This window comes from Ruditapes philippinarum, unplaced genomic scaffold, assembly GCF_026571515.1.
Source record: "Ruditapes philippinarum isolate M1 unplaced genomic scaffold, ASM2657151v2 ctg3770_1_1_1_1, whole genome shotgun sequence".
Taxonomy (NCBI): Eukaryota; Metazoa; Mollusca; class Bivalvia; order Venerida; family Veneridae; genus Ruditapes; species Ruditapes philippinarum.
In genome coordinates, this window is record NW_026858656.1 from 1 (window position 1) to 52,770 (window position 52,770).

The 52,770-nt window shown below is 32.4% G+C and overlaps 4 protein-coding genes across 5 annotated transcripts; 3 read left to right on the forward strand and 1 right to left on the reverse strand.

Moving 5' to 3' along the window:
- Window positions 1–3,053: 3,053 nt before the first annotated feature.
- On the forward strand, window positions 3,054–8,754 carry LOC132753857 (baculoviral IAP repeat-containing protein 3-like; the record flags this gene model as incomplete). The annotated part of the gene is given in 8 exon segments (XM_060744395.1): window positions 3,054–3,359; window positions 4,416–4,567; window positions 4,922–4,973; window positions 5,208–5,351; window positions 6,420–6,589; window positions 6,870–7,047; window positions 7,317–7,412; window positions 7,740–8,754. Coding segments are annotated over 8 exon segments (1,289 nt in total), but the record flags the coding sequence as incomplete, so codon positions are not given.
- Window positions 8,755–25,525: 16,771 nt separating this feature from the next.
- LOC132753859 (glutamine amidotransferase-like class 1 domain-containing protein 1) lies at window positions 25,526–50,608 on the forward strand. 2 transcript variants are annotated; one of them, XM_060744398.1, is made up of 8 exons: window positions 25,526–25,628; window positions 33,850–33,926; window positions 34,809–35,022; window positions 35,290–35,384; window positions 37,767–37,860; window positions 38,531–38,645; window positions 43,127–43,154; window positions 48,956–50,608. In XM_060744398.1, the coding sequence occupies exons 1-7, from the start codon at window positions 25,577–25,579 to the stop codon at window positions 43,143–43,145; spliced, it is 666 nt and encodes a 221-aa protein (XP_060600381.1). In that variant the 5' UTR covers window positions 25,526–25,576; the 3' UTR covers window positions 43,146–43,154; window positions 48,956–50,608. The 2 variants fall into 2 exon arrangements, with proteins under 2 accessions (XP_060600381.1, XP_060600380.1); XM_060744397.1 differs by lacking the exon at window positions 43,127–43,154.
- LOC132753860 (THAP domain-containing protein 1 A-like) lies at window positions 25,958–27,308 on the forward strand. The gene is made up of 2 exons (XM_060744399.1): window positions 25,958–26,301; window positions 26,738–27,308. Exons 1-2 carry the CDS (start codon window positions 26,109–26,111, stop codon window positions 27,166–27,168), a joined length of 624 nt encoding a protein of 207 aa, XP_060600382.1. The 5' UTR covers window positions 25,958–26,108; the 3' UTR covers window positions 27,169–27,308.
- LOC132753858 (uncharacterized) lies at window positions 27,974–31,702 on the reverse strand. Its single transcript, XM_060744396.1, has 3 exons — window positions 31,358–31,702; window positions 30,224–30,455; window positions 27,974–29,769 (listed from the first exon to the last, which is right to left on the reverse strand). Exons 1-3 carry the CDS (start codon window positions 31,689–31,691, stop codon window positions 28,422–28,424), a joined length of 1,914 nt encoding a protein of 637 aa, XP_060600379.1. The 5' UTR covers window positions 31,692–31,702; the 3' UTR covers window positions 27,974–28,421.
- Window positions 50,609–52,770: the final 2,162 nt, after the last annotated feature.

Consider the following 52,770-nt stretch of genomic DNA (forward strand, 5'->3'; position numbering starts at 1 on the left):
TATATGGTTTTTGGTGTATGGTATTATATGAAATTAGGTGTCAAAGCCCTAATTATTTAATAACAAGCATAAAATTTTCAATACATAAACCAGATCTTTCTTAGACTTCGTAAATGAGTAAATGCAGGTATTTTGTACCGTTAAGTAGAGACGAATGAACTGGTTATGTCCAAGCTATCATCGAAGTGTTCAGAGTGTTCCGGATATCTCGTCCGGTACTTCTGTTAATCTCTTAATATAGAGTTATTGATTTTGCGTTATTTAAACGTTATGATTCATTTAAATGTACTGTAACTTTAATGCTAATTATGATTATTTCGATTCTGCCTTTTTACATACCTTGAATATTAAACTTACGGGAAAATAAAACATTTTGAAGAAAATGTCACATGAAACTCACCTGCTAAGAAATATGTGTTTGTTATAGAATTTAAAAAATGTCTCATTCGCACGAAAACATATCTGAACATAGCAGTGTTAAAACATTCATTCAATCAATGTTTGGGCTACATCCAAACTTGGGACATAAATATGGAATCTAAGGAAGGCAGATATGCTACTTTCGCGATTACTTTTAATTGCGTTATGAACACCTCATATTGTATAAAGTATCTTAAATTTTTCATTGAAAAGAGGTACGGTGCTAACATGCAACCTAGACTACTTGTAAACATAAACGTAAATAATGATCTGTATATATATATAACATTTGGCGTTTTGTCAAGGTACAGTTTTTATCTATGTATGTCAGTGTTTTGTTTAACCATAATCGTTAAAATTTACGAATCGAATAAAGGACTTAGTGATCATCTAGTTTGACAGGTTTTTAACTATCGAAATAAACACATTTTATGTATTCGACAGTAGAGGTTTATAATAACAATGAAATGATTTTGACTATCGTATTTTTTCTGTGGTTTCTAATACATGTTTTACTTATATTGTGTGTCTTATCAAAATTGAAGGAATTTTTACAAATAACGCACTGTTTTTGTGTTTGTCAACCAAAGAAATTCTGAAGGAAATAACTATAAATAATTTTTAATAGTTAGTGTAAATAAACAGACAATGTTCTAATTGTTGCTAACATAAAATTTTGTTCAGTCTGAACTGAAGCAGCACTGACAGAGGTAAGGTTTAAAATACATAGATTTAAATCAAACGAAATGTTAAATGTAACTTTATCCTAGTGTTTAAAGTAGTTTTGTACACAACTTCTGCCATAAGCGGTTCCGACATTTTCTGTTAGCAGTAATCCTGACTTCACAAAACTTCAATTGGAATATTATTAGTCATTATATCACTACGGCTGTTTGTGGCTCTAAGTATATGATATCATATGCATGTAATTTATTTGAATACATGAGAATATGATATGCTCAAAACATTTTACAAAGTTGCCACCAAATTCTTCATTTTCTGGCCGAATTCCAATCTTGTTAACAGATATGATATACTACATGTTATATGGGAGTCCTTCAAAAACATTTAAAAGAAACAACATGAAATGTTTTTATTGATTAGTCTCTATTGGACTAAAGCCAAAAAGTCTATTGAAAGCCGTATTGAATAGTTTCTGCTTATAGATTATGTCACGCAAGCTTAACTACGCATAAATAAGTCAAACAAGGATAAAAGGTGCTTTGAAAGAATATGTCATTATAATTACTGTAAATTCCTGATTTAATCATAACAAGCACAACCAGTAATAAAATATTAAACATAATTACGTATTTGGCCGATTCATACAAAACAAAACATCGATGCTATCGTGTAAAACTTATCACACTAACGATTAGTTTCGTTGTTGGAATTTTCTTGTGATTGTTAAGGGGTTTTAGTGGTATTTGTTTATCTGTATACATGTACTTTTGTTGCTTTGTTATAATTCTTCGGTTCCATTTTATCGTCGTGGGTCGTTTATATATATATGCGAATGGTGTAGCCTTCGTTTATTAGATTAACTTAACATATTTTAACATTTTATTCATATGTCTTAGATAATTACTTCTTGCTGAACCGGGATGGAAATAGTTGAAAGCTTAAGCTAAGCTGAACAATAGTATTTGTAGAGTTACAAAGACAGTGAAGAGAACGAAGCTGGATTATACAATGATAAAAAGATCTCCTATGATAAACACGCTTGAATTAACAAAAAGTTATGTGATCAATTTATTGATATTGACGGGAATTGACAGGTGTATTCCAGGTTAGACATAATAATTTGTGTGTATAGGTGATAATTTAATAAAAAGATTATCGAAATCATAACAATATAATTATGTCGGAGACAGGTTCACAGTTTCAAAAGACCAATACAAAGTCTTGTTTAGAACCTACTAAAATAAAAACAGCCCGTAAAGGTAATACAGGTCAGCAAATAAATAAGAATGTGAAGACGATATTAACAGAGACAGTTATTGCTGATAATGACAATGCCGATGATGATATTGATTTTGTGAAGATAACGAGAGGAGACAATGATGTATCAAGTGCACTAATGGATATTGGAGTTATCTTGTGCTGTTTTAACAACTGCCCGATCTTCTATCATTTGGGAGATATATATATTCACATTAAGCATGATAAATCAAAGTATGCTGACGTGATTTCAAATGCTCATACAAAAACGGTCGCTTTAAAAGGACTAACTGATATGTCAAATAGTATTCATACATTTGTTATAGTCGGGTTAGGAAGAGACAAAGTACATGTTTTACCTAAAAACGCTATGACATATTCTCTGTTTGATAAGTTAGGCATAGAAAAGAAAAGTATCCGTTCAAAATTTTCAGTTGCATTTGAAGACTTAATACCGATTTATTACAAGACAAAGTCTCGACAAAGAAAAAATAGTTCTGGCTATTTAAATAAAGTCCTGAGAAAAACCGGGCATTGGCCGCCTGAAACAGTTTACAATCATAGAATAATTTCTATCAGAAAGAAACGACATTCAAATACATATTATACACATAGATATAGACGTAAAGTTCTTTGCCCACACCTTACCAGTTACCATAACAGACGAGTGAGAAAATTCGACCACTTTCCTGTTGAAGATGAACTACTTAAATTCCCTATACAGGTGGAATCTGATGATTTGGGAAATGAGCTGGTAGAACAGGTTCCCTCTGCATTTACACCGTCGTTGCATTTTAGCGATAACCTGTCTTTAGTTTCTTCTGCTGTAAATATTGCCAATAATGCGTTGTTGTCGTCTACTGCATCGAGACGGCCAACAGTTCCACCTAGATACAGAGAATATGCAAACTGTCAGGAGAGGATTGCTTCATTTCAAAGATGGCCGCATCAATTGCCTACCTCAACGCAGCTAAGTGAAGCGGGGTTCTTTTCAACAAGTGAGACTTTTATTTTTATTTCGTAAACCAGAAACTATATGTTTAATATGTTTAATGCTTGTTATTTGTTTAGGATATGAGTTCCAACGTTTATATATTGAATACTTATTGTATGAATGTGGTGGATAGAAAATGAAGCAGAATTGAAAAAATGTAGCAAATATTTCACTTGCGATAGTGTTCCATAAATGCATTTGGTTCACATACATATTTCTGTATTATTAATGTTTAGTCATGATTTTAACTAGTGAAGTGCTGTTTGATATTGATTCAAAAATGAGCCCTGAAAACGCTAATCGTTTATCTTTTAACAGTTAAATACAATCTCTAATTATGTTATCAGTTGTTAAACTAAACATTCAAGTGTACACTTACATGCTTAAAGGTTATGAACGTGACGTCAACTAATTCATATTAATCTTCGGATGTAAATATATGATTAGATAAGCATATGACAAGGCCAGTCATGCAATTTGATGTAATAATAGAATATGACACTTTGACAAAATAGAGAAAAACAGAATCTCTAAAGAACGCCCAAAACCGAAAAATTGAAAATTGGACAGGCTCTGTTTAAATGATCCTGTTCATAGACGGTACTTGAAAATGCTAGCTACTGTCCATGCCCCCTAGCACTAACTTAAGCAGTACATTGTATTCAACATTAAACATGTAATGGCAAAATTTTGAAATTAGAAACATCCGCAGATGTGTTTATTTGCGGTTAATATCATGGAACCTCTATGTCACGCATTTGTGCCATACGCTGAAAAGCAACCTTTTGTGCCCTTAACAAGAAAACAATGGGCGGAACAAAAAAGGACTTTTTAAAAGGAATCACAGGTTATGAAGCCTAAAAGTCACCGATGAGACGTCAAAAGAAACATTTAAATAGCGGATAATTTACAGCATTTTAGTCAGAATACTGGAATCACCAAATCAGAAAAAAGTATAATAGAAGAAACTAAAATACCACAAACACGTCCATAATAAGCCACGTATGCTTATTCATATGACAACTAAAATTATCAAATAATCCTCATTTAATTTCTTTAGACGACGGTGACCTTGTCCGCTGTTTTCAGTGCGGCATTGGACTTAAAGATTTTTCACAAAATGATGATCCATTACTTGAACATGTCAGACATTCGGGGAAGTGTCCTTTTTTACCTCAACTCCTTGGCGAAGAAAGGCTAGCATCAATTAAGGTATCATTTTTAATTAAAAACCTACAACTTAAAATTTGCAATAATATTGTCAGCCTTTTGTAAAAATATATATATATGTTTTTACATTTACGATGCATGATAGTTTTTATAATAGACCAGAATCAAAATTCTAAGTACGTATTGTTTTGTATATGTTTAAACATGAATAACTAAACTTATGTTTTATATATAATGAGAGGAAAATCGCTACATTGTTTTTTACCAATACATCTATAAAAGTATCTTTTATATGCCTGAAATTGTTCACATTTTCTTTGGGTTTATTTCGTTTGATTTCCTTTGCTTGTTTATTGGGGTTCCTGTTTTTGTTTTAATTTTTTAAACTTGTTTTAGAGACACCTTCGACAAACAGACCCCGAATTTAATCGTCGGATGCAATTAAATGGTAAGTTCAGGAGAGTTACGAATTATTTTTAATTAAATTGCAAAACATTTCATCCACTATACCAAGATCAAGGAACAAACATAGAATTGATTGTTCTTGTTCATGTTAGAAAGATTTTATTTTTACATTTTATAGTTAAAACAAGGAAGTGAAGTTTTAATATACGCACTTACAATATACTGTATTGTTGTTTACTTAAATCTACATTGTTATAAGATTCCGATAATTTGACAGGTGAGTTGCCTCCTGGTGAATTAGTAGGCTATCGACACCCTGAATATCGAACAATGGAAGCTCGTCTTTTAACGTTTACAAACTGGCCTCGACACATGATACAAACGCCTCAGCGTTTGGCTGAGGCCGGCTTGTATTATATTGGTATGTTTTTGTTGTTTGTTTGTTGTTTTTTGTTGTTTTTTGTGTTTTTGTTGTTTTTTTTCATTTTATTGTTGTTTTTTTCTTTTATTTATTTATTTGACTGATTGATTGATTGATTGTTTGATTGATTGATTGATTGATTGATTGATTGTTGGGTTTTACGTCTCAACAACACAGTATATGTCAAAGGGCGACTTTCCAACTTTACTGGTGGAGGAAGACCTAAAGTGCACTTCTGTGCATTAACTAATTCAGCCATGAGCGGTCACTTGAGTAGACCCACCGACGTTCACTTAGCTAGTTAGATAGCATCGTCACATGAAAGAATCCAAAGTTCCTGTCGGGATTCGAACCCACAGCGGAGAGAGGAAATGTTTTCAAGTAAGCGACCTTAATCATTCCGCCACGGACGACCACATATAATGGTATGTATGAACTATATGAACTTGGGGTTGCTTGTAATATATTGCAATGTACATTAAAACTAGATTAACTGAGGCTGGTTTGTATTAACTTTGCCGATATATCCGTATTTGTTAAGCGACTTGATTTACTATATATATTTCATATTCAGATATAAATCTTTAGTCCTAAAATTTTAATCTAAATGTGAAACACGTGCAGGTTAAATTGAGATTAATGTTCATGGGACGTAGAACCACAGTATCATGTCGTACAGCTTACCGAGGAGGAGCAAAAACGTAGTGCGGCATACAACAGGAGAAGAGGGCAGTAAATGAGAAAACGTCATTTATCAAAGTATGTGTGGGGTGATTTCGGCCTGCAATATATATTCATGTATATGAGCGATACAACGTGAATATAAAATGTGGAATAAATAATTTGTTTGACTGCAAACAAAAATTAATAATATGCGATAATATCTCAATTTATATTGATCATTTTGCTTTATGTAGTATTGAAGCTACATGCATTTACAACATTTTTCACTCCAGTGAAGATTATGAAGATATTGTTGGAAGAAATACAATAAAATCCCAATTAATACTAATGTATATGAACCAACTGTGATTTTATACATTTCCAATGTGTCTCTATGCATCTTAGGCATTGATGACCATGTGCGTTGTTTTGCTTGTGACGGAGGACTACGACGTTGGGACCCTGAAGATGATCCTTGGACAGAGCATTGCCGCTGGTTCCCCGCTTGTCCGTTTGCTGTGGAACAAAAGGGCGAACAATTTATAGCTCTCATTCAAGCGTCTGTTGAAAACGAGGTTCATAAAAATTATAGAAGATATCGTATAAAGATTCACTTTACATTTAATTTTATATCTTTAATAAAAATAGTAAACTCATAAACACTTCTCTTCGTGTCAGTAGATCTTGTCTTGAGTTTCTTTAACAGGTATGCGTGTTAATATATGAAATAAAAAAGTAATAATAAAGCCCATAAAGTATGTCAATAAAGGTTTATTATAAAAGTTATTAATATTTTATAATCGGAGATGTAATTGTCTGTACATCAATACTTACATCTTGGTTTGTTCCTACCAGAGGTTTGAAGCGAGTGGTGGGGGAGGTGAGAATGACGCAATGGTCAATGCTATGGAGAGACTCCGGATACGGGAGTCTGAAACTGAAAATGTCATAAAAAAGCATGGACCTATCTGTCGCGATATGGGTTTTGAAGAGATGGATTTAAAGGAAGCCGTACTTGAACTTAATGAAAGAGGTTCGTCAAATATCCTCATAATTTTATTCGTCCAATCTTAATATAAAGAATATCTGAAAATGATTTTGAAAGTTTTTTCTGTTATAATCTTATAAAAGCATCATTTACAAAGTATATTATTTACTTTTTTGAACATTAATGATAAGATGTTCCGATTAATTTCAATATATGGTTTACTACCTAAATGTTGAATACTTCAGTATAAGTCACAGCAAAATGGCGACTTTTATTTTGGATTAGTTTTCGTACATACGAAGTTATCATTTCAGGTAACACAGATCCTTCAATTGAAGACATTGTTGACGTTATTGGAGTAATAATAGACAGGAAAGATGCCAGTTCGAACATTGTACCTAATGTTGAAGGTATTAAATTCTTGCATTCATTACAAAAGAAAAAAGACTTATGTAAAATGAATATTTAAATAAGGGAAACGTGAACAGAATCTGTTTGTCATTATAATGCAAATTCTGTTCGTGCGTATAATTGTTTAATCCTATTATTGTATTTTAATTTATAGTCGGTCTATATTCAATGACTACCTTATATTTGTCAATTCTAAACACATCATCAATATACCTGTATGTGAACGTTTTTTTGAAAAGGTAAAAATGTTTAGGTTTCAATACAAAGGATAGTTTAACCAACAAAGGATAATGATATATATAGCTTTACATATATTTTCTTTTCAGAGTCACCTTTTGAGGAAAATAAACGTCTGAAAAATCATGTATTTTGTATGAAATGTAAGAAAAATAACATTAATGCATTGTTCTTGCCGTGCACCCACCATAGGCTTTGCATGTCATGTGCCGAGTCATTGCAAACATGCCCTGTTTGTCGGCGGCATATCAAAGAAAAGATCAGAACTTACATGCTATAAAGCTAGTGGGGTGTGATTACGTATAGACTATATATTGACAAATACGAATGCTTGCACGGTATGCATACTATGCGCGTGATAGTTGGTGTGCCTTCTTACTAGAACTTAAACATGTTCAAGTTTATTTCAACATTATCCTTGTTCCAAGTTCATTTTTACGAATTATTTGTTTGTCTATTTGATGTTATTAATGTTTTTGTTGTGGTTGTTTTTGTTGTTGTTGTTTTTGTTGTTTGTCTTTTTTTTCAAATTTGTATTGTTATTTTTACTCAGCAATATAATCTTATTACGGGTATTGAATTACACACGTTGTTTTTTATTTATATTTTTATTTAATTCTTTGAATAATACTTAATGTAGAATCTTACATACATCATCTTGTGAAAATGTAAATATTCATTTGTTTGTTTGATGGTTGATTTACTGGTGAAGGAAACTCCGACGACCCTCATAGCATTATTTTAGGCACGAACGAGCACCTTAGCAGCACAACCGACGTTCCGTAAGGTCCCTCATGTAAATAATGTATAGTCCTTTACAGAATTTCAACCTACAGCGGCGGTGATGGGCAAGTGGTTTGAAGTCAACGACCTTACCCACTCAGCCCAGAACTCCGCTTATGTTCAATTATTAATAATGTATAATTATTTAATATTATACGTGTATTATATTTTTAAATAACGCTATTATTTTTTATATAAACATGTATTTAAGTAGCATTTTGATTCGTTGTTATTTGTCTTTTCTCTGTGAGAAATAAGAAAATGAAAATTTATATGACTTGTTTTAAGTCTAATCCTGTTAATCAATAAGTATATATAATTTCGGGAATAAAAATTATAAAACAATGATAGTTCTGTGGCTTTTATATTCTGCAATTGAACTAAAATTGTTTCTTTTTTCTCTCTATTTGGCGTCAAGATAAAGGTAAGATAACATTCAACATAATAATATGCTTTTGGATATGGAAACATACAAGTAAATCAATAGTCTTCGTACAACTCTGCACATCAGCAAGTAAAATTGCTTCAATTTGGAACAATTGTCAATACGGGATACATGATAACTTTATTAATAATGCACTATTGATATTAAAACCGACTGAACCGTTCTACATTTTTGCCCGTTGCGACGTTGATTGTAGGGGTTTTGGCATTTCCTCACGTCAATCATTCAGTCCGCATTTGTCATAACTTTCCCTTTAGAAATAACTATTGAATCAAAAACGTCAGGTATAAACAAAGTCAGTGTTTATTCAGCTAAAACTTAACAATAATTGAACTTTCAGCTAGTTGCTACCGCTCCTTTTTCTAAATTGTGAACTTTTTTTCATACACACTATTTCCTAAAAGGTCAAATTTAAGATATTTTGACAGCTGTTAATAAATTCATTATCATAGGAATCATTATTGCCTTAAATACCAGTCGGATATTCTGCATTTAGAAATAAGACAGTTGTTTATTGTTTGATTAACCCTTTCACTGCCATAGGGACGGCTTATGCCGTCCCTGTTATTTTCGGCGTATTTGCCATATGGACGGCTTTTGCCGTTTCTATAATAATAATCATAATAATAATAATAAAAATTAATGATAATAATAATAATAATAATAATAATAATAAATATAAAGAAAATTATACCATCGACAATGATTATTATTATACTTGCATATTTGGAAACATATATACTGATATATGCCTATACTGGACTATTGCTCATCAGTATGGGGCTTTAAGAAATATCAAGCAACAGACAATGTCCAAAACAGAGCCATGCGGTACTTCCTTGGTGTCCATCGCTTCACGCCTATTCTTGCGATGGTTGGTGACACTGGGTGGATACCTAGTGTTCACAGACGATGGGGAAATATTCTGCGACTGTGGAATAGATTAATATTGATGGACGATTCGAGAATTACAAAGAAAGTGTTCAATACTGACTACGCTAAATGCAACAATAATTGGTCTTCCGACATAAAACATGTTATGACTACACTTGGATTAAACTCAAATTACGACAATAGAACAGTTATTAACTTATCACATGCTAACGGTTTAATAGTGACCAAATATTCCAATATTTGGTCAGAAGATGTCCAAACAGTGCTAAAACTAAGAACTTACCGAATATTTAAAGACAGCTTTAAATGCGAAGACTATGTATTGTTGAACTTAAACAAGAACGAAAGATCGATACTGTGTCAATTTAGAACTGGTACTCTACCGTTAAGAATTGAAACAGGACGTTACATTGGAGAACAGCCTGATCAGAGATTATGTAGACTTTGTACCTCGAATCGTGTAGAAGACGAGAAATACTTCCTTTTTCAGTGTGAACAGTATAAACACTTGCGTGAAAATACGTTCAGAACTCTTTTTGATTTCGTTAACGATCCTCCCATGGACATGAATCAGAGATTATCTCATATTGTTTCAAACTACCCTAGAAAACTTGCAAAATTTCTTATATCCGCTTACCTTAAAAGAAGAAGTGTCTTGCTCTCATAGTAATCAATTAACCTTGATAACTTATTTTGACTTAAACCATTATATACATATAGTCTTGTATATGTAATTAAAATGAACCCATTTTGCAATGAATGTGTGTATAATATAATTATGTAATATTGTAATTCAAAGTTTTCTTTGTTTCACTATATGTCTGTGTCCGTACTATTATTGAAACCATACCTCTTATATATACATATACACGATATATTTAACGCAAGTTCAGTAACGTAATATTGTTGTTATTCGAATATTAAATAGTGTGATCACTCTTTCACCAGTTCAGTAACACATTCTAAGTGATATAAACTTTCAAAAGTAAATTGTTTTCCAAATCCCAATCTTCTCAGTAACGAGTGTTGTATATGAAATTTAAATGTATATAATGCTATGTACTTGAATAATGTATATATATGTATTATGATAATTACAATATTTGTAATATGTCGCCTAAATTATATATGTATAATAATAAGCACAATAATTGTAATATGTCGCTCAAAGTACCTTTACATAGTAACTAATTAGTTGTTGATATTTGATAACGTAAGAAAATATATTACCAGTATTTTGTACATGTACTTCAGATCATCCTATGTATAAAAGAAGTAACTTTGTTGAATTATGTAAATAATGACATCATTGATTTCCCGGTGACATATAGGCCCAAAGGGCCGGGTGCCTTTTCTTTCATCTGTATATTATGTATCTATGTCATTTATGCACATGTCACGATAATAAACTATATCTTATCTTATCTTATCTTATATAATTATTATAATACTAATAACAAATAATAATAATAATTATTTTAATTAATAATATAGTAATTTCTTTGAAAACCCTCTGGCAAATAGGTGATCAATAAAACAATAACCCTCTGGCAGCGAAAGGGTTAAGTGTGATTTTATCACAAGAACATCGTTGCATTTAGCTACCTAACTTGCCTTTTCTCTTTTTGCGTTTGGAAATATTAATTGAATACAAACATAGCAAAAATGTAGTTTTTTTGACATATATTTTCCACTCCCACTATAAATGGATGGGCAAAATGTCACTTCATGTGGACAAAGTATGGATTTGTGTTGATATATACATCTGTAAAATATGCATATACCATGGTACCTTGAAGCTGTTATCAAACCAGTTGATGTTATACATGTGTCATCATGTGTCACCATGCTAATATATATGTATATGGAAAATCTAATTTCAGAAGACTTTGTAAATGTATGCATCAGGATAGCAATGTAGCCGGCCGGCGTGTGATATGGTATACATAAGATAAGAATTCCATGGGAAAAATTGGCCTGTGTGTTTGACGTCATAAAGCCAAAAACAAAATGATCTTGAGGTTCTGGTAACGTGCTGAAAAATAATAGGGTAGGTAGGTCGGAAAAAAACATTTTTTTAATTAGTATTTTATTAAAATATAACTGTAGGATACTCCATTTTTGCAATAAAATGTTCAAGATTAGGTGCGGAAATACAGGGTCGGTCAAGTTACTGGAACCACAAGATCATATTGTTTTGGTCTAATTTCACGTAAATGAGTCTCGCGAGAATTGTCTTTTTTAACATGAACGAATATCAGTATATAATTAATGTTATAATAAAATACGTGATGAAATAATTCAAAATGAAAAAGAAATGCTTTTATTTAGACACGTGACTAAAGTTCTAGCTAAAGAAAAACAACATCCAATGAAAATGCGTTATTTACACCACGTGGTTTACACACGTATCGGGGTTTGCCTAAAATACGAAAGTGACTTTTTGACGAAAATGAGCGAAAGTGACTTTAACAATATGATGATTTATACCCCATTTATTTGCATTATATTTATATTCAAGTTCAGCGATTTTCCTTTCGCTCACACTGAAAAATACGAAAGTGACTTATAAAATATTTAATATATTATTTTAATTGAAATTTATAATAATTTTGCAGTTATAGACGTATTTTTCATAAATGATGGATACTTTTCTTTCCAAAATAATGATTATGATTATATATCAAATTATTTGCATAATTTCTATACTGTATACAAGTTCAGAGATCTTCCTTTCGCTCACAGAGAACAATAGAAAGTGGTTTATCCGGACGACTGTGAGCGACAGGAAATGAAAGTAAAAATATTAAATGTAGCGTTTAAATTGAATTTGCAGTTTGTAAACGTATATAATGAAAACTAAATTTGTTTGGTTAATTTTTTTAAATCATTAAGATGATTTAATCTTCATTTATTTGCATAATGTTTATACATTAGCTGAGACATCTATCTTCCTTTTGCTCATTGTGCACCTGACGAAAGTGACTTATTGAATATCAAATATAGCAGATTGAAGAAAGTACAGTATAAATATGTTACATTGATATATTTTGTAAAAATATTAATGTATCATAAAGATCATTATGTCCCGATTTTCAGAGAAAACATATACTAGTATTTCAAAATATATTATCACAATTCAACAACATTGACATTGTATAGCCATGTAGATTATCTTGCTTGATTATTTACGTGCAAACACGTGTTGTCATAACATTTTCGCACCCACTATAATTGACAGTAATCACGCGTTAATCCCACGTGTATGATGTTTAATGGCGATGAAAGAAAACTTCAAAGTCAGTGTACAGTATATTAAATTTTAGAAATCCAACTTTTGTCCTATGATCATTAAAGTTGGTAGGAAAGTTGATCATCATTCATAGATGAACTCTATTGATTTTAAGATCAGTAGGTCAAAGGTCACTAACAGAATGTATGAAGGGGGATATTTCGTGTTCTACGAACTTTTGTTCATAATATACATACAGTGCAATGTTTGTGACCTCGTGTACATAAAATGTTCATGTATGATCGCCACAACGCGTAACTATGCAAGAGCAAAGGAAGTTAGAATTCCTTTTTCCCTGCATTAGATATAACCCTTTCTTACTCTTTATATTGTAAGTTGTGTAACTTCAATAACTGACTTTAACAAAAATTCTACTGCCGTCGTATAAATATTTAACTTGTGTTTTATTTATTTAACACACTATCGAGTGTGTTGTATATTAATAAGATTATGTCGAACATATTCATAAAATAAAGTAGAGTAACGCAACCCACAATTAGGTATTCATGAAACAAAGGATTATCTACACATTATATTTGCATATTATATATTCTTTATTATACGTAGTCTCATCTATACATATTTAAAACATAGACAAATATACAACGAGAACAATGTATAACCATATAAGACACATCATGTCTAAATTCTTTTATTTTCGCCGACTTTAGATAACAAATTGGCGAGTCTGTTTATACCAACATGCTTTATGTGCGTGAGGCATTTAACTTCGTAATGAAATAACTTAAATATTTCGAATGGAAATTGAAAGACTAGAGTTGAGAACAAAAATGTTAAAGACAATATTTAGTGTCTACAACATTGACATAAATCGCATTATAAAATATTTTAAGGAAGCTAAATGATCGTGCGATACTACATTTTAGCTGTGAATACGATAACTTTTCGTTACACTAAACATTTATGCTGTTGTGTTTGTATTAAAGTTATACAGATCATTTTAAAGCATATATTTTCCTTGATTATATCTCACGCTAAGTTATGGTGAAACAAAAGAAAAATAACAAAGAGAGAACTAAACTTGTTACAAAAGGGAATAAAACCCATCTTTTTTACAAGAGAGACACCAGGCTATGTTTTGTTTTTCTAAAAGCAAATAACTTTTGAACTATTTAAAACAGTGTACACGTTAGACTTCTAGCTATTTCTCTTACATTCAATATATGTACTTGATGTTATTTTCATAACTATAGATATGTTCGTTTCATTTTACGCCTTTTCCCAACAGTATTTCAGTCATTTACTATTAGGCGGGTAGTTTCCTAACCATCGTTTCTGGAGAGTTACACCAGTACTAGACTACCTTCCTCTGCGCTAAACTACTAAAATACCAAAGCATCTCTCGGGGATCGAACCCACGCCAGAGAGGTAACTGGATTAGAAGTCATCAACTCTAACCCCTCGACCAAGGAGGCGGTTAAATATCCCCTAAATCCTTAGTTATAGCACATAGCTATATTTGATATATAAGTCTCTGGCGATCCTTCTGCCAAAAACCGGCACTCAGCGTACACTCATAATAAGCCGAGGTATGCCCCTGATGTTTTTTCATATGACTGGTTGATTCCAGGAAGCGGACTCCAAGAACTTGTTTCACAATCGAGCTTAAATGAGTATGTTTAAACCAGTTATAAAAGTTTTGATTTTATATGTAAAATCTATCTCGAAATGCATTCTATTTAATTGAGAAACTCAAAACACACGCTAAAACAGATGCCATGTAAAAATACGGTTTTTTGTTTCGGAAAAAATGATTTACAGAAATTTTAGAAATGATCGCAAAACAAAACCATCTACTTTGATTTCCTCCCAATTGTGCGATGACAATAACAGAACCGGAAATTGCACATTTAAATTTGCTGTGAAATTATCAAGGAATTTCATGTTTTCCTCTGCTGTACAATAAATTCGTTAATAAAATCTTGCGGCTCGGGTTATATTTACAAACAATCGTTTATATAGGGTCATATAGCCTGTTACGGCCTCTAAGTATGCCTATAGACAAAGTTGATAAAGTCCTGTCCCATATGAGCCAACTTCGCAAAAAGTTGGACAAGCCAAGGCCATTAAAACAATATTTTTTCTTAACAATCCAAGATGAGATACATTCTATAAAATATGGACGATACTTAAATACAGTGATATGAGCTAACCTCAATCTATGAGAAAATGATATAGAAAGGAGTCAAACACCCCCACCCCACCCCCCCCCCCACAAACACACACCCCTTTGACTAAAACTGCCATCAATGTAAAGGTAAAACAGATTAAAACGATCTGTTCTGTAACATTTGCTGAATCTTACTATGTACTATAATGTAATCTTTAAATCTTTATTATTAAAGGCCAATTATGTCCTGGAAATGCTTTTATTTTCTTTCTCATAAACTTTTTTTGGTGTGAAAGTTACTAATTGGCTCAATTACCCAAAACTTCCTTCGCTTCTTGTGCCTTTTGCGATTTAATACTGTAACAGTTATAATGATTGTCAAAATACTTCTTTGTTTACATTCTGCTACTTTGTGACCTTGCACTGTTTTTCATTTGAAGCAGTCTATTCCTTTTAAAGTTTTATGGATTTCAATCATAGTCAAAAGCAATAATTAAAGATCCTGGGGTCAGTATCTCGAAGCTATCGTTAGCATAACGACTGTCGTAAGCCTCTCGTTAAGGTTTTCACTGGTATCTCGAAACTCCAGTCATTAACGAATAATCGTTAAAATGCCCAATTATTAACGGATGCGTAGACGGTGTCGTATAGCTCTCGTTACTGTCACTTTGGCACAAAAGGAAGAATTGTTCGAATTTAAAATACACAAAAAATGAGAATTATATCAACTTATTGATAAAAGATGAACCTACATAAATATGATATTTTATTTCTTTTTCTCACATATCAAACATATGTAAGAGCTCTTTTAGTTTACTTAAAGATGTATATTTAAATGCAGATGAAAAAAATCATATCATAACTGAAGCATCGAAAGGAATAAACTCTGTAATGTGTAATTTTGCACAAGACAATATAAATAAATATTTGCATGTACATAATGTTAAAAATGTTACAAAATTTGGTACTTTTTACAGCATTATATTTCGAAAAGTTATCTGTGATGTAATGATTTAATGACACGAAGAAATTTCGTTACGCTGCAAAAATCAGTACAACAGATAAGCATTAAATATATGGAAACTTTGTTTGTTTAACATAACAGATTTAAATATTTTGCTCTTGCCAACACCAGCTGTTATATATTAACTTGCTATATTTTAATTTGTAATACATAATCCTTTCTTAATCCTTTGTTAAAGACAAAATGAAAATTCATCCATAAATTAACAGAAGATTATATAAACTTAGTGATTAACCTTCCTTCCTTCCTTCCTGCCTAAACCTGTTATCCATTAGTGGAGCAAAGAGCACCCACAACAACTCTCCATCTGAGTCGGTTCATTGCCGCTCTTGTTGCTTCTGCCCAGGTGATGTTGCAACTTTTCAGCTCAGCTTCAATTTTTCGTCTCCAGGTGGTTGTTTGTTTACCTCTTCTTCTTTTAACTTGAGGATTTCAACCCAGAGCTTGCGTTGTGATGTTGTGTTGGGGTCGCCTCAGAAAGTGTCCTATCCAATGCCATTTACGTTTCTTGATAGTGCTAGTGATTATCCAATGCAAATGATATTTTTAATATAAGACAGGTTGCATGACCTTATATAAACGGTTGTTTGTAAATATAACTCGAGTCGTCAGGCGAGGTTTATATTGCAAACAACGTACCGTTTATATACGGCCACATAAACTGTCAGGAATATTTATATCGAATTTATAAAGCTTCGAATTTCCTTTTTAAAGAGTAAAAGTAAGATTTCCAGCTCGTGAAAATATATGGAAATTTATCATGTTTCGTGAAAATATTCTATATTTCACTAAAACGAAAAACATCATCTTAGTATTTCTCTAAAACTAAACCCATCGCTGTCGTCGTTGTATCATCATCATAGTAAGAATCATTGTCACTGGTATATCACGATCGTTTTTTTTCAACTTACATAAGAAAAAAAGAATTCTAGATTATTTATGGTGAGATCATTTGCATATACTGGTAAATAATCCATTTATTAAGCGTTTACATTGTATACTAAGCAAAGTGGACTATCTTGAATCTTAATTTATTGTCCCTATATGTGTTTAAATAAACATGCTGCTACTGTTCAAAATAGATACTACGACGACTGAATGTTCGCTATTTACATTCATTTAGATATTTGCAATTTCAATATTTCATCCATGAAAGCAACAGTTTCAAGTTTGAATTTTGAGAGTATACTTACACCCTGAAACAACACGTTGCTGTAGCCTGCAAAAATGAGGGAGGGTATTTAGAAGAAGTTCGGCCAGAATATTTGCTTTGACTTAGTAAAGTGTTTAAAATATCTGATTTCCACTTGCAACCTTTACTGCACAATCGTCAGTCTCTGCTGTTCTATATACAGTCGTTTTCCCTCAGTTACTAGTCTTGCAGTTTCATTTTAACTTTTTACTTTTCAATAGTAATCACGTCAGTTTCATAGGAACTTTCTGCATTTGCAATTCTTCTTGGTTTACGTTTTGTAACGACCATTTCTTCCTGCTTTAACATACTGTTCGCGGTAAATGAATACATTACTCTATCGTTAATAACTAACGAGTGAGGAACGAACGATTGCTTAAATATCGCTTTCGAGATACCCGCGCTAGTCTCTCGTTCACCAACCTTCCGTCAATCGTTAGTAAACGCAAATATAACGATAGCTTCGAGATACTAACCCCTGGACTCATTACAAAGATAGTTCAGCTGGCTTCCTGGTCACGTGTTCACTAACAAAAGATCTGGATCAAGGATCAAATGATCCTGATTTTCTTTTCATTGTTTTATAAAACTTAAATTGATCGAATCGTCCTAGAATCAAAGACACATTAGACTTAATATGAGCCGTGTCATGACAAAACCAACATAGTGGGTTTGCGACCAGCATGGATCCAGACCAGCCTGCGCATCCGCGCAGTCTGAGCAGGATCCATGCTGTTCGCTATCAGTTGCTCTACTTGTTATGAACAGCATGGATCCTGATCAGATTGCGCGGAGGCGCAGGCTGGTCTGGATTCATGCTGGTCGCAAACCCATTATGTTGGTTTTGTCATGACGCGGCTCAATTATTTACTTCCTGAGACAGGATAAACATCAGTTTTTTTATAACATTTACATAATAGTATTAGAACATATTTGATGCTTGTTTCCTAATAAATTGTGAAATAATTTGTCACAAAAGTTACAAAGTGTAAGCAAAGTAGTATTTTGAGCTCCATACAAAATAATGAATCACTATAATTGTACTTAATTGCGTGTGTGTTCTTATGTTTGTAATATTCATGGTCGAACTTCTCCAATTATTGATGTTTTAGGTACTTTTTTGCTTGTCATTGTTCGCTATTTATAACATGCTTGTAATGCCATCATGGGCATATTGCCTAATGGAATAAAAGAATAAACTACTACTTATTGCCAATAAAACATCAGATTGAAGAAAAAGTTGGCTCAGGTAATTGGCCAATGAGTATTATTTTTGAAACTATAAAACTACACTGAAAATAAAAAAAAACTATCAAAATTACAGGAAAAGCATTTCTGGAGCATAATGGGCCTTTAAATTGTATATAATACTTTGATTTGATTTTATTGGGTTTTACGTCACACCAACACAGTATAGGTCATATGGCGACGTTCCAGCTTAACTGGTGGAGGAATACCTCAGACGCCCTTCCGTGCATTATTTCAGGCACGAACGGGTACCCGAGAAGAACCACCGACGTTCCGTAAGCTAGCTGGATACCTTCCTCACATGAAAGAATTCAAAGTCCCTATCGGGATTCGAACCCACAGCGGTGAGGGGCAAGTAACTTGAAGTCAACGCCCTTAACCACTCGGCCACGGACGTCCCTAAATGGTATATAAAATGTTAAAAAAATGACGATTTGCACACATAACAAGCCTATTTCAGGATGATATCGACAAATAACAAAACAAATATAATCAGATCAAAATATTAAGGATCAGGATCAATATTTGGATCAACTGCAAAAATGCCTTTACCTTGTTAAATTAATGTATTCTAAATATATAAAGAACATGCTATCTAAAGTCCAATTTCTATCAAGTTAATAATTAATAAATGCCAATGAGGATAAAACCAAAGGAGAACTTATTTGAGATTTAATTTGATTTCCTTATATCATTAAATATCTTACATGAAAACATTGGGGGCCTTCTTCTATAATGCATGGCTAAACCACTTTCAGGTTTTCAGCAAGGTTATACGTTTTAAAACCTCAAAAACATATCTGAAATATAAACCAAGTGAAATCATTGGCTTGTCTCGTAGATGATAGATCCTTACTGACATTTTATTTGAATAACAATAGATTAAGCCACAGAAATTGACATGTAAATAGATTGAAGTTATATTCTTATTGTATCCACTAATCTGATAATCAGAATTAGACAGGCCAGGGATCTATATACATGACCATAAAACAATGAACAACAATTATTTTTGTTTGGTCTGCTCAACTAGGCCTTTTATTAAACAAATAATTTCATATATGATGAAACAATTCAACAATCTTATTTCAAATGAAACATTCTTTCAGAATACGTTGATTTTCTAATTCATAACCATGAGAGCAATAATCTGTTATGTAACAATTCTACAATTATTTTATCAATACAATTTAAAAAATGTAAAAAGGGAGAGTAATCTCCTACAAAAGAGTGGTTTCCTCTTGAAATATAAGAATTGAACAGTTTTTGCAAGAGTTACCTCCCTTACACCATACAACAATCTCATTTCGAAATAATAGTTGTTTTTTTTTTAATATTGCCAAACTTAAATGTTATTTATGATAAGAAGGCTGAAATTTGAAGTTAATTGACCAAAAATTAAATGTTCTCCTTCATGTAAATACCTTTTAAAATGTTTGAATAATGGGATATATTTTGCACAAGGAGAACAATGTGGCAGCAACCACAATAGCTTGACTTTTTTTCTTCCAAACAGATAAGCTAAAAATCTATATAATAATATAAGATGTATAAATAAATGATTTTTATCTGGATCAGTTAAAGGGACTCCACTGAGGTCTTAAAGCCTAAAAATGTAAATTTTAAATTTCTCGCATAGATCAACTGGGGCACTTAAAACAGAAATATGTACTAAATTTAATGTTAAATAAATAATATACTAAGAAATACATTGAAAATCATGTTTTTGCTATTCTTTGTCCTGTTTGAGTGAAAAGCGGTTTGAGTGACAAGGGTTTCAACACTTTTCAATTTTTGGGTAATTTTTCACAATTAGAATAGTTTTTCTGGAAAATTGGATCAAGCCTATAAAAGTTTGCGCATAAGTTGGTGGATAGAACTACATGAAACTGAGTAATAATCCTGAGAAAAAATTCAGTCCCATTACATAAAAAAAACTCAGTTGAGTCCCTTTAATAAGGTAAATATATTTGTATTAGTCATAAGACAAACATCAATACAAATGTCTGAGGACAAATAATGAAGTCAATATGAAAACACTCATGTTATGCCAATGTTATTTATTTACAACATTGTGCATATATATTTCCAAACTAAATCTCCAGGTTTTGTAGTCAATTAATTAATGTAATGACAGGAATTACAGCACAGCCTCTGTAGAACTTTTACCTCTTTAGAACATTCTATCCCAAAGTAAGACTAAATTTACAATAAATGTTACATCTGCTTAGCAATCACCTGTTTGCAACAAAATTATTATTTCTTTCCTAAAGTAAGGCTAAACAAAAAATGTAACCATTGCGGAGCAATCACCTCTTTACAACAAAAGTATCATTTCTTTCCTAAAGTAAGACTGAACAAAAATGTAACCTCTTCAGAACAATCACCTCTCTACAACAACAGTATCAATTCTTTCCCAAAGAAAGACTTTAAATTAAAGTAACCTCTGCAGAGAAATCACCTCTTTACAACAACATTATCATTTTTTCCTAAAGTTAGACTTGCCAAAATTGTAACCTCTGCAGAGCAATAACCTCTGTACAACAACATTTTCATTTCTTTCCAAAAGTAAGACTTTACATTAAATGTAACCTCTGCAGAGCAATCACCTACAACAGTATCACTTCTTTCCCAAAACAAAACTTTACAATAAATCATACCTCTGACAATAACTCTTGCCTGTAACCAAAATTTTTGTCTCTCATAAGTGTGGTTGCTATACAGAGATTGTAACGTACTTACAATTAATGTATACTAAATGTACTATTAATCTACATGTATATATAAAAATTATTTTTTTCTTCAGCAGTACTTCATTTGAAAGTATTTACAACAAGAACATATTTCATACACATAATTCAAATACATCAAGTTTCATTTTTCTGTTTAGAATGTGATATTATAATCTGATTACATGCCCATTCAGTTTTGTTATTATTCTGATGAAACATTTCTTGGAAACACAGAAATAAATATAAAAAATAACAAGCAATTATCATAGTATTGCAAGCAATACAAAAGTCCTCTACTGGTTAGCACCCCAGCAACATTTGAAGGGTCATGGCCGTTCAATTAATCCACTGTGGAAGACATGAATGAACTTATATTTTTTGAGTTCTTTGTTTATCTGTATCATAGTAATGTGTTAAAAGTCCATGACTAATGTGGATTATTATGTTTATATAACAGTGATCAAAATATCCAAAAATTTTTTCAGGATGAATATGTATAACTCATGTGTCAATTTTTCTCTATTTTAATTAAATTTGTTCGAAAGTTACAAGTTCTTTAATTATAATCTACTGAATAGTCTTTTCGGGATGGCTTGAGACAGACGGACTGACAGACTGAGGGCAAATTTTTCATATACCAGGTTGTAACCTGAATATAACAAGAAGAAGCCAAATTCTTACACCAAATAGGAGATAACTATCGAAATAAAGATGCTAGACTTATGAACATTGTCATACATAATGCAAGTGGTGACAAACAACAATTATCAATGAAAAGCCATTTATAGAATCAAAGAAGAAAAGTGAAAAATATAACAATTTCAAATATATAAAAGTAAATTAAAGTTTATTTCTGTAACATAGTACTCTGTCCAAAATACATCATGACACTGCCATGGAAAAAACATTATACCATTAATAGCCTAGTAACAAAAAAGAAAATTAAAAAAAAAATATCTCACAATTTTCAAATAAATTTAAAATGAAAAATTAAGGATGATAATTCTGATATTATAAAGGTGCTTGAATAATGAACCTAATACCACATATGGAGTGGGTGATGATAAGAAACATATATTCAAAGTTTGAAGTTGATGTGTTAAGAAATAAAGAAGTTGTACAAAAAAACAACATTTTTTCTATTAAAATTGGAAGTTCAAGGGGAGGTAAATCTAATGAATTTGGTGCTAGAGTTGTGAACCTTGACATGCAAAATCTCCATATGGTCATGATGTCATCTTTTTATATTTAAAGTTTCATAAAAATGTTTTCAGTACTTTTGAGCAATCTCAAATTTTGTTATATTTGCCATATTTTAAGTCAATTTGTTGCCATAGCAACCAAATTTTTCAACATAAGAAGAAAAGAAGAGGTTCATAATTTCCAGACTGCCATTTACCCATGTTTCAAAATTAATTAAAATATTTTCAGTACTTTTTGCATCATCACAGGATCCAGTTTCGTGGATGGACGGACATACAGAAGTACAGTTGGTATACATAGTAAATTACCTCTGATTAAACCAATAAGGGACTAAAAACAATACTTATGTTTCAAATTAATTTTCAATTTTAATTTGAATGCAAAATTATAGAAACAATGTTTTAAGTTAACAATACCCCAGAGTTTCAAACTTCTTACAATCAGCCCATTTTCTATTTTCATTTTTGTAGTGACCCCAATTCCCTTATGTCAGCCCTGTGATAGGACATAATTTGGCTAAGAGGGTAATCTAATATCAACAAGCTAATATAATAATGAATGTTTAATCAATAGTCTTTAACTTTTATAAAAAATGCTTAAGTTGATATGGTCTTAATCAATCATAAACAATGTCTTAAATGGTTCTATTATATCATCAATCAACATGCTCCTCTACCTGTCCCCCACATTGCACTGCCCAGCACAAAACTCCATATCAATCAGTTGCCCTAGAACTACAATGTATAATGACACAGTATCAATTCACATGGAGATCCTCTATCAAATGTTCAACAACTTGTCCAGCAAGCATCTGCAAAAAGAAAAGAAGTAAAACTGATTTCCTGTGGGGGGGAGTTTTAATAATTCAAAAATATTTCATTTAACCGTTTTTAAAATTGTATGAAAAAGCATTTGTATCAAGATTATAGTTGACAATAATCGATCAATAGAAGGAGATGGATTGGTTGGTCACCCATGTGTATCATTCTGACAAACATCTTGATGATACAGACTACCATACTATTTTCATGTTCACATTTAATTATTTTTATTTTTTTAATTTAATTGCACTTAAATATTTGAAAATACCATATGTGCATGAAGTATAGATTTTATAATCTATTTAAAGATAACAAGAGGGCAGTATTGGCTCGACTATTCGAAAAAGTTGTCACAAGGGTGTTTTATTGAGTTAAATAATGCTTACCTATATGAATACATAAAATTGACCAAAAAGGTACAATGGCTTGTTCTTAAGATATTTTATCAAGTAAATCACTGCTTTATTATTATGAATGCATAAAATTGTCCCAAAAAAAGGCACAAACCCTTCAGTAGTTATGGAGATAAGAGCTTACAAGCAAAACTTTACCATGAATTTCTAAGTTGAAAAGGGGGAGAAAAATCAGCCTAAATGCAAGAAAAAATTATGGATCTTGGTCAGTGACCTACAATTATGACCCTAAATGCATATGTGAAGTTTCAAATAAATATCTTTAATAGTTATTGAGATATGTAAAACTTGCATGTAAACATTAACCAAGAGACTAAGTAGAAAAGGGAAGATAAATCACCCTAAATGCAAGATAGATATGGAACTTGGTCAGTGACATACACAATATGCTCATGGGGGAAAGGGTTAAAAACTTATGAAAGTTGCGCTGGTAGCAAAATGTAAAAAAAAAACAGTAGTTTTTTTAACTTCCGTGCAAAAAAAACTCATTCACTATAATCATACTCCTTGCCAACAGAGCAAGAAACGTATTTTTTTTTTAAAAGAAAGAAAGAAATTCATCTATTTGGCAAATCAAGAATTTCTTTCAAATTTGTAACAAGATATCATAAATAAACATTTTGCTGAAATGGGCCTTCAATAGTTTTTACTTGATTAACAATACATGTACGTGTTACATTAAGATGGTATTATTAATCAAGTAATCTGTTGGCAAGGAGTATGATCTTAGTGAATGAGTTTTTTGCACGGAAGTTAAAAACTACTTTTTCATATTATTATGTTTCATATTTTAGATTCCGACGGTCATGTCGATAAATAAATATACCGAGTGAGCAAAAATATTCTCGACTGTGTCCAAATATATTTAAAACTTATATTATGCCACCAGTATATGCTGTTTGCCTGAAATAATATGTAGACGGGCACCCCCCCCCCCCCCCCCCCCCAAAAAAAAAAAAAAAAAAAAACTGTGTTGGTACGACGTAAGACGCATCCCAAAAAAAAAAAATAAATAAAAAAAAATAAAACACAACCTCTAGATTCAAAGACAGGTAAACTTGGTGCATTTCAGCTTAATGTACAAGAAATGACTTCTAGATTACATGCAATGGATTTTGTGAAATATACTAAAATTTAGGAAAAAACGGAATCCCGTCTAAAACGACATTTGAAACTGAAAGTGTTGCATAAATTATATTTTGAAGTCAACAGTCAGTACGTAGTCAGTCTGAAATTTTAAAGTCAGAGGTTCGAGCTATAATTGTAGAAAATTCATTATAACGAGCTGATAAGCAGGTAATAATTTTAAGAATAATCTGAAATGCCTTAATATATCATGTTTTACAGGATCTCGCAAGGTTCGTCTCTAAGTATACACACCCAACCTATAAATACTTTCTGTGATGGCTAGAACACACCGAACTTATACTTTAAAAATAGGATATTCAAGGAATGTTATATTCTGATGTGTGTAACAGGGATTTTGTGAAATGCTGTGAGAAAAAGATGCTTACTTTCTGTTCAAACGTATTTAAACATTATTTACTTGTATATGTGAAAAATAAATAATTATCAATATAAAAATTCATTATATTGTTAGCTGGTGTTCGAAAATATGTCATCATATTATTCGATTTATATTTCGCATATGATTTAAGAATACATGCAATACAGGATATTAATGCAGTACGTATATATGTCAGCTTGGACGACAACGATATTAAGATTGAAATTAGACCGTATCCAATATGTCAGCGCCCAGGCAATCTTGTTTATTTATTTTGAGTTCTTCAAATGAAGGTATTTTCTATACGAAAGAATTAAAACATTTTAGTATTAATATTGTATTATTATATTTGATTAAATTAACTTAAATCTGAGATAACCTTTCTGGCTCATGCTACGTGTTACATGCGTCTAAGAAACAATTTGACACGCCCACTTTAAACAGTTAAACTTTTAACTGTTTAACAGTTTTAAGCACCCGGTGACCAAAGGCACTAGACACAATTAATTTACCTATATATGCTTATACTATATAATATGAAATTAGGCAATGCCTATGAACGGGGAAGTCGTTAAAAATTCCTTTCATTCTTTCCGTTTTAAAGGTGTCATTCGGTATTCTCGACTTTACACATCCGGGCATTTGCAGGTCGATAAGAGTTACGCGCCCCTTGACTACTGGGGTAAACAAATCGATTTCCGCCATATTGATTAGTACAGATACACGAAATTAAATAGTTTTCTTCCGTAATATTCGATAAATATCGACAAAAAATGCCAAATTCTTGTTGTGCTGTTGGATGCAGCAATCATGGAATGATGAAAAGAAAAATTTCTTTCTTTACATTCCCAAGCGATCAGGAAAGGCGAAGTAAATGGATATCAGCTGTGAAGAGAATAAATGCCGACGGATCAAAATGGCTACCGGGAAAATACACTGTATTGTGTAGTGACCACTTCATTGAAGGTATTTTTTTGGTTGTTTGTTTAATTTTGTATGCAACATGCATAATTTTTAAGGACGTCAGCGTTAAGAAATCAAATAATGGTTCCTTGAAATTGATAACTAAAGACCAGTGGCTTTGTGTCAAACGTGTTAAATTTCATCCAGTTGATGTAAACTTTTCCACATTTTTTAATAATGCGAATCAGTATATGTATATATAATAAATCATATATGAATTAAGTAAATCATTACTTGTCATGAAATGAAAATAACTAATGACAACTATTATATACACTAGTTCATACCCAAGGGAGTGACACTTGACAGATAAATGAGATATGTCAGATTATCATTATGTGATGTCAGCTTTAGTCTTTTCCGGGCTACCTTACAAAGACTTCTGAGTCATTCTGTTAACCGTTTTGGTTAATTTTTCAAATATTTATATTCATTCCAGGCAAACCAAATCGAGACCCAGCACACCCGGACCATATTCCATCACTATTCCAGCATGTTGAAAGAACACCTAAAGAAAATCAGTCAAAGCTGCAACGGTTCGCAAGTGCTGTGAAAAGAAAGATAGCCTTTAATACACCAACACCAGCAAAGCGTCAGCGAAAAGTGCTACCACCATTATGTGAAAGTGAAAACTCACAAGAAGAAGAGGTGTATATGGCCACCCCCCTTCATGCAGATGTGAATAGTCAATATTTTGCTGAATATGAAAAAGCTCAGTATAATATTGAAATAAACAATCTCCGTGCAGAAAAAGAGAAACTCAAAGAACAAAATAAAGAACTTACAGACTCATTACAGAGTGAAAATTTAAGTTTCAAACATGTTGAAAACAATGATGAAAAGTGTAAGTTTTATACAGGATTGTGCTAGGAAACATTTATTACAACATTTCAGTTTCTGTCTACATTTGTAAAACCAGCCCCAAAGAATAGGATGATAAATCTTGAAGATCAGTTCTTCATAACTTTGGTTAAGTTGAGGCATGATATGGCCTTTGAGTTGATAGCTGACTTCAAAAGGGTATCAGTAGCTACAATTAGTAACATTTTCTGGTTATGGATCTCACTCCTCAGTGCAAAATTAGACTTTTTAATAAAATGGCCAGACCGTGAAACAATATTTGTGACTTTACCAGCACCTTTTAAAGCAAAGTTTCCTAGACTGACTTCCATTATTGATTGTTTCGAGATATTTATTGAGAGACCAAGAAACCTACAGGCACGTGCCAAATGTTACTCAAATTATAAAAAACACAGTACTGTGAAAGTTTTGATTTCATGTACCCCAAATGGTGTTGTTTCATTCCTATCTTGTGCTTAGGGGGGTAGAGTTTCTGATGTTGAAATAGTACGGCGCTCCGGTTTCATAAGTACTAAATACCACCTACCAAATGATCAGATTTTAGCCGATAGGGGTTTCACTCTGCAAGATGACTTTGCTTCAGCTTGTAGCGCAGAGTTGATTATACCGGCATTTACTAAGGGGAAAAAGCAGTTGTCTGCTCAAGATGTAGAGACATCAAGAAAAATAAGTAATCTGAGAATACATGTGGAAAGAGTAATTGGTTTGATAAAACATAGATTCAAAATTTTGCAAGGAACTCTTCCAATAACTTTAATAAAATCACCAAACGATGAGGCTGATGAGGAAGACCTTGCAAGAATTGACAAATTACTACGTTCTTGTGCTGTATTAGTTAACATGGGTGAAGGAATAGTTTATAATGAAAATGAATGAAGCTGACCATGTTAGGCTGGTGTTAGTAAAAGTACTGTAACACATACACATGATGAAATGACTTATATTGTATGTTTTATTACATATTTGATTTTTTATCATGAATAAAATTCTATAATGTAGTACATTTTTTTCTTCAAATTTTAAGTCCAATACATCAACACAAAATTTGTTAACATTGACTGATATATTCTCAGAAGATTTCAATCATATTTAAGATAAGTGTGTAGGCAAAAGTGATCAGTAAGACACATTTTTTTATTTTTTAACACCAGAGCTTTTCATTCATGTTTTAAATATGACATTGTTTACATTATCCATAACAAACATCATTTTCACAATTTGTTAGCTGTAGAATAAGTGTGTCATTTTAAGCATCTTTTTTCTCACTTATCAATACTTTTGTTTAATTTTTTGCAATTTGAACAAAACCAAGTACCCTTTGGCTCTCTTTTAAGTTTCATACACTTAAGGTGAAACCACTGCACAGTGCAATTAGGGTTGTCACATCCTACATATTTACTGTCATCTTCTGGCTGCTGACAGATACAGTAGAGTTTATCATTTTCTTGGACATGTACAGCTGGCTTTCCGTGTGCCAGCTTCCTTGTGAGTAATTCTGGCAAAATATATGATTTGTACATTTGGGTACACTTTTCCAGCATATCTTGAATGAATTCATTGTTTCGCATTACATATGTTACTAACAAAAATTTTGGTGCCCACACAACAAAGTCACACACACTAATATTATAAACATACATTTGTAACTGAACTTGACTGTAATATTTATGTGACTTTTTCAGCATATTATCTTTAATGTAACAGTCGGGCTTTGACAGAAATGTTTTAACATCCATTTCTTTTGCGGAAAAGGGGCATTTTACTTCAACTAATTTTAATATATGACAGTCACAAGAAACAAGGCTGTCAGCACTGGCGCCAATGTAGGGATTTTCTTTTGAGAGCTGAAGTCCCTCTTTATGAAGCTTCATATTTTTATGGGGTGGATTTGAATGTTCCATGATTTGTTTGTACGCCTTAAGAGCCTTGTCTTCATTGTCATTTCCCCACTTAATAGCTTCAGTTTGAAGTTGAGATTTTCTTGGGTTGCATATTTGATTGATAGCTGACTTTGAAGGGTTGTTGGGATCTGTTCTAATGACTGCGTGAACTGTTGAGGAAGTTATTCTGCCAGTTCGTTGCTCATGCCATACCATATTAGAACTCTGGCCTGCTGTACATTTATTCACATATTTTATTTCCTCATCAGTTAGTTTCAGATTACTGAATTTTGTTTCACATTGTTGTTTCAGATCTTCAGAGCTTAATGCAACATTTCCTTCTTTATAGAAGGAAGTGAGGGGGGCTGGTAATTTGGGATCACGTTGGGGTCTCTTTTTCCAATGGAAATCATCTGAATAGCCATTAAAACAGCTGAGGACAACAGGCTTATTGTTCATTTTCTTCAAAGCGGATAGAAAGTGTTGTTTCTCTTCTTCTGTAGCCTTTTCGAACACTGTTTTTCTTTTTTTGGAGCGGGATTTAGCCTTGTTTATTTTTTTCTCACTGAAGAAGTTTATTTTTGATATTGGGTCAGGGTTGATTTTTTTAACAAAGTCTTGGTTCCATTTACAAAGTACATCTGTACAAGCTTGTTTGGTGTAGCCTAGTCTAACTGCAGCCTCTACCTTAAACATGACGGCAGCTATGTGAGAGCATGATTCACCTAATCTGAAAAGAAATTTTTTTTTTTAATAGTATTACTCATTGTGAAATTATGCCATATTTTTCAATAGATATGTTTTTATTCAACTTCATGTACATATATTATTATCTTGTTGATGAATAACTTTTGAAAGATAATAAAATATAAAAATTGTAGCTAATTTGTTCATGTCATTTATCACCATCAAGGGTGTGATTATCTTCACTGGTATAAATATTAATATACTAGACATTATAAACATTTATTTATCAAGTGCGAATACACTTAACGTATAATATGAAATACTCTGAATATATTTTTTGCCATCACACCTATTTTAAATGGTTAATGATTTATACCTCTATAAAGCAAATTTCTAGAGATTGCATTCTATATTCTCACATATTAACTATAAAGAAGTTGGTGGTTTATTTCAAATGTTGTTTAAAAAAAAGTGATTAAACAAGTGCTCATTCATACCCAGCCATACAGTTACAATGAGCAGCAGATATTTGCCCACAGTTGGTAACAGCAATCCAAGGACAATAGTGGTCATCATTTAATTTTTGAGAAGGTTTGACAGAGGCTTTCATAAGGGTATATTGACTGTCACTTGGCTTGTACATGAATACAGTTTCAACCCAGCCAGATCTGAAGTAATTATGTGCTTCTAAGCTCTTGTAGTTTTTCATACTTTCCCTAGTGTACACACCTGTGAAAAAAGTGACACTTGTAAGTCTACATTCAAATATATATAATCTATTTTCTATATATAGTCTTTTTTTCTGAATAAAGTATATAAGTAAGTATATATAATCTATAATTCTATATATTCTGCTCTTTCATGTTTTGTGAAAAAAAGAATAGAAAGACACAGGTCACCACAAATAAAGTAGTGGTCAATTGAATTGATTAACATCCAAGTGTCAGTTATACAGGAATGTGAGATATCTGTGTTATATTAGCTGTACTTCATTAAAACAGTACACAGCAAGGGTGCCTTATTCATTTTAGGACCAAATTCACGGTAGGGTGCCTAATTATTTATTTATCAAAATAAAAAATCAATACTATTTGGCATCTGTTAAAACAACACTGCACTGCAATTAACAAGAGTTGATCATGGTTGCTAGGGAGATTATCAGTTGTCACTTGTAGACAGTTGAATTATTCAGTATGTCAACAGATTCTAATACATTATATAATATATATATACATTTTATAAAAAGTGTAAAAAGTATGTAAACGTTTTAAAAAGCAACATTCTCTCAAAAATGTCTTTAATCATTAGATCCTTTCAAATACAGCACTGTACTGTATCAAATAGAAATTAGATCTACGATTTTTTTTATTTATTTTTTTTTTAAGTGGCAACGCGCATTTCACAACAGTTCAAGTTCATTTCTTGTTGACATATTAATTACCTTTTCATTAGATATAAGCCTAGTTTAAATCATCAAAAATAACCAAAATAAAAAAACAAAAACAAAAAATTCACGTTCATTTCAGACATTACCGGATATATAGCTGGATACTGATAATCATTGGCAACATTGCTTATTGTATTTTTTATTTTTTTTAATAGCAAGAAATAAGTAAAGTATATACATATACCTGGTGTTTCAATCAAATAGTTATGAATATCACCATATTCAACCGACGGCCACTTCGAAGGATCATTTTTCCAAACACCTGCTGGAAGCTTATATGGACATTCATCTAATCCAATTAAATTCAATTTAGAAACATATCTGGCTTTTGCTGCCGGATCAAGTTCATCAAAATAATTAAAAGACATAATTAATATGTTATTAACAATTTTCACGACAACCTGATTGAATATAATCGATTGAAATGAACATGTCAAAAGTCCAATTAACGATGCGCTAATGCGTAACCAAGCGATAGCTTCCCCGTCTCTAGGCAGCCATTTTACCTGTGACGTCATGCTAAAGCCGAGAATTACATGCACCGCTTCCGTTTTTACTCGGAACACTCGACGATTATCATTTATCCGAAAAGTTGAGATTTGTTCCGTTATCGGAATACCCCGCCTATTATCATTGAGTTACATTGTAAATGGCGACGCCCGACTAGAACTGACACTGAAAATTTCATTGATAGGTATAGAATTCTATATATTTTTTAATTGTTTTTTTATTTGATTTTCTTTTAAATATACACGTGTAGTCTATAGCCGGGCAAGCCAAAGCCCGGGCCCGCTTTGCGGGCCCGGTCTTTGACTTCCCCGTATAAAGAATAATATTAGGTACATTATGAAGCACTGTAGGATGTTTATCTTTATCATAAAACCGCCTGTCTGTTTTTGTATTTTCTGATCGCTGATCAGATAATACATAGCTAACATCCACGGTCTAACACAAAATTTCCTAACAGTCCTAACAACGCAAATTAGTTCTCACTCAAAACTGCTTAAAAACCAGCAATTTAAAAGAAAGAACAATTTTTTATTACAAGTGTCAAACAAATTACTACACCTTGAAACTTTTAAAGTAGCGTTGGCTTATAGAGTTGTCAATAAATGCACACTCACAAATTACGCGGATGAATATGATTTTAATCAATGAAAATGCTATTTTAGCGATGTCAATTACCGAATACTACACAAATAAATCTGACTGCCGAGTAGTTTAATATATAGTTTCTACATGTTGGACTGTTTGGGCGAGAAGATTTTTGCTGAATTATTTACTTCAATTTTAAACAACAGGTTTACCCTGAACAAAATACCTCGAAATTACCCTAACCCGATATCAATGGAAATTCTAAATTTAGAATGACTTGATTTTATTCAGCTGTTGATTATAAAACTTCTCCGTGGTGCAGGGGTAACGCGCTCGTTTGGTGTGTTCGAATCCCAGTCGAGTCAACATTTTTTTAATTCTTTTTTTTAGTGTCTTTGTTAAGGAAATAGCCACGATATGCAAGGATAAAGTGTGGCTATCATAAAAAATGAACATAAATTATTTTTTGATGCAACTCTAGTTATGCAAAATTCCGTATGTATCAAACTCTGGTGCCCTGCAAGATGACTTATAGTACATAAAAATAAACTTAATATACAGGAAAACACATACAGATATACAGTACGATTTAGATTCCAGGGATCAGAAAATACCACAGAGCTTGCAGCCCTTTGATTTAAATAATGGCGATAATCATAAAAAGTGAATTGTTAGGAATTTTTGTGTCACTGCTAAAATTTTGAAACATTTTTTCTTCCATCTGGTGAAGTCACAGTATAAAAATTGGAACGCTGAAAAAGTAACATAATTCTTAGTGATTATATCCATGATTTGCATTCAGATTCTTTGTCTTGTCATCAGGAAAATATTTTGCGGTACTGCAATTAAAATTTTATTCCATGCACTTTTTTAACAGTTGACAATTCAAATGGTAATATAATAGGCCTATAATGATTAGCCCCCACTGATGATTTGCCCCATAACAACTCAGTTGAATCATGGGGGAATCATCATTACATACATATATTTTACAACTATTGTCATAAATCCATTTGAAGAGAGCTTATTGTTTTTTTATTGGAACTAGCTAGAGATGTACAGTTTTAATTAAAACATTACAGTGATTACTACAGGTTCTGTTTACATGTATAATACATAATTATTCATCTTAATATAGCATCCAAACATACAAATCAAATAGTATATTTTTAGTCTTAGCTAAAGATCTCAAATAATTTAAGATGGAGTTATAGGGATGGAAGTTGTTATGACATGATGACTGATTTTTAGTAAAGTAGAATAAAATAACTGTTCAACTTTGTCCACTCTATGTCCATAACAGATAACTAGTACATGACATCAGGGTCTTGAAAGACCCTGATGACACATAAAATTAGTGCCTGACTTTAATTGTATACATACTATATAAAAGTAGAGCCTGACTATAATTTTATTACAGTTGTTTTGATAATACATGCATGACATGAATATTTCCTTCTTCATGTATTGGTTAAAACACTCGGATGCAATATTAGAACATGTACCATAAAAATGCCTGTCTTATAATGTTATTTGACAGTTTACTTAAATTATGCTTTTCTTATTTTTTTTTTTACACAGGAGTCACTGCACAGTCATTCCTGCAAGCGTACAATATCATCTCATCAAATTTTAGTGTCCAGTTGGCATCACCAGGTGTAAGTAAAATATACTTTCTCATTCTGACAGATATCATCTTTTATTTTATGCTCATCAGTGAGATACCAAGTACTGGGTTTTATATTTGTTATAAAATCAATATCACCCAAGGTATTTTAACTTGGTATATTAGCACTTTCTATCTAAGCAAAATCCCATATCTTATTAAAATATATGCATAAATTCCTCTGTCTTTCTGTTAGTAACAGGGTAAAAGATAGCATTTTGTTAATTTTATAGTAATTTATTATTACATGTTTGCTTGATACATTCAAGGTTTTTCCTGGATAATAATAGAGCTGTCATTGATAGAAACAATATTGATGTATTGTTGATATTTTTCTGTTGATCAATAATTGATACACTTTGCAAAAACTATGTCTAACACTATACTGGTGTTATAAAGTGGAAATATTTCATATTCATGGCAGTGATGACAAAAACAATGGTCATGAAAATAATCATGCAATAGGTATTTATAAACAAGACACTGATCAACAGATCATGTATTTTACTGAAGTCATTTAAACAGGTATGAGAGAGTATGACAGACAAGTATTTATAGGTTAATTATCAATATTTCGGTGTATTGTTGATATTTGTAATCCGATATTGATAATTATTCGTTGATAGGCTTTGCACTGAATCGATGACAGCTCTAGATAGTAAATATTTATTCATTTTCTAAATTAACAGTACAAATGTATATTATTTAAGCTTTATATTTGAAAGAGGTTTTTTTATCTATCTGGAGGAATGCCTCTTTAAATTCAAAAGAGTTTGTTTGTTTGATTGGGTTTTACACTGTGAATTTACGTGAATTATTTCAGGCAAAAAGACTTTGTTACTGTACTACATTATAATTATATATATTTTGAAAGGGAAAGCATATAGAATACATAAACCAGGAAGAAAATAGCAGGAGATGGTTTAACGAGTTCCGAGCCAAGTCAAACTCAAACCCTATAGCCCTAGAGACAGTGGACGCTGCTAGGTATACAGCATTAGTGATACCAGACAGCCCAGGAGCAACCAGGGATCTTCATACTGACACAGATCTTAAACAAATTCTCCAACATTTTGTAAAAGAAAAAAGTGAGTACTTATATATTCTTCCAATGTTTAGTCCTACATATGTTATAGTACATGTAAATTAAAGAGCTTTCAAAAGAAAGCCAATATAAGAAAAATATCTTTATTTCATATTATTATGATTTCAAAATGAAAAACAAATTAATCAACATTTTCTTGAAATTCTGCTTTATATACAATAAAGTATGACAGCTACTAAATTTGAAAAAGAAACATTTTGTCCAAACAAAAAAAAACTTTAATATGTCATAATTATTACTTATTTTTCAGAGCCAATATGTGCAATAGGAATGGGTGTGGCAGGTTTATTCCCTGCCTTAGGTAAAGATGGTCACTGGTGTTTTGAGGATTACAGTATGACCTGTGTAAGTTAACATATGAAAGTACAGTCAAACCTTGCCAAACAAGGTGTTCCATCTGTCAAACACTTCTATATGTAAAGCTTATATAATGATAGCCATCTTTGTAGCTTTCTTTTTCTGATATCTTTTGTAGAAGTGAAGGACATTTTAATGAGTTACATAAATATGAGAACAATTCTGTAAACCATTTCAGTCTAAAATATGATATCTAGTGTAGTGCTGAGCCAGCCTACACATCCATGTATTTTAATTTGACTGTAGATCTACTTTTGCCTACTATTTTATGGAATTTTAATACTGAAATACCTTTAAACTACTAGTTGATGGTTCTTAATTCAGGACCAGGCAAGTTCATTACAAAAATGCAGGGTTGTAAGGGTTGACATGCAAAAAGTGTTAAATATATAAAGTCATGATGTATTATCATAATGTAAGAAGCAACAAAGATAGACATTTTTTATCTCACCTGTCACAAAGTGACATGGTGAGCTTTTGTGATCGCTTTTCGTCCGGCGTCCGTCCGGCGTCCGTCCGTAAACTTTTACTTTAAATGACATCTCCTCATAAACCGCTGAGCCAATTTCATCCAAACTTCACAGGAATGTTCCTTTGGTGGTCACCTTTAAAAATTGTTCAAAGAATTTAATTCCATGCAAAACTCTGGTGCAACCGATAGAAAAAACTTAAAATATCTTCTTTTAAAAAACCCAAAGAGGTAGAGTTTAGATATTTGGCATGAAACATCTTCTAGTGAGTGTCTATCAAGTTTGTTCAAAGAAAAGCCCTGGGGTCAATATTGGTCAAACATTCATTTAAGCTCAACTTTTCAAAAATTAATTTGGCAAAAGTTGGCTTTGGTATTGACATATAACTTGATAAAAAATATGCATTTAATTCTAAAAATGTTACAGTTATCTCAGAAGACACTGTCATTTATCCATATGTTTTTTAAAATCCTTATTATAGGTCACATACCTGAAAGCGTTAACTCTAATATGAAAATTTATGGAAGGTTACCCTTTTGCAACCATAAACTACTGCTTATTCAGGTTTTGCATACCAGTTCTATTTCCACTGCTACTGAAGGTATTTATTTAAATAGAGAAAAAACACAAAGACATTTAACTAGAGAAATACAAAGGTGACATGCTGTTTATCATTAAGATTTTGATTTGGATTTCAAAACAACAACAAAAACATTGGAATGAGCAAGTGGTTAGAGGCCATGTTTGATATATTAAATTTCACATATATGGAAGAGCATGTTTATATGAAATAACTTCAATCAATACAGTCATATTGATTTTTAGCTCACCTGTCACTTTGTGACAGGGTGAGCTTTTGTGATCGCTTTTCGTCCGGCGTCCGTCCGTCCGGCGTCCGTAAACTTTTACTTTAAATGACATCTCCTCATAAACCACTAAGCCAATTTCATCCAAACTTCACAGGAATGTTCCTTTGGTGATCACCTTTGAAAATTGTTCAAAGAATTTAATTCCATGGAGAACTCTGGTTGCCATGGCAACCAAAAGAAATAACTTTAAATATCTTCTTCTAAAAAACCCAAAGAGCTAGAGCTTAGATATTTGTCATGAAACATCTTCTAGTGAGTGTCTACCAAGTTTGTTCAAATAAAAGCCCTGGGGTCAAAATTGGCCCCACCCAAGGGGTTCATTGATTTTCCCTATATGTATATAGTAAAAACTTAAAAAATCTTCTTTTAAAGAACCCAAAGAGCTAGAGCTAAGATATTTAGCATGAAACATGTTCTAATGGGTGTCTACAAAGTTTTTTCAAATAAAAGCCCTGGGGTCAAAATTGGCCCCGCCCCAGGGGGTCATTGATTTTTCCTATATGCATATATTAAGAACTTAAAAATGTTCTTTTAAAGAACCCAAAGAGCTAGAGCTAAGATATTTAGCATGAAACATGTTCTAATGGATGTCTACCAAGTTTGTTCAAATAAGAGCCCTGGGGTCAAAATTGGCCCCGCCCCGGGGGACATTGATTTTCCTGATATGTGTATAGCAAAAACTAAAAATTCTTCCTCGAAAAAACCGAATAGCTAGAGTGTAGATATTAAGCATGAAACATCTTCTAGTAAGTGCCTACAAAGATTGTTCAAATAAAAGCCCTGGGGTCAAAACTGGCCCTGCCCCAGGGATGTCATTGTTTTTAAATATATGTGTAAAGAAAAAACTTAAAAAACTTCTTTTAAAAAATCCAACAAGCTAGACCTTTGATGTCTAGCATGAAACATCTTCTAATGGGTGTCTACCAAGTTTGTTCAAATAAAAGCCATGGGGTTTAAACTGGCCCCGCTCCGGGGGGCCTATATACAGGTGAGCAACTTCAGGGCCATCATGGCCCTCTTGTTTATTGTAGACGTCAGTGTTTGAACTTGCAAGGAATGCAGATTTTCCAAGCTTACCTGTGATTCCAGAAGAATTTATCAGAGATAATTGTGCCAAATATAGCTGTAAGTGGGAGGATATATAATATCCTTTATTGAATCACTTTTGTGTTTATTGTAAGGTTTATTTTATGGTAAGGATAACTGACATCACATCACTTGCCCTTATAGCAGTGGATTTGAATCCTGACAGGAACTTTTGATTCTTTTATGTATAGAATATATCCAGGTACTGGAGACTGATGGTTCTAGTTTGGTGCCAGCCTAGTGACTGAAATAATGCATGCAAGGGGCAGCCCAGGTCTTCCTTTACAATAAAGCTGGGAATGTCACAGTGTCAATGTGACTTATTAAAACCATACAAAACATTTATCAAAATATTGCATGTATGTAAAAATATACCCGAGTCTGAGACTAGCATGTTTGAAGATATTTCAATTTAGTTTTGAGCTGCCATTGGTTCAAGTGTGGAAAAGAGGTTATCTTATTTTGATCTTTATTTTACAAACAGTAATTATTATAACATAATCATTGGGGAAAAATGACATAAGTGGAGATAATTTTGTAAATATGCCGGGCTCATGGCTTTCCAGCTGAAACAGTTTTTTACCATGATAAATCATACCATGAAAAGTTATCACATTACATATAAATCATATTGAATTTTATCAAATTAAATGCCTCTAGTATCTGCATTTATCTACCATTCACTTATTATACATGTATACTATTGTAGGTAGTGGGGAGGTGGACTCAGTCCATGTTATAATAGACAGACATTTAATCACTGGACAGAACCAACAGTCAACAATAACAGCAGTTCAAAATCTTATTCTTATGTGTAGCCAGAAGTAAGTAAATCTCTAAGTAATGATTTAATTCTATGATACATTCTCCTCTGTATAAAAGACCGTGTTTTTTATACCAGATTATACCATTTGCCTTATACCAGATGATTACTGTAGACCCTATACTAGACAATTGTCATCAACCTTATATCTTACAGTTATCAAAGGCCATATACCAGATCATAATCCCTACACCAGATAATAAACAAAGGCCCTAGACCAAACCATTTTGGAGATAATTATCATAGGCCCTATAACTGATAACTATCATTTACCATATAACAGAAATTATCATAGGCCATGTACCAGATAATTATCATAGAACTTACACTAGACAATTATTATATGTCCTTTACGAGATAAATAGCTTAAGCTGATACCAGATAATTATCATTGTCATATACCAGATAATTATCATAGGCTCTATTCCTTATAATTATCATAGTCCCTATACCAGTCAATTATCATAGGCCCTATACCAGATAATTATTATAGGCCCTATACCAGCCAATTATTATAGGCCCTATACCAGATAATTATCATAGGCCCTATTAGAAATTATTATCACATGCCCCATATCAGACGTTTAGCATAGTTCATATACCAGAAAAATATACTATGCCCTATGCCAGTCAATTATACTAAGCCTTTCACCAGTATATTTCCCTAGATCCTATACCAGATAATTATGTAATAGAAAGAGCACCGAAACACGAGGCTATCTGATTTGTACGAGGGGGTGTAGCCCCCGAGTATTAATCAGATTGCGGAGTGTTTTGGTGTTCTTTCTCTTTTGTATCATAGTCAAACATAAAAACACGTTCCCAGTTGCCAGAATATGAAACCCCGGGAAAAAAGTAACCAATGAACGAGCATTTGAATATGATATTTCTGCCGCTTTCCCTTTCTCTGCCGTCACAATAAGTAAACCCCAGCAAAAATGAGCCAATCAACGGGCATTATCTGGAGTGCTGGTAACTAATACCTGCACTCCAGTTACCGCACTGTGCATATATATGTATACGATTTAACTCTGACACTTTTTCAACAGAAAGGTCCCCAAGCTATGATACAACTTAGGCTTATACCAGATAATTACCATAGATCCTATACCAGATGATTGTCTTAGGCTTATACCAGATAATTACCACAGACTCTATACCAGATGATTATTGTAGGTGATCTACTTCTATCTCCACTCTTCATTGGATATTGCTTCTTACAGTCTATTTTGGAATCATTCATAATTATATACAGCCTCAGCTAACCTGTTTTGAAATTCTGCAATAATAATATTATGCAATATTTCTTAAGCCAGTGCTTGTGAGGCATAAAGAGAAGCTTGCATATTTCACTTATGCCCATGTACAGACTAAATCAAAATGAGCATGCAATGTGTTCACTTTGCCATGTTTAAGCAAGTTTAGTAGTTAGCTTTACATTGTTTTTAATTGATGCACTTACTTTGCTTTTATCTTAACTTGTTAGTTGTTAGCTCATAGAAAAGTCTAGCAATTAGCACATAGATATGAACCAAAATGTTTCCTTATTTGAGGTATTTTCACATGTGTGTACAAAACAAAAAAATGGAGGGTTTTTTGTGTGTGTTTTTTTTTGCCACCCTCTGAGTATAATGAAGTATGTTAGGACTGATTAAAAATATGAGCCGCGTCACGACAAAACCAACATTATGGGTTTGCGACCAGCATGGATCTAGACCAGCCTGCGCCTCCGTGCAGCCTGATCAGGATCCATGCTGTTCGCTTACAAACCATATTACAAGTAGAAAAACTGATAGTGAACAGCATGGATCCTGCGCAGAGGCGCAGGCTGGTCTGGATCCATGCTGATCGCAAACCCATTATGTTGGTTTTGTCGTGACGCGGCTCATACATGTATGTCTTATCTTGATGACCAATTGACAGCCAATAGATTGATAAGCACAGTGTTTATTAATCATAATAATGAAATTTATGACTTTTGTTATTAAATATGAATGTAGTGATAAAAGTATATTAGGAAATTTTTTTTTTCAAAACAACCAGTTTTTCATTGAGTGAGAAAACTTTATGTATATGTTATAACATAACCAAAACTATTGCATTATTCACTCCAAAGTTTCCTTATGTCTAAAAGAAAATGCACTGATGTGTTTCAAAATTATAAATTTGGCAAATTGAATGGCACACTAACTAATATGCATGTAGTTTAACAATGACTTTTTCTTGTCATAATAATTATTTTTGAATTTTAGAAGTAAGTTTTATATATATTCTAAATGCAGTTATTCATAATGAATATTTTTAGCTCATCTGTCACAAAGTGACAGGGTGAGCTTTTGTGATCGCTTTTCGTCCGGCGTCCGTCCGTCCGTCGTCCGTCCGTAAACTTTTACTTTAAATGACATCTCCTCATAAACCGCTGAGCCAATTTCATCCAAACTTCACAGGAATGTTCCTTTGGTGGTCACCTTTAAAAATTGTTCAAAGAATTTAATTCCATGCTGAACTCTGGTTGCCATGGCAACCAATAGAAAAAACTTAAAATATCTTCTTTTAAAAAACCCAAAGAGATAGAGCTTAGATATTCGACATGAAACATCTTCTAGTGAGTGTCTATCAAGTTTGTTCAAATAAAAGCCCTGGGGTCAAAATTGGCCCCGCCCCGTGGGTCATTGATTTTTCCTATATGCATATAGTAAAAACTTTAAAAAATCTTCTTTTAAAGAACCCAAAGAGCTAGAGCTAAGATATTTAGCATGAAACATCTTCTCATGGGTGTCTACCAAGTTTGTTCAAAGAAAAGCCCTAGGGTCAAAATTGGCCCCGCCCCGGGGGGCATTGATTTTCCCTATATGCATATAGTTAAAACTTATAAAATCTTCTTTTAAAGAACCCAAAGAGCTAGAGCTAAGATATTTAGTAGTGATGTTCCGATTGTCGCAAGTCGCCCATCATCACTTACTGTTATGTAAAACGACAATAATCGATTCATAAAAGTTTGTTCCGCGACGTCGTCAAAATGTTTAAATTATCAAAGGGAATTAATTCTGAGGGTAATTTTCCTTAAGGAACACCTCGCCGATCGCAAAAAAATCACCTCAGAGACAATTTGGAGTTGAACAGGAATCAATAGGGTTGATGTTAACAATAAGTTATATAATGTGATGTGAATGGTATTATTTGACATCCGTTGAAAAATAAAATCTATGTCAATAAAATTATGACTATATAAGGTTAAAACTGTGTGTTGAAAAGTGCTAAATGAAGTTCATGTTACTAAATATAATCAAGTGCCTTGGTAAGAAATATTACTTCCCTATTTCCTTTTAACGCGACTTTATTTGAAAGTTATCGATTATGTCCCATCCGACTGAACCGATGATCGATTGGGACAAATTTTATCCGATTTCCATTACTAATATTTAGCATGAAACATCTTCTAATGAGTGTCTATCAAGTTTGTTCAAATAAAAGCCCTGGGGTCAAAATTGGCCCCGCCCCAGGGGGTCATTGATTTTCCCTATATGCATATAGTAAAAACTTATAAAATCTTCTTTTAAAGAACCCAAAGAGCTAGAGCTAAGATATTTAGCATGAAACATGTTCTAATAGGTGTCTACCAAATTTGTTCAAATAAAAGCCCTGGGGGTCAAAATTTGCCCTACCCCAGGGTCATTGATTTTCCTTATATGTGTAAAGCAAAAACTTTAAATTAAAAATTCTTTGAAAAAAAACCAAATAGCTAGAGTTTAGATACTAAGCATGAAACATTTTCTAGTGAGTGTCTACAAAGTTTTTTCAAATAAAAGCCCTTGGGTCAAAATTTGCCCTGCCCCGGGGGTCATTGATTTTATTTATGTGTATAGCAAAAACTTATAAATTCTTCTTTGAAAAAACCCAAATAGCTAGAGTTAAGATATTTAGCATGAAACATCTTCCAGTTAGTGTCTTCAAAGTTTGTTCAAATAAAGCCCTAGGGTCAAAATTGGCCCTGCCCCGGGGGACATTGATTTTCCTTATATGTGTATAGCAAAAACTTAAAAATCTTCTTTAAAAAAAACTGAATAGCTAGAGTTTAGATATCAAGCATGAAACATCTTCTAGTGAGTGTCTCCAAAGTTTGTTCAAATAAAAGCCCGGGGGTCAAAACTGGCCCCTCCCTAGGGGTGTCATTGCTTTTAACTATATGTGTATAGTTAAAACTTAAAAAATCTTTCTCTAAAAAACTCATCAAGCTAGACCTTAGACGTTTAGCGTGAAATATCTTCTAATGGGTGCCTACCAAGTTTGTTCAAATAAAAGCCCTGGGGTTTAAACTGGCCCCGCTCTGGGGGCCTATATACAGGTGAGCGACTTCAGGGCCATCATGGCCCTCTTGTTATATATTAACCAGCATTATCATTGCATATTTTGAGCAATACCACTACATGCAAGTCTGTCTTTCATAAGAAATGAATTTACCTCAAATTCTCTTTGTTTCAGCTCAGTTAATTCATCTTAAATTCTACAGGTAAATCTGCAGTAAAAGAAGTATATCTTGTTTAAGGGTTATTGTTTTGTTATCTAAGTATAAGAACTGGACAAAACAGTTGATATTGATTTAGTATTTTGGCCTATCATATGATACTGTTTTGTATTTGCTTATTTTAAGCTCGACTATTTGATAAGAATAAGTAGAGCTATGTCAGTCACCTTAGAGTCGGCGTAACCACTTATGTTAAAATTTTTGTAACACCTCAAATATTTTCAAAGTCCATTGGCATATGGCTTTGAAACTTTGCATACTTATTCACCATCATAACCCCAACCTGTAGACAGGAGGAGATAGATCTTATCAAGCATTTTGACAGAATTATGCCCCTTCTTCAACTTAGAATTTATGTTAAAGTTTTTGTAACACCTCAAATATTTTCAAAGTCCATTGGCATATGGCTTTGAAACTTTGCACACTTGTCCACCATCATGACCCCAATATGTAGACAGGACGAGGTAACTCTATCAAGCTTTTTGACAGAATTATCCCCCTTTTTACTTAGAATTTATGTTTAATTTTGTGTACCACCTCAGATATTTTCATATTTCATTGAAATCTTACTTTGAAACAAGTTGAAATTGTATGCACTTCTTTGTGAGCATTAAAGGACTTTCTTCGAGGCATATAACATGGATTTGAAAAAAAGATTGGCCATTTTGTGAACTTTGAAAATTTTACATTATCAAGGCTCTTTTACTATCAAGCACTAAGAATAGTCCAGTCTGCTGTCCTACAGACAGATCTTGTTTAAAAATGTTTGAAAGGGAAATGTTTATGGCTAAATGCTGTAATAATGTTATAAAGATTTTAATGTAAAAGTGGTTTAATTTTCTCTTTTTAACTTATGATCATAAATAATATTAATATCCCTGTTATTTGAAATGTTTTTAAACAAAACAGCAAAACTGTTTTGTCCAGTCTTCATACTCACAACACTAATTTTAAAGGGCACAGTATATATTTTTGCATGTTTGTTTCATTTACAAGTCATTTCAAATATTTCATATTGAAAGCTTACAATGTTGTAATGCTTTATGAGTAAAGATGATATGGTATAAGATGATATTGTATACTTAATTTTCAAATGGTTTTAAGCTTATTGTACTGGTGTTAAATTAAGAAACTTAGGAGATCCCATTGCATTATTTGTCATTGTTTCAACACTCTATAGGTCAAGGCCAGTATTTTAGCTATATCTTAATTGTATTTTGTGAGATTGTTTCTTTCATTGAAATTTAAAACGAGCGTTTGGATCAAAACTAGGTCACTAGGTCAATTAATGAAAAATGTTTTAAAGAACAAAAATTCCTTTCTGGTCTCAGGGATAATTAATCAGAATATTAAATGTGTTGTGTTTATATCTGATAATATGTTTATATTGGGTCGATAAGAATGTGTAGGTTCACAACTAAAGAAATTAAGCAAATTTTTTTAGTACATATGCAGCACAATATTAAGTCAAAAAATTTTTTGAAGGCAAGTGTAGATCTATTCAGTGTATTCTACATAGAAATGTCACTTTTTCACTTGCAATTTGTTTTTTCCTCAAAGGTGTTCCTTTAATATAAACAACTTTGTTGGCCAGAAATTTTAAATAAAATTAGATTTTTTAAAGAAAGTATACTTTTTTTTACCATTTGTTTCATTTTTTGTTCCGCACAACTTTTTTATTACATGCTATCAAAAAAAACTTTGAAATTGGAATGAAATCATATTCTAATCCCATTTCTGGCTAGAGTTTTTATTCCCCCACAGAGTGGGAGCATATAGCGTTGCACTTGTCCGTCCGAGTGTCCGTCAGTCCGTACGTCTGTCAGTCCGTCCGTCCGTCTGTCCGTACGTCCCGAAATCTTGTGAACGCAACTCCTCTTAAACCGGATGGCAGATTTTGCTTAAACTTACAGGGATGAACAACCTTAATGTGTAGATGGTAGTAAAGGAAGGAATTTATGCTGCGACCAAATTTAACAGAATTATGGCCCTTTGTTGATTTTTAGCTCGACTTTTCTATGAAAAGGGGAGCTATCCTACTCGCGTCGGCGTCGGCGTCGGCGTTAGCGTCGGCGTTGGCGTCACACCTTGGTTAAGTTTTTCGTACCACCCCACTTTATTTCAGAAGTATTACAAGTATGGCTTTGAAACTTACCATACTTGTTCACCATCATAACCTCCATCTACAGACAAGAGTACATAACTCTGTCAAGGTTTTTGACAGAATTATGGCCCTTTTTTGACTTAGAAAGTGTATTGAGCTTGGTTAAGTTTTTTGTACCACCTCACTTTATTTCAAAACCATTGGAGGTATTGCTTTGAAACTGACCATACTTGTTTACCATCACGACCTTCATCAACAGACAAGAGGACATAACTCTGTCAAGGTTTTTGACAGAATTATGCCCCTTTTTGACTTAGAAAATACATTGAATATGGGTAAAATCCACTTATTGCCTTAACCCTTTGAGATATTGCTTTGAAACTTTTAATGCTATTTCACATCATTACCCCCATCTGTACGCAAGAGAAGGTAACTCTGTCAGGGATTTGTTTTAAAAATTAAGGCCTTTTATCGACTTAGAATCTTGGTTAACTTTTTTGTACCAGTCAACTTTTTGACTGAACTGGTTGAGATATTAAATTGAAAGTTGGAATACTTGTTTACCATCATGGTCCCAAAACATGGGCAGGAGAAGGTAATTCTGTTAAGGATTTTATTTGAATTATGGCCCTTTTTGACTTAGAAACTCAGTTAAAATTTTCATTCTTGTCCACTTGTTGACTTAACCATTTGAGATATTACTTTGGAAGTTGGAGTTCTTATGTGCCATCATGAGACCTATCTGTAAGCAAGAGAAGATAAACTCTGTGAAAATGTTTCTTGATTTGTACTTAGAAATTCCTAGTTAAAGTCTTGTGTGCCCTTAACTGTCAAAGTTTTGTTTTATAGGCAAGCACTAAAAAAGTCGAGCGCGCTGTCCTTCTGACAGCTCTTGTTTCACTATATACTATGTAGAAATTTTGTGAACGCAACTCCTCTTAAACCGGATGGCAGATTTTGCTTAAACTTCCAGGGATGATAAACCTTAATGTGTAGATGGTAGTAAAGGGAGGAATTTTTGCTGCGACCAAATTTAACAGAATTATGGCCCTTTGTTGATTTTTTCACTATATACTATGTAGAAATTTTGTGAACGCAACTCCTCTTAAACCGGATGGCAGATTTTGCTTAAACTTCCAGGGATGAACAACCTTAATGTGTAGATGGTAGTAAAGGGAGGAATTATTGCTGCGACCAAATTTAACAGAATTATGGACCTTTGTTTATTTTTTCATTATATACTTTGTAGAAATTTTGTGAACGCAACTCCTCTTAAACCGGATGGCAGATTTTGCTTAAACTTCCAGGGATGAACAACCTTCATGTGTAGATGGTAGTAAAGGAAGGAATTTTTGCTGCGACCAAATTTAACAGAATTATGGCCCTTTGTTGATTTTTTCACTATATACTATGCAGAAATTTTGTGAACGCAACTCCTCTTAAACCGGATGGCAGATTTTGCTTAAACTTCCAGGGATGAACAACCTTCATGTGTAGATGGTAGTAAAGGAAGGAATTTTTGCTGCGATCAATTTAACAGAATTATGGCCCTTTGTTGATTTTTAGTTTTCAACTTGTGGCACATGTAGTCCAAAAAAATATTTGACCTAAAGTATTAAGATTGACAGAACAGTGGCGTGTGGGGGCATCCGTGTCCTATGGACACATTTCTAGTTATCATTATCATGCCTTTTCTTCAAAAGTAATATTCTCAAAGAACTTGCTTTTACTCCACTATCCATTCCGTTGCTTTGTGGACGGCTTTTGTTAAAATATACATCTTTGCTAATATATTGATAAAACCTTACTTTCAACATGTGAAGACATAATTAAGGTCGTCATCACATATTTGTTATATCTGATGAAAGTATGAAGGTGTTTTATTTTGTAAAGCTTTGTTTTTATGCTTTCAGTATATGTCACAACTATTTTGTGTCAAGCTTGGATATGACAGCAAGCACTTGAAGGGAAAAATGATTATATTTTCTTTAAAATACAACTGAATTATATGACTTTTAGTTTTGAATTTCTCTATATGGTATTATATTATAATTAATGTAAATTTTGTAAAGTTATGCACATTCATGTGAATTTGATTAATACTAAAACACAACCCTAGTTGTATAACTCCATCATACTGACATGAAATCGATATGATTTGAATTTCTATATGTCTTTGACCATCATGATAATATTATTTTTATTTATCAAATTAGAGATAACGTTGACTATTTATTTATGGATTTTATACTTGAACAAAACAACAGTCTGGACCAAATTTTCATACTGAAAAATACAAATTTGAACTAGATCTTTTAAAGACAATCATTGAACAAATTCATCTTTGTTTTTGCATTTGGTTATTAGAGATCAATTGGTGACGTTTGTTTTAGAAATTAAAGCTGTATGCTGAGCGTATTTATCGACTTCAGAGATAGTTCTAGATTAAATTAAGATATAGTAAAGTCATTCTCAACTATAATCTTTTAGCTTTTGAAATGTAATTTATATTTATGCTAGTACTAAACTCTAATGTAACATCAGAATAACTATACTAACAGAGGCAATTATATTATGCTTAACAGGAGAGGGTAGGTATTGTGGAAAGCTGGTTAGCGAATCTGAGCCCTGTGCATAAAACACAGGCGCCTAATGTTAATTGTTTTGAGACTCTTCCTTATGTCTAAGTCAGTCATTTAAAAGTGACTCAGTGTCCAAATTATTGTCAAACATTAATGAGATTCTTTCAAAAGCTACAAACAACTATTTGAAAATTTGATTTGAAAGATTTTAGTAAATACTTTGTATTCACTTAAGTTTGTTGGCATGAAATTCCGTGATTTTGTCAAGAAAGACACTCTCATGGGTTCTTAAATTAGTTGATTGGTCTGTGAAAAAAAGTAAATTGAAAACATAATTGTAATGTTATATACATAATAACAGCAGACTAAATGTAATGTCGTTGCATATAAAATGAGTGAAACCTCAAAGATTAGTGCCTATTAGTTATCATGATCCTCATCTCTTTTTTTGATGAGTGAAATGAGTTTACATACAAATTTTTGTAACATTATTGTTCTTTTATAATGTTTGCAAATATTTTTTGTTTGCCTGCTTGAGTTAAAAATAGAAATACCTTTAATTTTGAACTACACGAGGTCTATACAAGACGTTTGATGACCTCCCACATTGTGGTTGAGAGGTTGCCTTAAAGGGTCGAGGCATCAGAATGGCATCTTTTAGCTTCAATAGGTGATGTGGATCTGACCTCTGGTGTTGCTTTAAGTTTTTAACACCCTAGGTCAGCGTAAATCACTATTCCCTTTTCGGCGCCATATGACCTTAATTGTGTTGGTGCGCTGTAAAACCAAATCAAACAAAACCAAAATATTTTATGACCTAAAACTAAAACTTGATTAGCGTGAAACAAAAGTAATCAGAAGTAAATAGATCCAATACGGTTGAAGAAATTTATTTTGTAAAAAAAATTACATAATTAAATACCATGGTGAATGATACGGGTCTTGCATATGATACAGTAAGAATTTGTTGAAGCATTTAGTCGTGGTACATTTGTACCTCTAATCCACGTTATTATCTTGATTATCTTTTATTCTCAAAGACTTAGAATGCCTCCCCCTCCACCTCTTTTTGTAACTCATGCTTTATTTTATTATTTCAGAAATACTGGAAGGCTGTCGCCACGTGTATAATGAACAGTTATGTATTGTGACAAATAGATGACACGTGTGTGTTATGGACAAACTGTATTACATGCCACGAAATGATCCATTTCGTTATTCAAAGGAAACAAAGTTTTTGTTTTTGATGTCGTTTCTGTTGTTATGTAATAGGATAGTGTTTATGAATGGAAACAATTAACTTAAGGTTATTGTGATAGTGTAAATTGGTTGTATCATAGAAAAACTAGAAATGAACACCTCAATATTTTGATTTTATTCTTTATTACAACAACGCAAAAATGTGTGAGTTTTAAATTTTCCGGTCATACAATTACTAATACTGATTTTAAATGTTAGCGTAGAATCATGATGACTGTATTAAGCCACTGGTAAAGATCCTCGAAGACCATCTTGTACGTAAGAACAGTACCACTAGACCCAATTCTGTTGGCTGGGTCACGTTTAGCAAGAATTAAACCTTTTTTGTATTAAGAAATTTACAACAAACAAACGTTAAATAAAGTTGTAATATTGTTTGTAAAAGGTAAAAGTACATGATTTATCATTTCATATTTTAGACGTTATTGTGAAACCCAATAATTGGATTTGCATATAATAAATGACCAGGCGAGTAAGAGGCATATAATTTAAATTTGTTTCATTATCACTTTTGAACTTTAAATATAACAGTTAAATACGTTACTTTATGTTTTTATATGGTAAATATTTGTTATTAACAAATGAAATATTATTTAAGAAAATTTTGCAAAAAATGAGAACTAAGATGAACAAGGCAGGCAACCGACATTCACAGAATGTAGACCCCAGCACAACCAAGCCAAACTGGCAGGGCAGTTATATTTTGCGGACTAGTTTTCTTTAGAATTCGCAATTTAAATGTCGGCATCACTCGCACAAAAATTGATAGAAAATATTCAGTAAAGTAGCATCCGCTAATTTTCTGGATAAATAGTAAGTAATAATCAAAGAATTTGTTTTGCAAAATTTTTTTTTCCAAAACATTGTGTTACTTTAGAATACATTTTTAGAAGTGTAACTTAAAAATGTTTTTCTTGGATAAGTTCGCTTTAATAACAGTCTATATAATTTGCTTCTTTAGAACGGTTTTGTAATGCGTAAATCATGTAAATTGTGGCATTGGATTGATCCACTTTCAGGAGACAAAGTAAAATACAAAGGATATTGTGATATTTTCTCTTAATCTATGTTCATTTCTCCTGACAATGACTTATTGAATTAGTTAATTATTCATAATAAATTAAATTCTTTTGGACCGAACGGCGCTAATTTGTTTCACTGGCTTTTTGTTAATGAAGTCTTATGTTAGGTAATTTATTATTCTGCTTGAACATCAAATTGTAAAAATTAATGCAAACTAAAGGTGAATACCGGTTACTGCATTACTTATCGGGTAGTTAAAAGTAATTGAAACAACACTCTTCCAGCGTTTTCTTCAACCTTCATCACAAGACAATTTTAAAGTCCATATAAATTATGAAGAACTGTTGGAAAAGGTTTATTCACGGTGGCAAGTGGTATTCTAAGAAGCGTTGTGAGCGTAACATGTTCTGAACACGAATTATGTATAAATTCGATCATTCACATTTTCTGGACAGTAAACTGTAAATTTATCCCTATTATTTTTTTTATTTGAAATTGTGTTGAAACATAGATTATAAAAATTGGAACACTTCGTTTAAATTTAACTGTTAATAACTTTTTTTAATGATTAAAGATAACTTGTGCAATATTTGAATAAAGTAAACATAATAATATAAATTGTCTATTTGGTTTTGATTTTGTTTTGTCATCTCCATTATTGTATTTATTTAATAGGTCTGCATTTAACTTTGTTCAAGATTTTCGTATAGCCCACTTAGATTAATCGTCCTCCGTCGTTTCGTCAGTCTGGGCATACATCCAATAGTTCATGAATTTCATTCAGTCCATAATTTTAGTTAAAATGAACACTATAATCCATATTAATTCATGAAAGGAAAAGTCAATAAACCCTAAATTATGCGCATCCTTATCTTTAGACAAGAAGACATTATTCTGTCATTGAATTTGACAATATAAAGTCCTTTTTTCGACTCAAAATTTGAAATAAGGTTTTCTTACCACCACGCGCTTTATCCCTTTAGGTATATTCTGACACACAAAATAGTTATACGACTCAAAAGTCTCTTTCATTTATTGACCAATTATCTTCCATATTTAGAGGAAAGATACCTTTGTAGATCCTCTTATTTTGTTTAAATTTTACGGTCAAGGTCTTGGTAGCCGTTGGTAGTTATAGACATCATAATTATAATATTGACGTTATATTAAGTTTCTTGGTTGCATCATGCTCTAGGTAAAATTGCTATTCCATGGGCTTTAGGGATATGTCCTGTTTTAACTGATAATACTTTGATTGTGACACTTATGTATTATTTGTTATAGTTTTCATGTTTAAAAATCATTCAGGTGAGGATTACAAGACAACTGGTTATGTTATAATCTTGACCTAGGGGGTAGCCACCTGGTTGAAACCCTCTGTAGGTGATGATGGTGATCATTTGTGCCAATATAATTTAAAAAATCAGTTGTTAAAAGTAATGAAAAAGAGACAAAAATTGTTGACTTTAAACATTTGACCTCTATGTGTGACCTAGACTTTGGGGTGGCGATCTGAATAGTGTGCTAAACACACCATGTTATTATAAGTACCATTTGTGCAAAGTCATTTTAAAAACTTTTCAGTAGTTTAAAAGTTAAGGAGCGGACAGGAAAATGTGGACTGTATCATTTGACCTTTAAGTGTGACCTTGATGGTATGGACTAGATTGTTGTGCTCTGCACATCGTCTCATAATGGTTAATCATTTCTGTCAAGTTATTTTAAAAATATTGCACCGGATTATATGTTATGGAACAGACACGAAATATAGACTTTTTACGATTTGTGTGACCTTGACCTTAGGGGTAGCGACCCAATTGTTGCGCTCTGCACATCGTCTCATAATGGTGATCACTTGCGTCAAGTTATTAAAAAAGGTCAGCGGTTTAAACTTTATCGAGCAGACACGAAAGTGTTAAGGACGGACGGAAAGATGGAGGTCAATTCTTTAATATCCTTTCCGCTTTGCGGTAGGGGATTAAATGTAAATATTGTTGAATAATATTAAATTTCGATGGGTACCATTCCCCAGTTTGACTATAACCTTTAATGCATTTGAGATTTGAATACTGGTTAGTAACGTCATCGCCACTTGCTTTGTTGGTTGGTTTTACGCCTGTTTGGTTATGATTCGATGGTCGGTCTATCTAACAGGGTACAAATATCTTATTTGTTAATATACGGTGCCTGCTTAATGTGAACCTGCATGTTGATTAAAATACGAAACATAACACATGACTATTAGCATGTTGGTATATGAAGAATTTGAACGTTGGAAATGCTTGTTTGATTCTTGTTATAAGATTAGATTCTGTGGCAAATGATGAGCATTTGAAATATTAAAGTAGCATGCCTCCATTTTAAGGTAATGTTCATAAAAGTTTTAAAAAGTGTTAAAAGTAAATTATTGTCAAGTGAACAGAAATTATTTAACAAATTATTTATTTAATTAAATTATTATAGGATTGTCGTTATTTTTCATAATTATTAGTATTTGTTTTGCGTTGTTGTTCTTATTCTTATTCTTGATGTTATTCTTAATGATGATGATAATAATAGTAGTTAAATTTGTTTCTTTATCTGTAAGTTTCATTCATTGCACCATGGACTTTTTTCACTGTTTTTATGTCAT

Excerpts from the sequence above, each read along its gene's own strand:
- LOC132753859 (XM_060744397.1), top strand. The coding sequence starts at position 25,577 with ATGTCAGCGCCCAGGCAATCTTGTTTATTTATTTTGAGTTCTTCAAAT. Across the intron at positions 25,629-33,849 it reads TTTGAGTTCTTCAAATGAAG|GAGTCACTGCACAGTCATTC; the intron begins GTATTTTCTATA and ends TTTTTTACACAG. Across the intron at positions 35,023-35,289 it reads ACATTTTGTAAAAGAAAAAA|AGCCAATATGTGCAATAGGA; the intron begins GTGAGTACTTAT and ends CTTATTTTTCAG.
- LOC132753860 (XM_060744399.1), top strand. The coding sequence starts at position 26,109 with ATGCCAAATTCTTGTTGTGCTGTTGGATGCAGCAATCATGGAATGATG. Across the intron at positions 26,302-26,737 it reads TAGTGACCACTTCATTGAAG|GCAAACCAAATCGAGACCCA; the intron begins GTATTTTTTTGG and ends TATTCATTCCAG.
- LOC132753858 (XM_060744396.1), bottom strand. The coding sequence starts at position 31,691 with ATGACGTCACAGGTAAAATGGCTGCCTAGAGACGGGGAAGCTATCGCT. Across the intron at positions 30,456-31,357 it reads CTATTTGATTGAAACACCAG|GTGTGTACACTAGGGAAAGT; the intron begins GTATATGTATAT and ends CTTTTTTCACAG. Across the intron at positions 29,770-30,223 it reads CATTGTAACTGTATGGCTGG|ATTAGGTGAATCATGCTCTC; the intron begins GTATGAATGAGC and ends ATTTCTTTTCAG.